Source organism: Elaeis guineensis, chromosome 14 (genome assembly GCF_000442705.2).
Source record: "Elaeis guineensis isolate ETL-2024a chromosome 14, EG11, whole genome shotgun sequence".
NCBI lineage: Eukaryota > Viridiplantae > Streptophyta > Magnoliopsida > Arecales > Arecaceae > Elaeis > Elaeis guineensis.
In genome coordinates this window covers 403,700-475,788 of record NC_026006.2, presented here as the reverse complement: position 1 = coordinate 475,788, position 72,089 = coordinate 403,700, and positions in this window count along the sequence as shown.

The following is a 72,089-nucleotide window of genomic DNA, read 5'->3' as shown; positions in this document are numbered from 1 at the left end:
TGCTCTAGGTGCTTGTTTTAGACCATATAAAGCTTTATTTAATCTAAAGACATGATTGGGAAAAGCATGATTTTCAAATCCTGGGGGTTGTTCTACATATACTTCTTCAGAAATATATCCATTTAAAAATGCACTTTTAACATCCATTTGAAATAGTTTGAATTTCATAAAGCAAGCATAAGCAAGTAGAAGTCTAATGGCTTCTAATCTAGCAACAGGTGCAAAGGTTTCATCAAAATCAATTCCTTCTTCTTGATTATATCCCTTAGCAACCAGTCTTGCTTTATTTCTAATTACATTTTCATGCTCATCTAACTTGTTTCTAAAGACCCATTTTGTGCCAATTATTGAATAATCTTTAGGTCTTTTCACTAAGGTCCAAACATTATTTCTTTCAAATTGACTGAGTTCTTCTTGCATAGCATTAATCCAGTTATGATCATTTTCAGCTTCTTCAAAAGTTTTAGGTTCAAGTTGAGATACAAAAGCACAATGATTAAGTACATCTCTAAGTGAAGAACGTGTTTTTACCCCATGCATAGGATCACCGATAATTAATTTCTTAGGGTGGTTGTGAACATACCTCCATTCCTTGGGTAAGTCATTTGTACCTTGAGGTTGTTCTTGAATTTCTTCACCTTTCTCATTTTGTTCATCTTCTTGATCCTTGTCTTCTGGAGTTGCTGAATCTTTCAGAGTGATCTCCTTCATACCTTCTATTAGTGGATCTGCATCATCAACACCCTCATTCTTCCTTGAAGGAGGATCGTTAGATTCATCAAAGGCAACATGTATGGACTCCTCAACTACTAAGGTTCTTTTGTTGAACACTCTAAATGCTTTACTAGTGGAGGAGTAACCTAGAAGGATTGCTTCATCTGATTTTGCATCAAATTTACCAAGTTTTTCTTTGCCATTATTTAATACAAAACATCGGCAACCAAAAACATGAAAATAGGTAATATTTGGTTTTCTTCCTTTCCAAAGTTCATAGGGGGTTTTCTTTAAAAATTGTCTTATTAAAGCACGATTTAAAATGTAACATGCTGTGTTAATAGCTTCCGCCCAAAAATATTTTGGAAGGTTGCTTTCACAGAGCATGGTACGGGCCATTTCTTCTAAGGTTCTATTTTTCCTTTCAACTACCCCATTCTGTTGGGGTGTCCTAGGAGCAGAGAAGTTGTGGCCAATTCCATTTTCATCACAAAAATTTTCAAAGTCATGATTTTCAAATTCTGTTCCATGATCACTTCTAATATTTTGAATTGAAAACCCTTTTTCATTAGTGACTTTTCGATGAAATTTCGTAAAAATTTGAAAAGTTTTATTTTTGTGAGCTAAAAAGAAAACCCAAGTATAACGAGAGTAATCATCAATTATTACAAATCCATATCGTTTTCCTCCTAGACTAGTGGTTTTAGTTGGTCCAAATAAATTCATATGTAAGAGCTCTACAGGTCTAGAAGTTGAAATAGTATTTTTGGATTTAAATGATACTCTAGTTTGTTTATCTAATTGGCATGCATCACAAATTCTATCCTTTTCAAAATTCAATTTTGGCAAATCGAGAACTAAATCTTTTTTGATTAATTTTGAAAGAGAATGCATGCTAATATGTGCAAGTCTACGATGCCACAGCCAACTAGTCTCATTTATTTTAGCATTTAAGAAAACTAGGCATTGCATGTCTAATTTAGTTAAATCATTCAAGTCTACCATATAAACATTGCCATGCCTATGTCCTATAAATTTAATGCCATCATTAATAGGACTCGTCACAATGCATACAGATGATTCAAAACTTACTTTATACCCTTTATCACAGAATTGACTAATGCTGAGTAAGTTATGCTTTAAACCTTTAACAAGTAAAACATTCTCAATGTATTTGGAGGGAGTGATACCAATGTTACCTATCCCGATGATCTTTCCTTTGCCATTATCTCCAAAGGTGACCATCCCTCCATCCTTAGCATCAAGCGTGATGAATTGTGATTCATCACCAGTCATGTGTCTCGAGCATCCGCTGTCAAGATACCATTTCCTGTTTCCTTCTTGGGATGCTAGACATACCTGCAAGCACAGATCAAGTTTCTGTCTTAGGTACCCAAGCTTTCTTGGGTCCTTTCAGGTTAGTCAGAATGGTTCCTTTTGGAACCCATATTTTTTTTGTGTTTGCATATTTGTTAATAAGACATGTGTATGATTTATGTCCTATTCTTCCACATTTAAAATAAGTAATATTTGTAGGCTTTTTGCTTGAATAATTTGCATAAATATCCTTCAAAAATTTTTGTTTCTTCAGGGGTTTATAACCAAGTCCAGCCTTATCATATATAGCTTTCTGATTATCAAGGATCATATTTAGCTTGTTTGAACTTAAGGTGAACTTATCTACTATAGATTTCAGCTTGTTAATTTCATCCTTAAAGTTTTGATTTTCTTGAATCAATGTGAATTTTTCAATTGAAAGAATTTCAGCTTGTTTCACTAAGGACTGATTTTCCAATTTCAGCTCTTTGTTTTTCTTCTCTAGTTTCTTTAATTCATCAATTGAATCATAGAAAGCTTCATGCAATTCTTCAAAAGTAAATTCACTAGTGGATTCAGAAGTTACCTCATTTTCATGTGCCATCAGGCACAGATTGGCTTGTTCGGTTGAGGTTTCCTCGTCGGAGCTTGAGTCATCACTCGCACTCCAGGTCGCCATCATTGCCTTCTTTTTGAATTTCTTTGGACCTTTCTTCAATTGAGGACATTCGGATCTGAAATATCCTGGCTTCTTGCACTCGTAGCATATAGGGGTTTGATCTTTCTCCTTTTCTATGCTTTGATCCCCTTTTGTAAATTTCTTTCTCATCCCCTGTTTCCTTTTTCTTAGAAACTTCTTGAATTTCCGGGTGATGAGAGCCATCTCCTCATCCTGATCTTCATCTTCAGAGTCATCTGTTTCATAATCAGGTGAAGTTGTGGATTTGAGGGCAATGGTTCTTTTCTTTTTGATTTCATCCTCTTGATGTTGCATCATGCTAAGTTCATGAGTCATCAAGGATCCAAGAAGCTCTTCTAGAGGTAGAGTGTTCAAGTCCTTTGCTTCTTGGATGGCAGTCACCTTGGCTTCCCAAGTTCTTGGCAGTGACCTGAGAATCTTCCTTACAAGTTCACTGTTAGTATAAGATTTGTCAAGACTCTTTAAACCATTGATTATATCAGTAAAACGAGTAAACATAGCAGTTATGGACTCATCATGCTCTATTTTGAACAATTCATATTTATGTACAAGCATGTTTATTTTAGACTCTTTTACTTGATTTGTTCCCTCATGGGTGACTTCTAACCTATTCCATATTTCTTTAGCAGATGCACAAGTAGAAATGCGATTAAATTCACTAGCATCTAGTGCACAATAAAGAACATTCATAGCTTTGGCATTTAATTGTGCCAATTTTTTGTCAACCTCATCCCATTCTTTCTCAGATTTGGTTGACTCCTCACCATCTATAATCTTGGTGGGTGTGTGAGGACCATTCACTATAATACCCCACATATCATAGTCGAGTGCTTGTATGAAAATCTTTATCCGAGCTTTCCAATAGGTGTAATTAGACCCATTGAAAAGTGGAGGTCGGTTTGTTGATTGCCCCTCAGCTAGAGAAGTTCCAACATGGGTTGCCATAGATCTTTGGCTCTTTGATTGTTAGATCAAAGAAGGGCTAGAGCACTGGCTCTGATACCACTTGTTGCCCAGCTATGCAACCCAAGAGGGGGGGTGAATTGGGTTTCTAAAAATTTTAAGCCCAACAAATAACTTATGAAGAACAGAACAATGGCTTTAAATCAATATTAATTACCTAAAGTAGTATTGCAAGGATATAATAGAGAAATAAGATAAAGCGATAAAGCACACCACAAACACAAGGATTTATAGTGGTTCGGTGCTAACCTTGCACCTACATCCACTCCCCAAGATCCCACTTGGGAATTTCAATCCACTATCCTTTGTATTCAACCTGAATACAAAACGTCGGAAACTCCGACACTAGCTATCCCAAGCTAGAATACAAGACGTCGGAAACTCCGACCCTAGCTATCCCAAGCTAGAACACTTGTTTCTCGGGTACAAGCAAACCCAAAACACTCCGATTTCAGGTTCGGATCAACCTTTCCTTATTTTGGAAATCCTCCAAAAACAAGAGCAAAAACTCACAAAGAGTAAGAATATTTAGAGCACAGATTAATACAATAACAGCTCCTTAAATGAGCAAATATAACAATAAAAGCTTTACTCAAATGAAGAACCCCTTTTTCAGATTTTCTCAAGAAGAATGAATGGTTGAACGCTTGAGAAGAGGTTGATTGTTGATTGAAGATCTCTTGAAAGCTTTGAACGATCTCTAGATCAAGGTTGAAACGATAGGCGTGAAGAATTCTCTCCTTGAAAGATCTTCCTTTTCTCTTTCACAATCTCTCTGGTATATTGTGGATCCTCTCTCTTTTTCTCTATGGATTTTCGTTGATCTCAGGCTTTTTCTTGCAAATTTCGGATCCTCTCTTCTGTTCTTCTCTTTTTCTTCTTTTTTTCTTCTCATTTGATTTCACGTTTGATCCGCTATTTAATCTGCAATTTCTTTCATCATTTAAAGTATTTTGTAGCATTAGAAGCAAGAGAAAACAATTTAGGCAGATAAAGAGCCGTTAGAGGATTTTTAGGAAGCATAAATGGTAATTAAAATGGGCAAAAAAATAGCCGTTGCTGACATTTTCCGTCGCAGGGGTCGACTCATGAGTCGACTCATGCTTCAGGGGTCGACTCATGAGTCGACCTCTGTTGCAAAAATCAGAGAATGCTTTTCTGGAATTTCTTGGCTCAAATTAGCAGGGGTCGACTCATGAGTCGACTCATGCCTTGTGGGTCGACTCATGAGTCGACTCACAGGTCGTGCCAAGCCAGAAAACTAGCGTGCCAAGGAGAATTTTTGCGTGCCAATCAGCTCACAGTGCCATGAGTTGACTCATGAGTCGACTCATGCACTTCAAACCTTCATAACTTCAAAAATATAAGTCCAAACACAATGAAATTTTCATCAATAGATTTCAAATTATTTGTTCTACCAAATGGTACTATCAAATCAGGATTTTAGTGAAATTACAATTTTGCCCCTTGAAGAGCATAAGGACTTTTTCATTTTAAAATATTGTATCCCTTCAATCTGTTTTGTAATCATCAAAATCAATCTAGGAGCAACAAGAGCAGTAAAGAACATGAATTTAGTTATAAATTCGATGATGCTCAGTGGGAGAAAATTCTTCAAATGTTGGAGTTTTTTCAAACCCCTGAAGATGTGTCTTCAGTGAGGCAATAATTTAAAAAAAAAAAAGAAGATATAAAATAGTCATGCTTGGGCTAATGAGTCTGAACTGATAAAAGAGTCTAAGGTTAATCTGATCTGACAGAGTTCCTTGCTCTGAACAGGCAAAGAAAGAGAAATCAGTAAAAGATTGCTGAATAAGGTACTTATATGATAACACCTTATGATTTCTCTTTCTATGACACTACTACCTGGGTATTGGATATTAGAAGTCCATGCAAATTGTTGCAATGATTTCAGGTTAGTAGAAAGTTTGAAAACAGCAAAAGATTCCTGAACATTAGAGTTGGAAGTTATGTTCCAATCCTGATTTTAGGTATTATCGAGCCTATTTTCAATTCTAATAATGTCATTTTAGTGATTGTCACTATTGTCTAATGATTTTTGTGATATCATATGAATGATGTCAAAATCATGTGGATAACTGAGAAATGACATTTATGAATAGTCACAGCCTGTTAGTGTATTGTACATAATCAAACAAACTCCCTAAAGTAGATAATATCATGAAAGTCTATCTTTGGCAATTTAAGCTCGATTATATAAATAAGAATAGGATCAACAGGAGATAATTCTTGAGGTCAATGATTGTGAATCATTGTCAACCTGTCAATTCTATCTCCTCAGTAAGATGATTAAGTTACTTTTTGTTAAAAAAGATGAACGAGCTAATGATGTTCTGAATCTAATACATACTAATGTATTGAATCTACGATCATGTTTGCCATAAATTTAGATTATTTAAAATATTCAAATAATTTCATAATAAGATAGAGAAATAAACTAGAAAGAGCATTGAAATTCTTTGATCAGACCAAAGAGCAGAATGCCCTTCTGATAAATTTTGACATATTTAGAAGAGAATAAAGATTCTTTCTTATTAGAATCAACTTTGTTAGACATAGTTCGATCCATAATGGGGTTTAAAAGTCTGTCAATCTCTTTTTAAGGTCATGCTCTTAAGACTACTTGTCATATTCTGAACTGAATTCTGAATTAATTAGTCACAAAGACTCCATATGAGATATGGACTAAGCAAAAGCTGATACTTTCTTACCTTGAGGTTTGGGAGTGTTTATTTTATGTTGAGCATTTATAGATCGATTAGTTTGGATCTCAGTCCTATATATATTATTTTGTAGGATAATTTCAAAGAATCTAGAGGATATAATTTCTATCATACTAAAGAACAAGAGTTGTTCGATATTCTTTTCAAAAAAGAAGTACCTTGGTGAAGGTACTGATGCCTTTAATGCAAAACTTATGAAGTTCGACAGGTAGAAGAACCGACATAATCTAGAGAACCCATAGAATCGAATTTGATTAGATCAAATCTAGAACCCATTGTAGAGGCACCATTAAGGAGATCCGGTAGAGTACCGCATCCGTCGGATAGATACTTCGGTATCTAGGTCCGGGATGTGAACTTGTTGAACTCGATGAGAATAACAAGCATCTGATCACCTACATGGATGTCATGCAGAGGTTCGACTTTGATCAATGGCTTCGAGCCATAGAGTCTAAAATGAAGTCCATAATGGTCAATAGTGTATGGACACTCGTTGATCCACTCGAAGAAGTAATACGCATAGAGTGTAAATAGATCTTCTATAGGATCAGGGTAGCACAGACAAAAAGGTGGAGACCTACAAAGCTCGTCTGGTTGCCTCAAGATATTGTCAACATTATGGTATTGATCATAACGAGATTTTTTTTTCTTATGGCAATACTAAATATTTTGGAGTTGAAATGTGTATTTTGGTAAATGATCAAAATGCATGGCTTCGTTGAGAACGAAAAAAAATTCTGCAAATACAAATGGGTTAATAGTTCTATAAGTGTATTTCTTATTTTGTATGTGAATGAAATTCTCTTAATCGGAAATGACATTCCTTACATTACAGGAAATAAAAGTTTCGTTGTTATTATTATTCTCCATAAAGGACTTTGAGAAAAGCATCTCTTATCCTAGTGATGAAGATCTATAGAGATAAATCTAAGAGGTTGCTTAGGTTTTTTCAGTCCAACATATATAGGGTGTTTATAAGTCAAACTTGTTCTATCATTACACTATGTATGAGACCGGATATAGTATACTCACTAGGGTAGTGAGTGGATACTTGCAAGATTTGGGTTAGAATCACTGGTAGGACATCCTTATATATTTGAGAAATACTGAGGATCAGTGACTCAATTATGAAGAATTTGATTTAAAATTTATGGAGTATGATTTTAGTTTTTAGTTGGACATAATAATAGCAAGAATATATCAGAATACATCCTTATCCTAAATAATGGAGCAATCTGCTAGAAAGGTTCCAAGCAGAAAAATATAGTCAAATTCAAATTGTGAGGCAGAATGCATTGCAGCATTCGATGCTTGCAAGAAAGCTATGTGATTGTATAGGTTCATTGACAAGTTAGGAGTGGCACCCTCCGATGATGGTCCTACTGTATTATACAGCACCGGAGCCATAGCTCATGCGAAGGAGCCGAAGTCCTATTAGCTTACTAGGTATTTTGCATCGCTACCATCTTATTTGAAAAATCTATTAAGGTGACGTCGAACTTTAGAAGATCGATGAAAAAGAGAACTTGACCAACCTATTTACTAAAGTCTCAGTATATAGAAGTTTTGAGATGATAAATCGAAGATGGGCATATGATACTATGCTGATTGGCTTTAGTCCAAGTGGGAGTTGTTGGAAATTGTGTCCTAAAACTAATTATTTGATGATTGTACTAATTATAAATATATATGAATTGATAAATAATAAAAGTTATTTGATATTTTTTTATCATAAGGTTAAATCTTCTAACGAACTCTTATGTTGTGATGAAGTCCTTAGGACTACTTTGATCGATAAAGGAAGATTTATCGCGTAGTCCTTAAATTGATTCGCGACCAAACGATACGCTATTACTGAGATGATAGTGATATCAAGTGTAAGTCGTTGTATGCCATATGCATTAGTTATCCTCATAACCAAATAGTGTGGAGACATTGATATGGCATGTAGGTGAGATATAGAAGTACATCATTACAAAACGTGGCCAACTATGGAGCACTCTGCTGTCAAGAGTAGCTCGCGAAGGGTATGGGTATAAGTATCCCTCCGACCTGAGATAACCACGGTGACTTGCAAGCAACTTATTATACTTTGGTACTGGACTAACTGAATTTTTAATTCAGTGATGGAAGGTTTCTGGATACAGTCAAGTACTTGTCAAGTCAGTGCGTGAGTCAAGATGAGATTGATCCCTTTGAATTAGTAGGAGATATGCATCAGTGTATTTCAATTTAGCAAAACTTAGACCCGGATAATCCATATGATGAATTTGAAAAAGATTGAAATATAATGTGGATGACTTATCTAGGATTGACAGTTAAATCCTAGATTATCCTCGATCATTAAGATCAAAGGGATGAATTATACTGTAACCATACATCAATAGGTTCTTGAATGTTGTTTCGCCATCATTTGACCTATCCGGATGTCGGGTCATCATTGCTAGATGGTTACATCGATTGGTTCAGAAAGATATTCTTGTGCTATCAGTTTAGGTTTGAACCTATGGGGTCACACTCAAAAGAAGTTTCTGACTGATCATGTGGTTGATCAACGATTGAAAATCATTCAAAGGCTTAATCGTCAATTCGATTGATGGTTAACCTTATGCAAAAAGTTATAATAAATTAATCCATCAAATATTAGTAAATTAATAAAAGATTAATTAATAATTAAATTATTAATTAATTCAATTTGATTGAGTAAAGAAGATTAAATAAAATCTAATTGAATTAGATTCAATTAGGTTTGACCCGATTAGGTTATGAGATGACCTAATCGCTAAGGGAGAACTGTCTCTGATTTGATCAGGATTTTGATTTAATCAACTCTTAATTTGATTAAAATTTGATTAAAAATTTATAAATCTAATTAAATTAAGTTTTATATATTTTATTTGGATTAAACTAGATGTGATTTGATTTGGATTCAAATAAGGAAACTTAGAGTCCTTATTGGAATAGGACTCTTCTCCCTGCGCCAATCTAGATTGCAAGCTATATATCTCTACACACAAAATTATTTTGTGTAAGATTTTTTTACACTAAAGAGTCCTTTTCCTTATCTATCTCATGTCCAAATCTAATTTAGTTTTGATAAAAGGTAGATTCTAAAATTGGATTTCAAAATATTTCTTATCAAGAGAATCTGTTCTCATCCAGATCAATCTCTCCACACCAATAAAATTTTTTCTCCTTATATGTGTGATATTTTGAGAAGATTTTTTTATGAGAGATCAGTTGGAGAATTGATTTACTATAAAAAAAATATGGAAAGGGGCATCCCAAATTTTTTTGATGTATTTTGGGATGTGAAATTGTGAAGGGAGACAGAATCCTATAAGAGTCCAGGATCATTAGAACTCTTCACCCCACCTCCTTACATGCCTATAAAAGGGGTTTTTGTGGTTTATTTTATGTGTGTAAGATATCAAAAGAGAGCTCTTCATGTGGTAGAATTTTGGGTATGGTTCATGATGTGAAAAATAGAGAAGAGGGTCCTTTTTCTTGGGGTGTGTGCAAAAATTTGAATTTCAGATTTTTGGTTCTAAGGGTTTGGGAGGAAAAAATAAATTAGAAAAAAATTATTTTCTTTTCCATCTTTCTTCCACCTCTTCATATCCTCAAAATTTCATCTTCAACCTCTGAAAAGATTTCATAAGTTTGAAGAAACGATCCCGATCAGTCAAGAAAAAGGTCTTCGAATAAGCTAGCACTTTTGAGAAGACCGATCAGATCAGGGCTTCGAGTGGATTTTTTATAGAGGCTGGATGCATGTGCGACTGCTAGCAACTAGTGAGGATCCTCTCCACCATGTCTCTCAGTAGTGAAGATCGTCGACCCATGATCAGGTACAGAGTTCTGAATTCAAATTAGAAGTAGATGTGATCTACTGCTCATATGCATGCATGCTGATTTTGTCTTCGAATTATTTTAGATTTTATATGCAATATATTATATCATAGATCCTAAAGTAGATTGATTTGATGATTAGATCATATGCATGTTAGATTAATTTGATTAATCTAGTTATCTTCTACTGTAATTTTTTAAAATAATTTTGAAATACATGCATAAAATTGCCTATGCATCCCAACATTTTTAGCATGAACCAAAGTGGATAAATATTAGAAAGGAGTGTCCCATCTCATGGGACTCCAATTTAAAATCTGTGTATGCTTGAAAATATCCATGCGACAGAGAAATATTTTTAGGGCATGAAAATTTGATTTTATGCACCAACAACCTAGACTCGACCAGCTAAGGGTTAATCCAAGTTAGACCCAAATTTGGTTTGAGTTTAATTGGATTTAATAAGCCTAAATAGGAACCAATTTCTAATCCGATTCGAAACTAAGAGTTAGGGTTTGCAACATATGCTTGCATGTTCATCTTGCAAATATAATCTAATCTAATTAGATCCTTGATCAATTCTCTTTGTATATGATCGATTGAATTTCACATCTAACCAACAGTAGGTCAGGATGTAAGTTGATCTGATTTGATTAAAATCTAATCTAACCAATTTAGGTCCAATCGAGCTAATCTGGTTTTAGTAATTAGAATCCTTTCTAATTAGTGATCGAATTAAATTCTTTAATTCAATCAAACTTATAAGATAAGCTTGATGTCTAGCAACATATCATATCTATCCAAAAGACATAAAATTTTAATAAAAATATAAAAAATATCTTTCAATGGTGAGTTACTGTGTAATTCAATCCTGCAATCATATTGTATCTCAAATATGATTATGGATGTGGAATCATGTCACATCCAATTTTACATTCATATTTCTCTCAATCTTATGATGATGATTTGATTAATGAAATATTAGAAATCTTTTCTAATTCTCATTCTATTTTGATCAAAATCTTCTTGAATCATCATATGATTAGAGCAAGTAAGATATGATCTCTTTTTATCAGGAGTGATCGATTCTTTATTGACCTACTCACAACCTTAATATACAATTTACTATATCCAAAACACCTTATACATGACTAAGTCATGAATGAGTATGAACTAAAATAGGGATTCATGTATATAAGGTTTAATGGTAGTATCAGGTCAAAGGATTACATGCACAACTCTCACTATAAGAAAATATCTTTTGACGAATAAGTAGATTTCATAAGATATTTTTTAAGATAGATCAGTTCAGTGAACTCATTTTCTAATAAGTATCCACATCCTTATATTAGTGTCTCACATAAGTGACTTATGAGATCAACCGCTTTCATCATCGAGCATACATAGGATGTACCAGTCTATCTGAAATATTAATCCTTTACTCAATGCTCCTATGACTAGAAATATTCTGAATCAAAATTTTAAGATTTTAGATCTCATAAATATGATCTCATTATAACTCTAAAATCATTGCTTTGATTTATAAGGTCCATCATAATCATTACAAATGTAAGATACAGTATATGATGAAAAATATATATCTTTTATTTATTCTTAAAGTGTCAGTTACAGGAGTCTGAAAGATTATAAGGAAAAATTCATGAAAATATAGATTTTGATTGGCTTGTACGGTATATTCCTTTCAATTTTTCACTCGCACTAAAGCCAATTGTCCTTATATTTTATCCCCATACAATCAAGGTGGTGATCGAACTGCTGCTGTGGTAGAGCCTTGGTGAACGGATCTACTATGTTATTCTTTGTATCTACTCATTCAATGACTACACCTTATCTCTTAACAATTTTATGAACGAAATGGAAGTGCTTTAGAATGTACTTGGATTTATAATGAGACCTCGATTTCTTTGCTTCACCAACTACTCCAGTATTATCACAATAAAGTGGTACTGGGTTCTCAATCTTAGGAGCGATACCCAATTCAGTGATGAACTTTTTCATCCAGACAGCTTCTTTGACGGCTTCACTTGTAGCTATGTATTATGCCTTAGTGATTGAGTCAGCTATAGTCTACTACTTAAAATTTTTTCAACTTACTGCTCCATCATTTAGAGTAAAGACATATCCAGAAGTGAACTTGCTATCGTCAGGGTCTGATTGAAAACTAGAATCAGTATACCTTTCTAGTTTTAGATCAGACCCTTCATATATCAGAAAAGTATCCTTACTCCTCAAGTACTTAAGAATATTTTTCATTGTTTTTCAATGATCCTCATCTGGATCAATCTAAAATCTACTAACTATGTCTAAGGCATAGGCAACATTAAGTCTGGTACATATCATAGTATACATGATTGACTCTACTGCTGAAGTATAGGGAATAGAACTCATTCTATTTCTCTCTTCTAGTGTGTTAGGAGATATCCTTTTAGAGAGATGTATGTCTTGACTCATGGATAAGTAACCTCTTTTACTCCTATCCATGCTGATCTTTTTTAGCACAAGGTCTATGTACCTAGACTGGGACAAGCATAACATCCTCTTAGATCTATGCCTATAGATCTTTATACCAAGTATATAGGATGCTTTACTCAAATTCTTCATGAAAAACTTACTTGATAGCCATATCTTGATCGATTGTAATATTGGGATATCATTTTCAATAAGAAGTATGTCATCTACATTAAGAAGATAATGACACTCTCACTAGTCTTTTTATACACACAAGATTCACCCACATTTTTGATGAAGCTAAACTCTTTGACTGTAATATCAAAGTGAATGTTCTAACTCTTCGAGATCTACTTTAATCCATAAATAGATTTTTTAAGCTTGCATACCTGATTTGCTCTCTCACTTAAGATAAATTCTTTTGGTTGTGATATGTAAACCTCTTCCTTAAGATAACCATTAAGAAAGATAGTCTTCACATCTATTTGTCAGATTTTATAATCATGGTATGCTACTATTGCAAGCATAATCTGAATAGATTTAAACATAGCAATAGGTGATAATGTTTCATCATAATCAATATCTTATTTTTATCAAAAATCTTTAGCCACTAATCTGACTTTATAGATTTCAATTTGACTATCTGCTCTAATCTTTTTTTTTTATAGACTCATTTGCACCTAATAGGGATCACACCCTCTGGTGCATCAACCAAAGCTCATACTTGATTGGAGTACATTGAGTCTATTTTTAATTTCATAGCCTCTAGCCATTTGTCTGAGTCTCTAATCATGATAGCTTCCATATAGATCAAAGGTTCATCATTCTCAATGATATGGACTTCATTATTCTTAATAATGAATCCATACCTTAAAGGTATAATTTGCAGTCTATCTGACCTTCGAAGAAGAGGTGTGTTTTATGGTTGTACCTTATTAATGGGTACTTTTGGTTAAAAAATATCTTGTGCTTCTACTTGTAGGTCTTAAACTTCATCAAGTTCAATTTTTCTCCCACTATCTCTTTCTAGGATAAACTCTTTTTTCATAAAAGTGGCATGCTTACTGACAAAATTTTTTGTTCAGTAGGATGGTAAAAGAGATATCCCGTACTCTTTTTAGGATAACATACAAATAAGTATTTATCTATCTTAGCACTTAGCTTATGTCTAAAATTTCTTTTTACATAAGTTGGATAGCCCCAAATCTTAAGATACTTAAGATCAGGCTTTTTATTTCTCCATATCTCATATGAAGTACTTGGCATAGATTTTGAAGATACTCTATTCAAGATATATATTGCAGTCTTTAGGGTATATCTTCAGAAAAAAATAGGTAAGTCTATAAAGCACATCATAGACCACACTATATCTAATAAAGTGTAATTCTTTCTTTCAATTACACTATTTAACTACAGTGTATAAGGAGGGGTCCATTTTGAGAGAATCTCTTTTTCTTTAAGATGTTCTAAAAATTTACTAGATAAGTATTCTTCTCCTCGATTAGATCGAAGAATTTTAATATTTTTTTTTCAATTTATTTCTCAACCATGCTTTGATATTTTTTAAATTTATCAAAGGTTTTAGATTTGTATTTCATAAGATACACATATATTCAAATCTAGATAAATCATTAATGAATGTAATAAAATAAGAGCATCCTCCTCTGACTTCAATTGTCATAGGACCACATACATCTATATGTATAAGTCCTAATAACTCATTTATTTTTTCTTCATGTCCACTAAATGGAGTCTTGATCATTTTATCCATAAGATAAGATCCATAAATTTCTATTGATTCATAATCATAAGGATCAAAGAAATCTTCTTTATATAACTTGTTAATTCTTATCTCACTTATATGACCAAGTCAACAATGCTAGAGTAAAGTATTATTTACATGTTTTCTCTTTCATTTTTTACCTTCATCAATATAAAATACTCTATCATTAAAAGATAGAATTAGAAGATCATTTTTTAGAATGCTAGGATAGAGAATTTTATTAGAAAAAAAAATTGAGCAACTATTGCCCTTTCCATTTATTTCATTTTTTTATTGCAATAGCAATGATACAAAAATAATATTCTTAATAATCTTAGGCATATAATAATAGTTTTCTAGCTCTAAGATCTTTCTAGAAGGTAACTTCAAGATATATGCCCCCACAACTTCCATCTGGATGGACTCTCCTCCAGCGCCATAGAGCTCAAAATCACCCTTCTTCAAAATTTTAATTTTCTGCAGCCCCTATAATGACTTGCATATATGAGAACCATAGGTGGTATCCAATACCCAAGAGTTCAAATTAAAAAAACTTAATGATAGAATTGTATGTATCTCATACATATTTTTTGGTGCATTGCTTGCACCAGCCTTTATAGATTCAAGGTAAACCTTGCAATTCCTTTTTTAGTATCCTATCTTATCGTAGTGAAAGTAGGTACCTTGTCCAAAGACTTTCTTCTCCTTCTTTATCTTGCCACCTTTAGGGTTCAATCCTCTCTTTGAATTTTTCATGCTTGATTTCTTCTTAGAGGTCTTATCCATAAGAAGAACTGGAACCTTATCTTTTTTTATGCGGTCCTTAGCTGTTTTGAGCATGTTTAACAGCTCAGGCAAAGAGGTATTCAGTTTGTTCATGTGATAATTCATAACAAACTGAACGAATGATTCAGAAAGAGATTGTAGGATCAAATTCTGACTCAATTCACCATCCATCACAAAACTCAATTGTCCCAATCTAGTGATCAAGCCAATGACCTTAAGGATATGATCTTGTATGGATGATCCTTCTGTTATTTTAATATGAAATAACTACTTAGATATCTCATACCTAGCAGTTCTACTCAGTTCTCCATACAACTCTTTTTAATTGAGGAGTATGGATTGAGTATCTATGCTTTAATGTTGCATCCATAATTTATTACTCATAGAGGCTAATATAATACATTTGATAGTCAAACTGTCATTCTTCCATATCCTGTATGTGGATATCTCTTCCTCAGTGACATCATTCCCAATCTCTTGTGGTTCAGAGACATCAAGAATATAGAAAACCTTTTCTTGAGTGAGTACTATTTTCAAATTCCTCAACCAATTCATGTAATTGAGATCGATCAATTTGTTGGAATCTAAAATTTCTCGTAATGATAATGAAGATGCCATGGTAAAATTTTAATCTATATTAAATAAAATATAAAATATAAGCAACCAACTCATGATGATACACATATTTAAATAAGATCTTTTATTTAATTATATCTGTCACTATTTTATCGAACATCATAGCCCTCTTCTATGATGAATGGGACATACTAAATATTTATCTTAGTGGGGTTGAGATTTTAATTCCTCATAAAGATCTTATGGTAACACAATAAATCCTTATGAGTTCATAGGTAGAAAATTCTTTTCAATTGCATCTTATATAATTCTCAATTTTATCTTGATCTCTAAAGTATTAATAGCTTTGTGATAACATAACAAACTAATTTTAGTTAAGTAAGACCCTTCATCACCATATAGTCAAATTTGAATATAACTGTCCTTGTGGTAACACAACAAAGCAGCAAACTCAAAATTACCGTAAGCATCTTATATGCACTAGGACAATATTACATCAGCCCCTATAGTAAGTCTTGTGGTAACACAATAAACCTACTATGGTTCTTGATATAATTTTGAGCTAACATGAAGGAAGGCCCCTAGTAGTATTTTTAATATTAGGATTTTTTTCAATATCAAGATCGCTTAACCAAATTGACCAGATAAGTAGGTGGGGGTCCCTCCATTGCTTTTCTTAGACATCAATAAATTAGCTAAGTCAGTCAATAGAACCAATTAAAGAATTATCTTTAGCACTTTCCTATGCACCAATTGATCAATTGATTAAGAATTGATTAACTTATAGTTGCTGTCACTACTACTTAATATAATTTTATGAGGACTTTACTTGATCTCATGCATATTCTAATATAATCTTATAGTATTCAAAAATAAAACATCCATTCGTGGTTCTTCTTCTTGATTCATACAAGCACCCCTTCCACCATAGTCCTCTATGGCAGGACAGTCTTTACTATGATTCTCAAAGAGTACTAGGCTGCTGAAATTTAATCCTCTATTAGTACATATCACATATGTATCAAATATGCATCAATTCATATCATCATATGAAAATATAATCATGATTATAGCATAATCTATAGCATGCATACAATCAACATATTAACATATGAATGAACCAAGTTTGGCTCTAATACCACTATAGGATTATGATGGTACAGCGGAAGCACGAATTTCAAAATTTTTATCATAAAATTTTAATCATTAAACCCTAATCCAGAACCTTCTTGATGATTAACAATCATATAAAATATTTGCATAACATAATAGAGGGTATAGAAGAATACCTACAGCGCTATATCCAAGTTTCGGTAGAACTTCCACCAGGCGTCCATGTGTTCGCCCTCCAATGATGATCTATACAGGGCCTAGATCAAGACACTCTCTCCTTAGAGAAGTTTTTTTTCTTTGAATTCTTCCTTCAAGAACTCCTCTGGGCAGCAGAACCTTAGGACTTCATTTCTTTCTCTCCCTAGCCTTCTCTTTTCCCTCTTTCTATTCTTCTTGCCTTTTCTTTTTCTCTTCCTAAGCCCTTGTCTTAAAGTAAACCCTATGTCCTAATCTAGTCTTGATCTTAACAAGGAAAGGAAGAGAAAAATTCAGACACCTAGGAGACTATGTAAGAAAGAAAGGATAAGAGCTTTCAGATGAACAGAATGAAGGAAAAACCGCCTTTTTCTTTATAGGATCTTCCAGATTTCATCAAATCTGGGACGGAATAATTTTTTTTAAAAAAATTATCCTACATTTATTTCAGATCTAAATCTCTAAATCTAATTTTATTATCTAATATTAATTTTAAAATAAATCTAAAAGAATGAAAAAATATGAAATACCTCAAGGATAATCTGATTACCCTGTAGATGATCGCAGCAAGCCTGAGGTTCTGATTTAGCCATGCAATCGCCTAGCCTCTACCAGTATCCACTCAAGTAGGACCTGGATCCTCTTCTCCTCATGAATCTGTGCTCCAAAAATTAAAACTAAATCTGATTAGGAAGATCTTTAAAAGTCTTTCTGAAGTTGGAGTAGCAGCTTGTCGAAGAACTCCTGCAGCCTTCCTGTTCAAGGCGTCACCACACCTTGATCTTGCATCAGATGGATGCCCAACTCCTTGAGTGTGAAGAGGGGAGGAAGGAATTCGGATGAGATATGGATAAGAGGAGGGGGGCAGCAGCATTGATGGGTTTGGCACAATCCCTAGAAACCCTAGGTGCAGACAGGGTTTATATAGACCCTGTTGCGCTGCGCAGTGCCACATCATTCGACCAATCAAAAAATTCTAATAAATCTGAAAAAATTCTGATTGATAGAGTGATGTCATCTAATCATATCAGATAAGAACCCAAGTCTCTCTCTAAGAGTTGGCACCAACATTGGATAAGCACAATCATGTTGGCGCCAAAGAGTCCATGTTGATCAAATCAACTTCCATCCTTATCTACTTGGGGTGCCCTCTTTATCCAATTGGGCTCATGCCATAATTTGATTATGGCACCTAATTTGATGCTGATTTAGTATGTGGACACTCCACAAAAATTCTCCAATGAGCTCTTGCTAAGTGGCCTTCAATTTAAGACCCATATGTCAATTTTTGACTGATGTCCTAAAATGAAATTGGCAGGTGACAGAAATTAGCAAGTGTTTGTCTTAAATTCATCTCATAAATTAAGACAAGTCTTTTCTGAGTTGGACAAGCTTCATTTAGACTGAGAGAAACCTTCTCAAGGTTCTCTAGGTGAGTCAAATCATATTTGACTCAATCGAGATAAAAAAGATTACACGAGAAAAAAATTAGGCTCAATCGTGTGCTAGCACGATTTCCTTGAACCTAATTGGATCTAATCTAAATCAATTGGACTGGTCCAATTGATGACATCCAGATCCTAACCCTTATTAGTGTGACCCAGTTAGGTTCAATTTTGTATGGTAATGAGACATGTCGTGATCTCATCATCGACATCATTGAAACTCCTTTCGATGGATCAGAACTCTTCTGATTCATACAATTAGAATGATCGATCATCAAGATCATTCTAATTGCTCTCAAAATCTACCAGTGACACCTAGCAGTATATGATGGCAACCCATCAGAACTGAAGATAAACCTCTTGGTGCAGCTACCTGTGTGATTGAGTTCCTCTATCATGAGTCCCGACTGAATTAGGGTTAAGGTGAACTCGTCAAACCCAACATCAGTCATATGAATCAATCGATCGATCCAAGTCCAATGTGAAACTTCAATGGAAATCTCTTTTCCATTATTTCACTCTACCATGGCCATGGGCTTAAGGACTCAATCTTTCAATCACTATAGGACTACTCCTCTCATCTACTGAGGTTGATAGATCCCATCTTGGTGTGACCTAGTTCCTACAATGAATATGCTACAGCCAACATACACCTCAGGGTTCCAAATGGCTAGGAGATCGAGTTATGGTGTAGTCAAACTATAACACACTCAAGGTGAACTATCGATACACCTCAGGTCAAAGAACTAGACATAATTGCAGCATCGAGCTAGTCATCGACGAGAAGGTAGACTTCCTTATGACTGCTCGATATGGTCATGCTTAGTACTCTCATTCTCAATGAATACCTGTACTCTCACTTCGATATCTTCACACCATAGACTCAAGACACATCTACCCTAAGGAAGCGATCGTACACTAACCTTCCAAATCGATCACCATCCTTGTGATGATCCTATGGTCAGGAGCTATTTATGAGTTAGTTAACTACACCACCATTGCAAATGATCAGACTTTCAGATGTCGACTTTCGATCATCTATATCAGACATAAAGTCTGAGTCTATATATCCTTGAATCTGGAGTTCTCTATTTCCAAAGACTAGAAACATATCCTTAGTCCTTCTCAAGTACTTAAGGATACATTTCACAGAAATCCAGTGCTCTTCGTCTGGATTCGACTGATATCTGCTTGTGACACAACAGCATGGGCTATATCAGGTCGTGTACATAGCATGGCATACATGAGGCTCCCTATTGCCGAAGCATAAGGGATTTTGCTCATGCGTTCAATCTCCTCAGGTGTGCTAGGGCACATCTTTTTGGAGAGATGAATGCCATGTCTAAAAGGTACTAAACCTCTTTTGGAGTTTTTCATGCTAAACCTTTTTAGCACCTCCTCTATATACATCTTTTGTGAAAGTCCCAGTATCCTATTTGGTCTATCTCTATAGACCTTAATACCCAGTATAAAGGATGCCTCTCCTAGATCTTTCACAGAGAACTCCTTAGACAACCATACTTTGACTGAGGTCAATATGGGAATGTCATTCTCAATTAGGAGGATGTCATCTATGTACAATATGAGGAGGACAACTGCGCTCCCACTGACATTTTTGAACACACATGGTTCCTCCTCATTCTTGATGAAACCAAATATTTTGATCACATCATTGAAATGAGTATTCTAGCTCCGAGATGCTTGCTTAAGTCCATAAATGGATCTTTGCAGCTTGCAGACCTTGTGATCATCATCACTGGATGTGAAACCAAGTGGCTATTCCATATAGATATCTTCCTCAAGATGTCCATTTAAGAACACCATTTTTACGTCCATCTATCATATTTCATAATCGAAATAGGTTGCAACAGCAAGCAATGTGCGGATGAATTTTAGCATGGCTACAGGCGAGAAGGTATCCTGATAGTCAATGCCTTCACGCTCACTATAACTTTTCGCTACAAGCCTAGCCTTGAATGTCTCTACATTTCCATCTACACCTATCTTTCTCTTGAAGATCCATTTACATCCAATAGGTACAATACCTTCAGGTGGATCTACCAAGGTCCAGACTTGGTTTGAGTACATCGAGTCAATTTCTGATCTCATTGCCTCTAACTATTTCTTGAAGTCGATATCTGATATCGCCTCATCATAGGTCTTGGGATCATCACCATGAGCCCCATTTTTTATGAGGAACATTTCCTCTATATCCTCTTGTATAGTACCTAAGTACCTTTCAGGAGGATGGAAAACTCTAGTCGATCTACGAGGTGGAAGAGGTTGTATTAGGATTGGTTCTAATTGATTGGGTTCCTCAAGTTCTTTAGCTCATTGCTCTTGGGAGACATTCTCCTTGAGCTTAATTATTCTTCTGATGCCACCATCTTGAATAAATTATTTTTCAAGAAAAATAGCATTTCGACTCACAATCACATTGTGGTCTTCCGAAATATAGAAATAGTATCCTAATGACTCTTTAAGATATCCTATGAATCAAGCTTTAAAAGATCTGAACTCTAACTTGTCTGCCTGCTGTCTCTTGACATGAGCCGGACAACCCTAAATTCTGAGATGATTCAAACTTGACTTCTTACCATGCCATATCTCATATGGTGTGGTAGGAACAGTTTTAGATGGAACCTTATTCAATACATATATTGCTATCATGAGATAATATCCTCAAAGAAACTCAGGGAGGTCCGTGAAGCTCATCATGGAATGGACCATATCTAATAGGGTCTGATTTCTCCATTCTGAAACCCCATTGAGTTGTGGCATTCCAAGTGGAGTCCATTGAGAGACTATGCCATTATCCTTAAGATAGTCTAGGAACTTCCGACTGAGGTATTCACCTCCTCGATCTGATCAAAGAATCTTAATGGGCTTTTCTGTTTGTTTTTCTACTTCATGTCTGAATTCTTTGAACCTTTCAAAGGCTTCAGACTTGTGTTTTATTAGAAATGCATACCCGTACCTAGACATATTATCGATAAAGGTAATGAAGTAGACATAGTTGCCTCTAGCCGACAGATCAAATAGACCGCACACATCCGTATGTACTAGGGCAAGTAGGTCTGTGGCCCTTTCTCCATGTCCTACAAAAGAGAGTTTGGTCATTTTGCCTTGAAGGTATGATTCACAAACTGGATATGAATCGGAAGTCAACGGACTCAATAGCCCAGATTTCTCCAATTTGTCAACCCTGTCTTCCGCTATATGATCTAGCCTTAAGTGCCACAGATACCTATCATTTAGACTATCTCTAGGCCTTTTAATTCCTATGGCATTCATATTTTGCTCGATATTAAATACAGATACATCAATATGTAGCTGATGGAGGCTATTAATAAGAAAACTATTTGTAACTTTATTATTTTCATAAAATATGTTACAATGGTCCTTATGAAAGCTAATCACATAGCCTTCTTGTGCTAAACATGAAATAGAAATCAAATTCCTGCTTGCTGCAGGCACATAATAACAATCTCTAAGAAATAAATCTAATTCTAATGATAATCGTAGAGGATAGGTTTCCACGGCCACAGCAGCAACTCTTGCTTCATTTTCGATGCGTAGGATCATCTCTTCATCCCTCAGCCTCCTGCTCTCCTCAAGATCCTGCATAGAAGTGCACAAATGAGCACTAGAACCAGAGTCAAGCACCCAACTGGATGCAGAAGAAACTGTAAGATTTGATTCTAAAATAAGCAAACCTCCAGAAAAACCATCCTTCTTGTTCTTCAGGGTGGCCAGGTACTGAGGACAGTTTCACTTCTAATGATCGTCTGATTGACAGTGGAAATATTTTCCCTTTTCAGCAGCCTTCTTCTTCGGTTCTGTCTTCTTCTTCTTCCCATCCACCTTCTGCTTCTTCATAGGCTTCTTTTTCTTTCCAAAAGACTTTTTCTTGGAAGAAGTCCGCTCCACAGTAAGAACTGAGCCTTTTGAACCCTTCATAGAAAGCTCAGCCATAACCAGCATGTTCATTAACTCAACCAAGGTACACTGCATCTTATGCATATGGAAGTTCATGATTAACTGACTATATGCATCAGATAAGGATTGAAGGATCACATCAGTCTGAAAATCCTTGTCTAAGATGACATCGAGCTTCTCAAGCTCCTCAAGATCTTTGATCATTGTCAAACAATGATCTTGGACTGACTGCCCATCATGCATTTTAGCTTTAAAAAGTCTTTGACAGACTTGATACTTGGCTGCACGACTTTGTTCACCAAACAACTCTTATAGATGAGCCAACATTTGGCGGGTAGTCATAATATTCTCATGTTGGCACTACAAGTCATCAGACATTGCACCCAACATGTAGTACCTTGCTTTGTTATCATCATCCGTCCACTTTTTCAGAGATGCTTTTTGTTCAGCAATCGAACGTGCTGGCATGGCAGGTGGGTCCTGGTCTAAGACATGAGTCAGTTTTTCAGAATCCAGAATAATTCTGTAGTTCTTCAACCAGTCTTTGAAATTGAGTCTAGTCAATCTGTGGGTGTCTAGTATTTTGGTCAGGGGGTTGGACGCAGATATGTTTCCTGTAGAGAGTCAATAATTTTTAGTTAGATTTTATAATCAAACTTAATCAATTTGTTTAGGAGTTTCATTTTTAAATAAATTAGGCTTCCACTATTTTCTCAGATCCCTACACTTCCTTGGTAGAGATGTGAAAATCTCCGTGATTAGTGATTTCTAGTGGGTGGTGCGATCTCACCGACTGGCTCATCACCTCACCTAACAGTAATTGGTGATGGGTCAATCGATGAGTGGACAATTCTTGTCCAATGATTCTCTAATCATGGTGTACCCAAAACTTGATCTCTAATTCATGAAGCTCATCGTGCTTGAAATATTGCTCCAATCTTTAGTTAAGTCAAACTCACCATTTGCATGAACTAGATTCCTGATTGGGTCCCTCACCATATCCGAAATATTGAGCCCAACCCATCCTTTAATTCGTAGCATCCAATGCCTAATGGACATGGTTGCATCTTCCCGGTACAACTGAGCTACTGTATCCAATCGAGAACAATCAACCTCGAGAAGGGCCCGCACATCCACAATGGTGGAAGACCTAGACTTAATATTTTTTTAGGAAGATTTGATTTAGGTCTCATTAAACTTGACTTGACATAGTCATAACAATTATGACTAACCTAGTGGCATGGGTTAGCTCGAATTGTTAGCCACCTCAAATCAGAACTGGGTCGACACATATGGCCAGATAAGTGAGATCAGTGGAAGGGATATGCCATTAACTCGATAAGAATGTATTCGAGTCGAGTAGCTCCCAATTAAAAATCAGTTGGTTGCATCTGCCCAACTTATCTTAGACACCAAATTATCGAACCAGAACTAATTGGGTTAGCCTACAATCCAGGCTCTAACCACTGAGCCAAATTAAGTCTTAACTTGATCGAGTCACATCTAAATGTGATTCGATCTTGACCCAGACATAATCCTATTAGGCTGGTCAATTATTAGCTTTCATGATCCTACCTAACCAACTGTTGATTCAGTTTGATCAACCATTAGACCTAATTGAGCTACCTAAGCCCGAACTCAATTTTATGAAAATGACTTAGATCTGAAATTCTCAATTTTAGATCTAATTTAATTTTATAAGCTTAATTCATTAATTAAGTTTTGGGTTCATAAATAAAATATGTAAAATAAATCTTAGGGTTTTAGGATCTAGGATTTTGCAGAAAAGTAAGTTTTAATTTCTGATTAAGGATGAACGTGCAGCACCCCTACATGTCATAAGAACACCCATTGAATGGGAGGAGTGGGCCTTTAAACCCTATTTTGTTCTTATGACCAGACGGCCATGAGGAACACCTTAATCAGAAATATAAATTTAACTACAAAACTAGTTAGATCTAAATTTACATATCACATATACAATTTAAGATCTAACTAATACATGCTTTGCATACATCTCATGTATCAAAAATTGATTTAATTAATATACTTTCAGATTTAATACATCACATGTAATATCTGAAAAATAAAATTTAAATTGAACTATTCAATATAAAATTTATTCTAGACAGTTACTAGAATAATTCTACAACTAGTCTAGGCATGCAACAGATCAATCTTATGTATTATCCAAATTTTTATTTTTTATTTTTTGATCTGAATATAATATTTATATCATCAAAAATAGAGAATAAATTATATCTAAATTATATTTTAATCTCATTAAAATATAAACTTACAAGACTATTCATAGATCAAACTATTCTTAGTCTAGTCATGCATCTCATGCATGTTAGATCTTCTCAGATTTAATTTTAAATATTTTGATTTCAGATCCTATCATATCTGATATAACTTTTGAAATTCTTTAATATCAGATAAATTAAAATTAAAATTATATCTAAATTAGATCTAAAATTGAGCCATCAATTTGGCTCTGATACCAGTTGAAGGAAAAATCGCCTTTTTTCTTGTAGGATCTTCCAGATTTCATCAAATCTGGGGTGGAATAATTTTTTTAAAAAAATTATTCTACATTTATTTTAGATCTAAATCTTTAGATCTAATTTTATTATCTAATATTAATTCTAAAATAAATCTAAAAGTATGAGAAAATATGAAATACCTCAAGGATAATCTGATTACCCTGTAGATGATCGCAGCAAGCCTGAGGTTCTAATTTAGCCACGCAATCGTCTGGCCTCTACCAGTATCCACTCAGGCAGGACCTAGATCATCTTCTCCTCATGAATCTTTTCTCCAAAAATCAAAACTAAATCTGATTAGGAAGATCTTCAAAAGTCTTTCTGAAGTTGGAGCAGTAGCTTGTCGAAGAACTCCTATAGCCTTCCTGTTCAAGGCGTCACCACACCTTGATCTTGCATCAGATGGATGCCCAACTCCTTGGGCATGAAGAGGGGAGAGAGGACTTTAGATGGGACATGGAGAAGAGGAGGGGGGATGGCAGCTTTGATGGGTTTGGTGCAATCCCTAGAAACCCTAAGCGCAGACAGGGTTTATATAAACCCTGCTGCGCTGCGCAGTGCCACATCATTCGATCAATCAAAAAATTTTAATAAATCTAAAAAAATTTTGATTGATGGAATGATGTCATATGATCATATCAAATAAGAACCCAAGCCTCTCTCCAAGAGTTGGCACCAACATTGGATAAGCACAATCATGTTGGCGCCAAGGATCGTCCATGTTGATCAAATCAACTTCCATCCTCATCCACTTGGGGCGCCCTCTTTATTCAATTGGGCTCATGCCATAATTTGATTATGATGCCTAATTTGATATTGATTTGGCATGTGGACACTCCAGAAAAATCCTCCAATGAGCTCTTGCTAAGTGGCCTTCAATTTAAGATCCATATGTCAACTTTTGACTGATGTCCTAAAATAAAATTGGCAGGTGACAGGAATTAGCAGGTGCTTGTCTTAAATCATCTCATGAATTAAGACAAACCTTTTCTGAGCTGGACCAGCTTCATTTAGACTGAGAAAAATCTTCTTAAGATTCTTTGGATGAGTCAAATCACATTTGGCTCAATCGAGATAGAAAAGATTATACGAGAAAAAAATTAGGCTCAATCGTGTGCTAGCACTATTTCTTTGAACCTAATTGGATCTAATCCAAATCAATTGGACTGGCCCAATTGATGACATCCAGATCCTAACCCTTATTAGTATGACCCAGTTAGGTTCAATTTCATATGGTAATGAGATATGTCGTGATCTCATCATCGACATCATCGAAACTCCTTTCGATGGACCAGAACTCTTCTGATTCATACAATTAGAATGATCGATCATCAAGATCATTCTAATTGCTCTCAAAATCTATCAGTAACACTTAGCAGTATATGATGGAAATCCATCAGAATTAAAGATGAACCTCTTGGTACAGCTACCTGTGTGATTGAGTTCCTCTATCATGAGTCCTGACTGAATTAGGGTTAAGGTGAACTCGTCAAACCCAACATCAGTCATATGAATCAATCGATCGATCCGAATCTGATGTGAAACTCTAATGAAAAACTCTTTTTTATTATTTCACTCTGCCATGGCCATGGGCTTAAGGACTCGATCTTTCGATCACCATAGGACTACTCCTCTCATCTACCAAGATTGATAGATCCCATCTTGGTGCGACCTAGTTCCTACAATGAAGATGCTACAGCCAACATACACCTCAGGGTTTCGAATGGCTAGGAGACCGAGTTATGGTATAGTCAAACTATAAGACACTCAAGGTGAACTGTCGATGCACCTCAGGTCAAAGAACTAAACACACAACTGCAGCATCGAGCTAGTCATCGACGAGAAAGTAGACTTCCTTATGACTGCTCGATATGATCATGTTCAGTACTCTCATTCTCAACGAATACCTGTACTCTCATTTTGGTGTCTCCACATCGTAGACTCAAGACACATCTACCCTAAGGAAGTGATCATACACTAACCTTCTGGATCGATCACCATCCTTGTGATGATCCTATGGTTAGGAGCTGTTTATGAGTTAGTTATATAAATTTATGCCTTAAATTTTCAACTCTTGAAAATATGAATTGATATTCTTACTAACTCAAAGGATGTATCACAGACACAATGTGATAGAAGAATAACCCATTTATTGATTTATAGTCAAAATTATAAATTTGTCCTTAGATTTGTATAGGAATGTGTCAGCTAATCTGGCATCTAGGGCACTCATCTAACATAGAATACATTGTTGCGCATCCCTATTTATAGTTAGCGACTGGATGCTTATCCACTCAACTCGTGCCCTTCCACACAATATCTCATGCCCATCTCACATTGGTCCAACCTTCTCATACTAGTCCAAGTCTTCTATGATATGTGAAAATATTAGAATTATTTTTCAAGAGACACTTCACGCAGATGGACTCTTCAAAATAATTCATCGGTATTTTTTTGAAAGGTCATGAAGCTTTCTACAGAGCGCCCATTTTCTCTACCCTTGATTGGCACAGAAAAACCCATTCAAGGGCCATCATTTGAGGTGCCAATCTGGTTTAGGCATGAGAAAAATCTGAGAATAGTTAGCATGAAATAATTTTAAGAGACCATAATAAATTGGACTCTATATGGCGCATGGATTAGGGTGTAGCTAGGGTTTGAACCAAATTCAAATTTGATTCTTATCTTTATCCACTTAACCAATCCATCAGATGGTCGACCAAAACAACTCATGACCCAAGTATTTTTAGTGTGAACCAAAGTGGATAAACATTAGGAAGGGGCATCCCATCCCATGGGATGTCAATCTGAAATCTACGCATGCTTGAAAATCTCCACATGATAGAGAAATATTTCTGGGATGTGGAAGTCTGATTTTATGCACTAACAACCTAGACTCAACCAGCCAAGGGTTAACCCAAGTTAGATCTAAATTTGGTTTGAGTTTAATTGGATTTAATTAGCCCAAATAAGAACCAATTTTGAATCCAATTCGAAATGAAGAGTTAGGGTTTGCAACATATGCTAGGATGTTCATCTTGCAAATATGATCTAATATAATTAGACTCTTGATCAATTTTCTTTATGTGTAATCCATTGGATTCTACATCTAAGTAGCAGTAGGTATGGATGCAAGTTGATCTGATTTGATTAGAATCCAATCTAACTGATTTTGGTCCAATCGAGCTAACCTGATTTCAGCAATTAGAATCCTTTCTAATTAGTAATCAAATTAAACTCTTTAATTTGATCAAATCTATAAGATAAGATTGATGTCTAATAATGTATCATGTCTATTTGAAAGATCTAAAACTTTGATAAAAATATCACAAATATCTTTTAGTGATAAATTATCATGTAATTCAATCCTGTGATCATACTGTATCCCGAATATGATTATGAATATGGAATCATGTCAAATCCAATTTCACATTTCTATCTCTTTCAATCTTATGATGATGATTCAATTAATGAAACATTAAAAATCCTTTCTAATTCTCATTATGCTTTGATCAAATTCTCCTTGAATCATCCATGATTAGAGCAAGTAGGATTCGATCTTTTTTATCAAGAGTGATCGATTCTTTGTTGACCTACTCACAACTTTCATATACAATCTACTATATCCAGAACACCCCGTACATGACTAAGTCATGAATGAGTACGAACCAAAATATGAATTCATATATACAAGGTTCAATGGTAGTCTCAAGTCAAAGGACTATATGCACAACTATCACTATAAGAAAATATCTTTTGATAGATAAGTAGATTTCATAAGATATTTTTTAAGACAGATCAGTTCAGTAAACTCATTGTTTAATGAGTACCCATATTTTTATATTAGTATCTTACACAAGTGACTTATAAGATCAGTCACTCTCACCATCAAGTATATATAGGATGTACCAGTCTATCCAGAATATCGATCCCCTACTCAATACTTTTATGACTAAAAATATTTTAAATCAAAATTTAAGAATTTTAGATCTCATAGATATGATCTCATCATAATCCTAAAATTATTATTCTAATTTGTGGGGTTCATCATAATCATTATAAATATAAGATACAGCATATGATGAAAAATAGATACCTTTTATTTATTCATAAAGTGTCAGTTACAGGAGTCTAGAAGATTGTAAGAAAAAATATATCAAAATATAGATTTCGATTGGCTTGTAGGATATATTTTTTCAACTTGCCTTTTCAAACTTAATTTATGTATTATTGAGCTTGTTAAGAGGTCATTTTAGACCAAACTTTCTATTTATCAAATCATTTTATATTGATCTCAACTTTTTGGCCTCTAAATATGAGTCTTTGATTTAGAAATATAAATTCACTTAAGAGAACTTCTTGGATAAACCATTTGAGCATTTTGAGAAATGCTACGATCACTCTCAAAAGTATCATCAGTAATCATGATTTGTACTCAAAGACTTTTGACATTATTAAAATCAATTCTATGGCTAATAGTTTGAAAAGTATATGAAGTTTTAGAAGTTTCAAACTTAGAGGAATTGACTTTAGCTTTAGAAGAGTTGATCTCAAGATGACTACAGGCCAAGATAGTAAGCTTCATCTTAGCAAAGTTGTTTGGAGTCAATCATAGAATTTGAGAAGTCATTGAATCTGTAATGATGGGCTACTTGGAACTTTTTCAGCTAATAGTATTACCATTGCATATGAACACCCATCTTAATGTAGACCTTCTATCATCAGGATCAAACATAAAGTCTGAATCAGTGTATCCTTGACCCGCAGCTCCGTTCCTCCTTCAAAGATCAAGAACAAATCTTTAATTCTTTTCAAGTACTAGAAGATATTTTTCATAGCTATTCAATGCTCTTCGCTTGGATTCCACTGATATCTGTGAAGAAAATTTAGGTGATCAGCATGCTAAAATTTTCATCTTATTAAAATAGGGCAGAGGAAGCATAAATTAAAATAATTTTAATTTATGGCATGCAAAGGATCTAATCCTAAAATCACTTAAGGATCTAGTTTATACATGTATAAAAAATATTTAGATATGAAAAATAGAAATAAAAAGGAAGGGAAGATCGATTACCTTAATTGCTTTTCCATTTTTCTGTTGAATCGGATCCTATAAATGTATGGAGTTTCTGATGTCGTCGTGCAAGCACCCGGTCTCTGTTGGTATCTATATGAAGATATTCTAATCAGAGCGTCGAGGCCACCGGAGTGCTAGCACCTTGCAGGCCTTGCTCTTTTTGCTTGGATCTGAATCCTGTTCTTCAACACCTTAAAGAACAGGACTGCAACGCGATCTCATCGCATTGATCTGATCAGATCAGATCTAGACCATCAAAAAGAGGAAGAAGATCCTTCTTCTTCTCTTCTTTTCTCTCTAATTTCTCTCCTTCAGATCTAATCTAAAGGGAGAAAGGGTGTGGAGATGTGGAGGGAAGGGAGATGGATAGAGCTATCAAGATGGGTCGGGCCGCCCCGACCTACCCCGACCCACCCCGACTCGCCTCTAAACGGGTCAGGACGGGCTAGCCCGTTTAATTGATAGGTTAAAAAAATCACAACCCCACCTGACCTGCCATGGGCCACAAGTTAAACGGACCAATCCATCAAAATTCAAAAAAAAAACCTATAAATAGTAATATAAACTAAATTTCATATTCAATTTGAGCTCAAATCAACCTATCAAAATATCACATCTCAATTCTTAGAGTTATAAAATGAAATTATCAAATTTAAACTAAATACTTAATACAATCCAAACTTAAAAGATTTTAAGTTCCAATTTTTAAACTAATTTAGAGGCAAATCAAAGTTTCAAAAAATTATCCTCCATATCATTATTGTGGTCCTCATCATTCAATTCTTCATCTTCTTCCTTTTCTTCATCAATTATCTCTTCAATAACATTAGAACCCTCTATTGAAATATATATATATATATATATATATATATATATATATATATATATATATATATATATATATATATATATATATATATAAAGAGACGGATCAATCCGTCCTGACCCGTCCCGACCCACTTCGACCCACCGACCCAAATAGGATAGGTCATTTGATCCACTTTTAAATGGATTGCTAAAATATAAACCCAACCTGTCCTATTTACATGACGGGATGGGCCAACCCGATGGGCTCAACCCAAATTGACAGCTCTAGAGATGGACAAGGCTACAGCGCGATCTCATCATGCTGAACCAATTTGATCTTCACAAGATCATCAAGAAGAGGAAGAAGACACTTCTTCTTCTCTCCTTCTAATCTCTCTCTCTCTATCTTAGATCAGGTATAAGAATCAGATGGGGCATGGAGAAGAAAAGAAGAGGTGGCGTTGAGATGGTTCTTGCGATAAGAAAGAATATCGCTATCACCAAACTAGCACACACCTATTCTCTTCCCATTATTTTATCGCACAAAACTGATTCCCCATGCCCAAAACCTGATAAAATCTCATTCTTTTTTAGATTAGGACATCCTTATTTGAATCAAATTCAAATAGAAAAGAAATCTAGATAAGATAGAGTCCTAGAGAGGAGGGGTGCCAACTATTGGCACCCCTACACCCTTCATGCGCACAAGGCGGAAACCAGCATGATTTCTCACACCCCCACTTGCTATTTCTATGTGAAAGATAAGAGAGAAGCCTAGTAAAAAGGTCCTAAGGTATCTGGTTTGATTAGATTTCACATTGGGTTTGATTCAAATCCGATTAGAGCCCGATTCACATCAAATTCGAAAATACTGTCAATCCTGATCTAATTAGGGTTGAAATCCAAATCAAACTTACATAATTAAACCCAACTAGTATTAAATTAAGTTAAATCAAATTAAATTAAATTAAATTTAAATTAATTAAGACTTAATCCATAATTTAATCAGGTCCAATTATATTGCAACACTTGCAATTAAGTCCCTGATGCTAACAATTAGCAATTTCTACACTTGTAACTCTTTACAAATTGATCCAAGTCATCAATCCAATTGATAACTTGATCATGATCCAAGCTATTGATTAGGACGAGCTTCTTTCGTGTGTGACTCTTCAAGTTTTATTCTGTCTAGTAGTGAGACATACTATGATCTTTCTTACAGTATTATTGAAACTCCTTTTGATGGACTAGAACCATTCCAACTCATCCCAATAAAGATCATTGATCTGAAAGCAATCCTAGTAAGTTTTCATAATTCACCAGTGATGTCTAGCAGCATGTAGTGGCAATACAGTATAATAGAAAGATGAACCCCTAGATGTAGTTACTGTATGATCAAGTTTCTCTATCAAGAGTCCCCACAGGATGCAGGTCATGGAAGCTCGTCAAATCCTAAGCGTCTATCATATGCCAGATATAATTAGCTCGAGTCCAATTATGAATTCCATAAAAACTTCTTTCCATAATCATGATGCTCTGACCACAGACTTATAGACTCAATCTTTTAGATCACATAGGACTATTCCTCAACTATCAAGATTGATAGATCCCCTATAAGTGCACTCCTACTCATACAGTGAACCTATTACAGCCAACATCCACTACAAGGATCTATATGGCTAGAAACTATATTTATGTGTAGTTAAACTACAGTAATCTCACAATAAATAGCCAAGACACTGTAGGTCAAAGAACCACTCACATAACTACGGTATCGAGAAGTCACTGATGAGTGAGTAGGCATCCATGTGACTTCTCATTCTTAATCATGCTCAGTACCATTATTCTCTAACAATCACCTACACTCTTACTCTAGTGTCCTCACACTATAGACTCAAGATCCATCTATCTAAAAGAGAAGCGATTCATGCACTAGTTTACTCAGATCAATCACCATCTCTATGATGATCAACGGCTGGAAATATTTAGGAATTAATCTATAATGATACATGTTTTAAATTCTCAACGCTTGAGAATATGTGTCATTGACCATTAACTCTTTGGATAATTCTAGGACACATTATTTTAGAATGAAATAATTATCCATTATTTTAAATTTTAATAAATCAAGTATAAAATTATGTCCTAAAAAATTATAATGTGTCAGTCAATAATTAGTTTTCAGATCACACATCTAACAATCTCTTACTTGATCTAAAGTCAATTTGTCCAAACCTAAGTCCCATCTTTTCAAAATGGCCTTCAGTCTTTAGCTTGCAAATTGCTTAGTCAGTGGGTCCACCACATTTCTATGGGATCTACTCTCTTCACCTTGATCTTTTTCAAGTTGAGGTAGTCATGTATTATTTAAAGTCCTTTTTTTCATGTGCTGGGTATTCTGGTGAGATCAAGACTCCATTAGCTAAGAGCTATGGTGCCAATATTGTCACTATGGTGAATCTCATGACATCAATTACAATAAAGATACTTGGACCAGAAGACCTTACCTAGCACCTTTGAAAAAGATGACTAACTCAACTTCCTACAATGATTGGTTATTTGGAACTCTTTCTAATCTATCAATTCTCACATTATACATATCCTGATATAGACTCTCTACCATCAGTGCCTTGTTGCCCAGCTATGCAACCCAAGAGAGGGGGGGGGGTGAATTGGATTTTTGAAAATTTAAAGTTAATTTAGAACCACAAGGATTAAGTAATAATAAGCAAGTTATATGTAGTAAGTGATTTAAGCAAAGTATAGAAATGAAATGCAAGAATGCAAGAAAATAAAGAAATTTAAATAGAGAGCAAGTAAGCACATCACAAATAATCAAGGTTTATAGTGGTTCGGTGCCAACCTTGCACGTACATCCACTTCCCAAGCTCTTACTTGAAAATTTAAATCCACTAAAATGTATTCAACAAGAATACAATGTCGGTACCTCTGACTCTAGCTATCTCAAGCTAGAACACTTATTTCTTGGGTACAAGCCAACCCAATACAATCTGATTCAAGGTTCGAATCAACCTATTCAAGTTTTGAAATCCTTCCAAAACTAATAATCAAGACAAAAATAGAGTATAAGAGTTAATGACAAAGAAATACAAGTTTAGCTCCTTTAATGAGGAAATAAAATCTTAAATACATTTTACATAACAAGAAAAAAGCTTTTCTGATTCTCTTCAAGGTTGTTGAAGACTTGAATGAGCTCTTGAGGGGTTGGTGAACTTGAAATGAAAGCTTCTTTTGCTTGAGAGGGCTTTTTGCTTAGGGTTGAAATGAATGCTTGAAAACCTTCACTTTTTCCCTCCTTTAAGTCACTTTATATCTTCAATAGAGGTAGAGAGAAATCTGGACAAGATTAGAGCCATTGGAGTGTATTAAATGAGTATTAAATACTGTCAAAATAAATTGAAAAATTAGTCGTTACGGAGATTTTTCGTCATAGGGGTCGACTCATAGGGTCGACCTCTGTGCAGGGGTAGACTCATAAGGTCGACCTCTGTGGCGCAGAACAAAAAGTAACTGTTCTGTATCTTTGACTTACACAGACAATAGAGGTCGACCCCCCTAGGATCATCCCCTTTGGGTGTGCCAGCCAAAAATAATGTGCCATTCAGCCCCTTTTGACAGGGGTCGACTCATAGGGTTGACCTTTTTCTTTAAACTTGATTTTCTCTCAAAATATATATCCAAAAAATATGAAATTACCTCCAATAGATCACAAATCTTCTGTTCTTGCTCTTGAGACTTTTGAATTAGAACTTAGTAAAATTATGATTTTGCCTCTAAAATATAATAAATTTTTTTCCAAGCCAAAATCATTAGTAAGCCCCTCAAATATTTTGTAATCATCAAAATAAATTTATGGAGTAACAATCTCTTCCTTTTTGATGATGACAAAATACCTGAGCAAAAGCAAAATATAACATAAACATTATAGCCAATTATTTGAATGAAATGCATCATGAGTAGTTTGAAGATTAGTTGGAAAATTGCTTATAAGATTATTTTCTTTGACACATTTGCTTATTGCTCAATTTTATTTCTCTACTCCCCCTTTTTGACAATATCAATTAAGATCTTAAGAGATTTTTAAAGAAAAAATGAAAAAGACTCCCCCTCACTATAGCAATCATAAAAGATATTTCAATTTACTCATATAGAAGATATTGCCATTCATAATATTTTATAGCACATATATGATGTATTTTTTATATCACATAATTAAGATATTTCAATTGATGTCATTCATAAAAATTGATCCAAATAATACCACATTCATAGAAGTTAAAAGCACATATATATATATCTAAAATATGACTGAAGAGTTATCAGATACATAAGTGTCACAAAACATAAGAGTCAAGTCAAAATACAACTTTCCATGAGTCAATCAGTCAATAAATACAAAGGCCATAAGTTAGATCCTAAACATAAAAAAGACTAACTATGTTAGATCTAATAAATATCATGGCTAGTGGTATCAGAATCAGAAGAGTCAGAGATATGATTAGGAGTCACAGGATCAAGGCCACGGGCACGTCCTTGACCACGTCTGCCTCGGCTATGGGTAGAAGTACCGGCACGAGCAGAAGGGCGAGAAGGTCCTGGAGCCTGGGAAGATGTGGACTCTGCTAGGAGAACAAGTCTGATGGTGTCTAATTATTTCAAAGCTCTCAACATGAACTACATCAAAGTACCAATCTGAGTAGAGACAGCTCCACTGGAGTCCCTGATCTCTCTCCTCAAAAAATCAAAGCCACTCTCCAAAACACCTTGAAGCCTAGCCACCTCTGCAGATAGGTTGGAGACCTCCATGATGTCCTCATGCAGTTGGGGATGGGCTAAGGCTAATACCTACCTCTACAAATCTAAAACTCTGTCCATCAGTCTCAGAATATATCCCTCAAGCTGCTCAAGTCATGCAGATTGAGCAGAAAGCATCTGAAAGACAGTAGAGATATGAGGGATCAAGGTCTGGTCTGAAACAGCCTGAGATATCATCCTCTGAGTAAAATCTAAGGTGGCAAACTGCTGAGATAAGATAGAGGCAACCCGCTGGGACATCAACTCAATTTGATCATCTGTAAGTCTGATCTCTGAAGGATCTACTCTGCTCCCTGACTGTAGTACAGAAGCATCCCTCCACACTGACTCTGAGGGATCGGCCTCATGATCAGACCTGAACTGAATATCAGAAGATGCTCTGTGATCATGAAGAGGTGAAGACGATCCCTCCTCCTCTGCTCTCTCCTCAACACCCTTCGACCAACCGCCATCAGTCTTTGAAAAATTCATGCGATGCAGTGTGTGATGGTTAATGGTGTCAGAATATGATAATCTGGTGACTGTCTCCCCCTCAAAACAAACTCCGAACCCCCTAAAGATCAGGGTGAGTGCCATACCATAAGGCAGGTGAGCCTTAGACCTATTTAGGGTCTCTCTCATGGCCTCAAACATCAGAGCAGGAAGGTTCCAGGGGGTCCCGATGATCACATAGAACATGATGCATATATTCCTAGCAGATAAGAGGTCATGCCTGCCACTCCTAGGGACAAAAAGTTTGGTCACCATGTGATGCAAATATCTCATCTCTACTAAAAATATTTTTGCTTCTAATTTATTTAAATTTTTAGTAAATGCTCTCCCTAAAATAATACTTAGTCCCTCTTCTTTGATTGGGAGCTCCATATGAGTATAACCTTCACAAGGCAAGTGCAAGATTTGTCCCAAATGCAATGGATCAAGAATAATGTTAACATCTTTTACTGAAGACTTTACTATTCCATTGTAATAACTTAAATTCAAATAGAACTCTCTGACCAAATCAACATAAGTATTTTCTTTCAATAGATAGTAAAACTCCTATCCTTGACTTTTAATTTTTGATCCAATTGAGAACCCTTCTTTTTTAAAAAATTTAAAATCTATGTTCTTCTCGGATTCTATTTTTCGATTGGAGAGTGGTACCTTGCTTGGACTAAGTGAAGACTGTGAAGAAGCTAGAGCAGGACCTGAAACTGAGGTTGGAGCAGGAGAGGGCTCGGCTGCCATTCTTTTTCTACGCACATCCTCCTCTAACCCACGAACAGACTTTCTTCTCTGCGGTAGCTTCAATTTGAGAGCCATTTCAGACAAGAGAGACTTGCAAACAGTTTAGGAGACCTAATGAGAGGTAAAGTGGAAAGAATTTTAGAGGAAGAAATAAAGATTTTGGAGAGATAGACCATCGATTTGGAGAAGAGGGTTTGAAGCTAGGGTAAGCTTGATCCACCCAAATGAAGAAGAAAAAGAAAGAGAATTTAGTTTCTAAAAGGGTGATTTGAAGGAAAAACCCTGGTGGGAAGAGAGATTTTAAGAGATTTTTATGGTTGAGAGAGTGGAGAGGAAAATAATTTTTATTTGGTGGGATAAGGAAGATGAAAGGCAGAGGGTCGGCTCCTTTACAAACGAAAAATTTTCAATAAAACAGAGCATCCGATGGGTTTTAATAAAAATTACAAGTTTACACTAGAGTCGACCCTATGGGTCGACTCATGGCTAGGAAAATTAAAATTGATGGAAAAAATTTCGAAAAAAAAAATTTAAAACTTGAGAGAAGGGTGTCTATTTAAGAAATTAATCATATGAAGGATAGTTTTGAGCTTTTAAGAAAGGAGAGAAGAGAATTAAGCTCAAAAATTTGGTTAAATAAATTTTTGATAAAAAAAACTTGAAATCAAAAATATACTTAATTTGATGGATCAAGAATTTTTAGTTATCTCCTAATTTCACAAAATCTATCTTCACTTAAGGCCTTGATAAAGATGTCAGCCAATTATTTTTCAGTACATACATAATCAAGAATTATATCATTGTTTTGGACATGTTCTCTTATGAAATGATGTCTTATTTCAATATGCTTTGATCTAGAGTGCTGAATTAGATTTTTAGTTAGATTAATAGCACTAGTGTTATCATATCTTATGAGAGCTTCATTGAGTTTGATACCAAAGTCCTCAAGTTGTTGCTTAATCCACAAGATTTGAGCACAGCAACTTCTGGCTGCAATGTATTCAGCCTTGACCATAGACAGTGCCACTGAATTTTGCTTCTTATTAAACCAAGAGATTAAGTTAACTCCTAGAAATTGACAAGTTTCACTAGTACTTTTTCTATCAAATCTACATCCAGCAAAATCAGCATCTGAATATCCTATTAAGTCAATTGATGAGTTCTTAGAATACATAATCCTAGAGTTTGTATACCTTTTAAATATTTAAGAATTCTTTTAACTGTATTTAAATGTGATTCTTTTGGATTTGATTGAAAGCATGCACATAGACAAATACTAAATATAATATCTGATCTACTAGCAGTTAAATACAATAAAGAACCAATTATGTCTCTATAAAGTTTTGAGTCTACATTTTTATCTCCATCCTTGTCAATAAAGAATCAATCATGTCTCTATAAAGTTTTGAGTCTACATTTTTATCTCCATCCTTATCAAGCTTACATGATGGGCTCATGAAATACAATAAAGAACCAATCATGTCTCTATAAAGTTTTGAGTCTACATTTTTATCTCCATCCTTGTCAAGCTTACATGATGGGCTCATGGTGGTACCAGTTGCTTTGGAGCCCTCCATTCCAAATCTTTTAAGTAGTTCTCTTGTGTACTTGCTTTGGATGATAGAGATCCCTTCTTTTGTTTGTTTGATTTAGAGTCCGAAGAAGAATGTAAGTTCTCCCATCATGCTCATCTCAAACTCCCTCTGCATGAGCTTAGCAAAATCTTGACAAAGAGTTTCATTAGTAGACCCAAATATGATGTCATCAACGTATATTTGTATAACTAAGATATCATCATGATTTCTTTTAATGAAAAGAATTGTATCTATATTTTCTTTTGAAAAATTATTATTAAGTAAGAATTTACTTAACCTTTCATACCAAGCCCTAGGTGCTTATTTTAAACCATATAATGCTTTATTTAATTTGAAAACATGATTAGGAAAAGCATGATTTTCAAAATCGAGGGTCATTCTACATATACTTCTTCAGCAAAGTAACCATTTAGAAAAACACTTTTGACATCTATTTGGAATAACTTAAAATTCATAAAGCATGGTGTTGGGTATAAAATACCCCCCAGTCGAAGTTTGTGACAGGAGTGACCCTTCGGAGATTCTACCGACTTCCGATCTTCAACGACATCTCTCCGAACCTCTCTGGCGGTCGAGCCTCCGCAACACTCCCAAGTTTTGCCGACGGATAAGCCCCCACCAGTGTCGACCGGATTCTTCACGACGGACAGACTCCACCCAAGTTTCCACGATGATCGACCACCTTCTAGACTTCGTCTGGACTCCTACGGGAGCTGGACTTCATCCCCAACTTCAATTGCAGGTAGACTTCGTCCGGACTCCTACGGGAGCCGGACTTCATCTCCGACTTCGGCTGCAGGAAGACTTCGTCCGGACTCCTACGGGAGCCAGACTTCATCCCCGACTCCGACTGCAGGAAGACTTCATCCGGACTCCTACGGGAGCCAGACTTCGTCTCCAACTACGGCTGCAGGAAGACTTCATTCGGACTCCTACAGGAGCCGGACTTCGCCCCCGACTTCAATTGCAGGTAGACTTCGCTCGGACTCCTATGGGAGCTGGACTTCACCCCCGACTTCAATTGCAGGTAGACTTCGCCCGGACTCCTATGGGAGCCGGACTTCGCCCCCGACTTCAATTGCAGGTAGACTTCGTCCGGACTCCTACGGGAGTCGGACTTCGTCCCCGACTTCAATTGCAGGTAGACTTCATCCAGACTCCTACGGGAGCCGGACTTCATCCCCGACTCCAGCTGTAGGAAGACTTCGTCCAGACTCCGACGGGAGCCAGACTTCGTCCCCGACTCTGACTGCAGGAAGACTTCGCCCGGACTCCTACGGGAGCCAGACTTCGCCCCTGACTTCAATTACAAGTAGACTTCGTCCGGACTCCTACGGGAGCCAGACTTCATCCCCGACTTCAATTGCAGGTAGACTTCGTCCGGACTCCTACGGGAGCCGAACTTCATCCCCGATTCCAGCTGCAGGAAGACTTCGTCCAGACTCCTACGGGAGTCGGACTTCGTCCCCGACTCCGGCTGCAGGTAGACTTCGTCCGGACTCCTACGGGAGCCAGACTTCGCCCCCGACTTCAATTGCAGGTAGACTTCGCCCGGACTCCTACGGGAGCCAGACTTCGCCCCCAACTTCAATTGCAGGTAGACTTCACTCGGACTCCTACGGGAGCCGGACTTCGCCCCCGACTTCAATTGCAGGTAGACTTTGTCCAGACTCCTATGGGAGCCAGACTTCATCCCCGACTTCAATGGCAGGTAGACTTCGTCCAGACTCCTATGAGAGCCAGACTTCGTACCCGACTCTGACTGCAGGAAGACTTCGTCCGGACTCCTATGGGAGCCGGACTTCATCCCTGACTCCGACTGCAGGAAGACTTCGTCCGGACTCCTACGGGAGCCGGACTTCGTCCCCAACTCCGACCGTCGGAAGTCTTCGTCCGGACTCCTACGGGAGCCAGACTTCATCCCCGACTTCAATTGCAGGTAGACTTCGCCTGGACTCCTACAGGAGCCGAACTTCGCCCCTGACTTCAATTGCAGGTAGACTTCGCCCGGACTCCTACAGGAGCCGGACTTCGCCCCCGACTTCAACTGCAGGTAGACTTCGTCCGGACTCCTACGAGAGCCGAACTTCATCCCTGACTTCAATTGCAGGTAGACTTCATCCAGACTCCTACGGGAGCCAGACTTCATCCCCGACTCCGGCTGCAGGAAGACTTCGTCCGGACTCCTACGGGAGTCAGACTTTGTCTCCAACTCTGGCTGTAGGAAGACTTCGCCCAGACTCCTAAGGGAACCGGGCTTCGCCTCTGACTTCAATTGCAGGTAGACTTCGTCCGGACTCCTACGGGAGCTGGACTTCATCCCCGACTTCGACTGTAGGAAGACTTCATCCAGACTCCTACGGGAGCCAGACTCCGAGCTTCTAATGCAAGTGACCCACTCCGAGTTTTCGCTGCAAATGATCTACTTCAAATTTCTACCACGAGCGGTCCGTGTCGGATTCCCACCGTAAGCCTTCACCCGAGCTTCCATTATGGATGAATTCCTTTCGGATTTATGTTGCAGACAGGCCTTGGCCGAGACTCCTCGACAAATGATCCCCATCCGGGCTTCTGCGGAGACCGGACTCCAATCGAACTTCTATAAGCGGGCAAATACCGTGCTCACGGAATCCAGTAGCTGGACCCCTCCGATGGATGAACCTCTCCAGCACCATCCGACGTCCACCGCCGGTCGGCCCTCTGCCAAAGTCTGTGCGAAATCGGGCTACGCCTGCGGGAAGCCTCTGACCGAGCTCCTACGACAAGTGGTCCTCGCCTGCCGCCTTAATGCCCAAGGCACCCAACAGGATTTGCAGCATCCGAGCTTCTCTCAGATGGGTAGCTAGCCACCACTCTCCACCAGACACCCCAACCGAACTTCGATCGACAGGCCTGGACCCCCTGGTAGGCCGCAGTAACGGCCACGACACTGCTCCACTTCCTGCAACGGATTTTGCGTGGCTCCATCACTCCCTGGCAGGCCTCAGTAATGGCCATGACTCTGCTCCACTTCCTGCGATGGATTTCGTGTGGCTCCATCACTCCCTGGCAGACCATAATAATGGCCACAATTCTGCTCCACTTCCTACGACGGATACCGCACGGTTCCCCCACCCTCTGGCAAGTCGCGACAACGGACGCCGCCCCACTCCCTGCAACAGACTCCACGTGGCATGTCCCGATGATGGCCACGATTCCACTCCACTACTCTTCACAACAAACTCCTCCTGACCCCGAGCAGCCCACTGCTAGATGGTTACAAACATCGCTATCAGTCTGTTGCCCCCTCTGCCTATAAAAGGGGGACCTCAGATACGTTATTCTCTAAGCTCTAATTTCTATCCCAAAAACTCTGCTAAAATTTTCGTTTGAGCACTCCATTCTTGTTGAGGCAGAGAACTGACTTGAGCGTCGGAGGATTTTGCCGGAGCAACCCCAACTCTGGTTTAGACTTCTTTTGCAGGTCCCGGTGGCGATCGCGACTCCCTCGACTCCAGCTTCTCCGACGTAGGTGAATTTTTGCACCAATAGGATTTGTACTAGAGGAAGGGGCATCTGTCTTCGCAGTACCCTTGTTCTTAAAGGAGTGCTCAACGGGACCACCTCCGGTCATCTTTTCCGACGTCCACTCCTCCTTCCCCCGCTAGGTCTTCACCCGATGCCTCCCTGCAAAGCATCCATGCGGCGATCCACGGCCTCCGTGGCCAGATCTCAGGCTTCGACCTCACCTCTAGTTTCCCAACCTCCTCCCCCTCCTCCAGCAATGGTGGTTGGCGCGGAGCAATTCGACCTACTGGTGCAGCAGGTCAGAGGCATCACTGAAGCTGTGCAGGCCATACAACAGCAGCAGCAGCCACAGGCATCAGTGCGACTAGAGAGAGCATCACCAGAACTCCAAAATCCAACGGTAGGACAGGCCACTTGGGCCAGCCACCCCGTCTTTCCTGAAAAGATGAATCCGAGGGTGGAGAGCCCTCAGTCAGATCACGATTCCACCCCTGAAATATCTCTACCTCCATTCTGCCAGAAGACCCTTGAGACCCGTAGCCGAGAGGATTTTCTGGACTGGAGGCTCCAGGAGATGAACCGGCAGATCAAAGAACTCCGCCATGCTCCCCCCACTTGTGGTGAGGACATTTGCACTTACCCTCCCTTTTCTCAAATGATCATGCAGGAACCGATCCCGCCGAACTTCAAACTCCCTCAATTTGAAAGCTACGACGGGACTTCGGACCCAGTTGACCACCTGGAGGCCTTTCAGACAATGATGCTGCTTCATGGCACGCCCTACGCCATCCTATGCCGAGCCTTCCCATCCACCTTGAAGGGAGCGGTGAGAAATTGGTACTCGACGCTGAAGCCGGGTACCATCTTTTCCTTTGATCAGATGAGCCACCAGTTTGTGGCTCATTTTGTTAGCAGCCGGCATCCCCGAAAGGGTTCGGAGTCCCTCATCAACATCAAGCAGAGGAAGGAGGAGTCCATTCGGGCCTACATCAACCATTTCAATGTCGCCGCGTTGGAGATCTGGAACTTGGACCAATCGGTAGTGATGGCCGCCCTGAAAGATGGCCTTCAGAAGAACGACCTTTAATTCTCCCTGGAAAAGAAGTACCCCAGGAATTTTGCTGACCTGTTGGCTCGGGCAGAAGGGTACGCCCGAGCGGAAGAAGCCTTCAAAATGAAGGATGAGGAGACCGCGAGAGAGCAGCAGGCGGGAGACTCGAGTAAGCCCGCAGTTGAAAAAGGGCCGAGAGAAGCTCGGCCACGTTCTCGAACTCCTCCCGGGCACAAGCGCATCCAGACTCCTCCCCGAGCATGCAGGCAGGGAAGCCCGGAGCGTCGGGCTCGGCGGGGCTCTCCCCCAGGAAGATTTCGTAGCTATGCCCCCCTCAACGCATCGAAAACCCAGGTGCTGATGGAGGTCAGAGAGCAGCTCCCAAGGCTAGAGAGGATGCGCACGCATCCCGAGAAATGCAATCCTAACAAGTTCTGCCTCTACCATCGTGACCACAGCCACGACACAGAGGAATGCATCCAGCTTCGAGACGAGATCGAGGAGCTCATCCGATGAGGTCGACTCGATAGGTTCATTTGGCACCGGTCTGAGGGTAGAGAAGATCGACCAAGGGCCCTGCCGCAGCCTGAGCCACCAAGGAGGGAAGAGCAGCCCGGAGATCGGCCTCCAATTGGGATCATCAACTCCATCTCTGGAGGACCTTGACGGGAAGCAGACCTTCCACAGCCCTAGGGTTTGAAAACTTGTAAATGTATTGCGAACGATCCTGCTTTAAATCAAGATTTTTTTCAGACTTGCACATTTTTTCCTTTTTGGCATAGACTTGTAACGACAGGGGACGACCCCATCGGACAACAAAAATAAATCCCAATGTGGGCAAGGTCGAAGGCCCGATTATTTGTAGATCGGATGGGGAGAGAGGCCGTACAGCGCCCATATGCACCCCCACAGCCATGTTAGGGACAGGAGGAGAACCTCGCCCTAACATGAGCAAGGTCGAAGGCTCGGTTACATTTAGACCAGATAGGGGGAGAGGCCCTACAATGCCCATATGTGCCCCCACAGCCATGTTAGAAACAGGAGGAGAACCTCGTCCTAACATGAGCAAAGTCGAAGGCCCGGTTACATTTAGATCGGATGGGGGGAGAGGCCCTGCAATGCCCATATATGCCCCCACAGCCATGTTAGGAACAGGAGGAGAACCTCGTCCTAACATGAGCAAAGTCAAAGGCCCGGTTACATTTAGACTGGATGGGGGGAAAGGCCCTGCAACGCCCATATGTGCCCCCACAGCCATGTTAGGAATAGGAGGAGAACCTCGTCCTAACATGAGCAAAGTCGAAGGCCCGGTTACACTTAAATCGGATGGGGGGAAAGGCCCTACAATGCCCATATGTGCCCCCACAGCCACATTAGAGATAAGAGGAGGACCTCGTCCTAACCAGAGCTGAAACCTATTACGTCAGAAATAGGGGAAGAACCTCGTCCCAACACCAATTAAGGTCTGGTCATTCAAGATCGGATGGAAAAAAGGGAATCTTCCCAGCAACCCCTTCGCGCTCCCGCGACCCCATCAAGAGCAGGGGGACTAAGAGCAGGGGGAAAACCCTCACTCGAAAAAAAAAAAAGAAAAAAAAAAGAAAGGGAGAGGGGTTAAAAAGGAAAGCGACGAACTACATCAGCGACGACTGAAAAATAATTTACATTAAAAATATAGGGAACCTCGTCTCGGCGAGGGTGGGGGTTCTCATCAAAATCTCCAGTCTCCAAAAGAGCTCTCAACATGGGCCAAGGATAAGACGGCTTCCTCAGGGCGACAAGAAGCTTAGACCACCGAGCTCGAACTCTGAAAGGAGGCATCAAACTCGAGCGGTTCCGGACAAATCAGCGGCCACAAACAGAGAGACGGGTCAATGTGACAGCGATCGGGTACCTTCGAATGGCATCGATATCGAGCGAGGCAAAAGCCGAAGGAAGATCGGCGAACGATAATTCAACACGTGAGTAAAAGAGGTAGCGAAAAATCTCCTTCGCATGTTATTTACTAAATATGCATTACAGAGCCCTTAAGACTGAAGAAGAAAAGAAAAAGAGGAGGGGAATACAACAATAACAATAGCGAATGATAGAAGCTCGGCAGGCGATGATTTGGCACAAAGTACAGACAAGGTAACAAAATCTCCTTCTCATTTTCGATTAACAAGATGTACATTACAAGATCCTGAGGGCCAAAAAAAAAAACATTACTTCAAGACTTGGAAGGAACACATTGGGGACCACTTCAAGCTTTCAACTTCTTCCGGTTCCGTCCTTCTCGACAGCATTTTCCAGTGCGTGTGATAAATCCCTCGGCTCTCGCCCCCCGCCTCGTTCTGCTCCATCGTCGAAACCCCAGCCCTAGGGGGAAAAGGGGGGATAGAATTCAAGGGGCAGCGGCGGCGACGGCAGCAGCGACGACGACCTGCATCGGGAAGAACCGAAAGTACCCCAGAGGCCGCGATGGCGTCGGAGGCATGCACCACCACTGTGTGCTCCATGACAACCACCATCCTAGGTACTTCGGCAAGGTCGGCATGTGCTACTTCCACCATCCCCGCAACAAGTTCTACTGCCCCACTGTCAGCGTCGACCGCTTCTGATCCCTCGGCCCCGACGACGTCAAGAATCCTGCCACAGCTTGTGATGACAACTCTGCCCCCTTTGACCGGTGTCACCCCATTCAACTACTCCAAAATTCTCGGGCGGAATGCGCTCACCGGTTGTTTCTGTTATTAAATCCCTGTTGTTGAAAGAATTCTCTCTCGAGCCCCCTTTGAGGCGGTGGGAACCCTCAGTGACAGTTCGACAGTCGGAGAATTCGCATGCCGCTGTTTTCCCCCTCCTACTCCTCTTGATCCATGGCATCCTCTCAAGGTTGGCCTCCGGAGAAAAAGCCCCGATGGGAGAACCCCTCGAAGGGGCTCGAAAGACTGAAGGCGGCGGGGAGCCGGTGGAGATGGCGAAGACTGGTGCGAAGAGTGCTTAGAGTCAAAAAGGGCACCGATGGAGTGACTAAACTCTCAAGCAGAATGAGACTCCTGAAGGCAGAAAGGTGGGTTTAAATAGACCCTAGGATCCGGTGCTATAATGATCGCGGATCTCTCCAAACCGACCCATGCTCGCCACGTGTCCCATTCGCCATCGCAGATGGCTAAAAGCGGCTGACAGCTGACAGAGCCATTACTGCACTGTACCTGGGCCAACACACCAGTCGAAATTTCGAAAGGTCCCTTCGGATCGCCCCGATTTGAAAAGACTCCAGCACGCGCGCATTAAATGCCAGAATATCTGAGGGCGATCGTGCACAGGATTCAAGGGGATAACTTCGGTTGTGAAAATTTTTCTGTACTTCCTTCACTCGAAACTCGAACTCGAAAGTAGGGGGACTGGTGTTGGGTATAAAATACCCCCCAGCCGAAGTTCATGATAGAAGTGACCCTCCGGGGATTCTACCGACTTCCGACCTTCGACGACATCTCTCCGAACCTCTCTGGTGGCCGAGCCTCCGCAACACTCCCAAGTTTTGCCGACGGATAAGCCCCCACCAGCGTCGATTGGATTCTTCACGACGGACGGACTCCACCCAAGTTTTCATGATGATCGACCACCTTCTAGACTTCGTTCGGACTCCTACGGGAGCTGGACTTCGTTCCCGACTTCAATTGCAAATTGACTTCGTCCGGACTCCTATGGGAGCCGGACTTCATCCCCGACTCCGGCTGAAGGAAGACTTCATCCGGACTCCTATGGGAGTCAGACTTCGTCCCCGACTCCGGTTGCAGGAAGACTTCATCCGGACTCCTACGGGAGCCGGACTTCGTCCCCAACTCCGGCTGCAGGAAGACTTCGTCCGGACTCCTACGGGAGCCGGACCTCACCCCCGACTTCAATTGCAGGTAGACTTCGCCTGGACTCCTACGGGAGCCAGACTTCGCCCCCGACTTCAATTGCAGGTAGACTTCGTCCGGACTTCTATGGGAGCCGGACTTCATCCCCGACTTCAATTGCAGGTAGACTTCGTCCAGACTCCTACTGGAGCCGGACTTCATCCCCGACTTCGACTGCAGGAAGGCTTCATCTGGACTCCTCTTCGCCCCCGACTCCGGCTGTAGGAAGACTTCGCTCGGACTCCTACGGGAGCCAGACTTCACCCCCGACTTCAATTGCAGGTAGACTTCGTCCGGACTCCTACGGGAGCCGGACTTCGTCCCTGACTTCAATTGCAGGTAGACTTCGTCCAGACTCCTACGGGAGCCGGACTTCGTCCCTGACTCTGGCTGCAGGAAGACTTCGTCCAGACTCCTACAGGAGCCGGACTTCATCCCCGACTCTGGCTGCAGGTAGACTTCATCCAGACTCCTACGGGAGCCAGACTTCGCCCCCGACTTCAATTGCAGGTAGACTTCGCCCGGACTCCTACGGGAGCCAGACTTCGCCCCCGATTTTAGTTGCAGGTAGACTTCGCCCAGACTCTTATGGGAGCCAGACTTCGCCCCTGACTTCAATTGCAGGTAGACTTCATCCGGACTCCTACGGGAGCCAGACTTCGTCCCTGACTTCAATTGCAGGTAGACTTCGTTCAGACTCCTACGGGAGCCGGACTTCATCCTCGACTCCAGCTGCAGGAAGACTTCGTCCGGACTCCTACGGGAGCCGGACTTCATCCCCAACTCCGGCTGTAGGAAGACTTCGTCCGGACTCCTACGGGAGTCGGACTTCGCCCCCAACTTCAATTGCAGGTAGACTTCGCCCGGACTCCTACGGGAGTCGGACTTCGCCCGCGACTGCAATTGCAGGTAGACTTCGCCCGGACTCCTACGGGAGCCGGACTTCGCTCCCGACTTCAATTGCAAGTAGACTTCGTCCGGACTCCTACAGGAGCCGGACTTCATCCCCGACTTCAATTGCAGGTAGACTTCGTCCAGACTCCTACGGGAGCTGGACTTCATCCCCGACTCCGGCTGCAGGAAGACTTCATCCGGACTCCTACGGGAGCCGGACTTCATCCCCAACTCTGGCTGCAGGAAGACTTCGCCCAGACTCCTACGGGAACCGGGCTTTGCCCCCGACTTCAATTGCAGGTAGACTTCGTCCGGACTCCTACGGGAGCCGGACTTCATCCCCGACTTCGACTGCAGGAAGACTTCGTCCGGACTCCTACGGGAGCCAGACTCTGAGCTCCTACTGCAAGTGACCCACTCCGAGTTTTCGCTGCAAACGATCTACTTCAAATTTCTACCACGAGCGGTCCGTGTCGGATTCCCATTGTAAGCCTTCACCCGAGCTTCCATTATGGATGAATTCCTTTCGGATTTCTATTGCAGACAGGCCTTGGCTGAGACTCCTCGATAAATGATCCCCATCCGGGCTTCTACGGAGACCGGACTCCGACCGAACTTCTATAAGTGAGCAAATGCCATGCTCACGGAATCCAGTAGCTGGACCCCTCCAGCGGACGAACCTCTCCAGCACCATCCGACGTCCACCGCCGGTCGGCCCTCTGCCAAAGTCTGCGTGAAACCGAGCTACGCCTGCGGGAAGCCTCTGACCGAGCTCCTACGGCAAGTGGTCCTCGCCTGCCACCTTAACGCCCAAGGCACCCAACAGGATTTGCAGCATCTGAGCTCCTCTCAGATGGGTAGCTAGCCACCTCTCTCCACCAAACACCCCAACTGAACTTCGACCGACAAGCCTGGACCTCCTGGCAGGCCGCAGTAACGGCCACGACTCTGCTCCACTTCCTGTAATGGATTCCGCACGGCTCCATCACTCCCTGGCAGGCCACAGTAACGGCCACAACTCTGCTCCACTTCCTGTGATGGATTCTGCGTGGCTCCATCACTCCCTGGCAGACCACAATAATGGTCACGATTCTGCTCCACTTCCTGCGACGGATACCGCGCTGTTCTCCCACCCTCTGGCAAGTCGCGACAACGGACGCCGCTCCACTCCCCACAACAGACTCCACATGGCATGTCCCGATGATGGCCATGATTCCACTCCACTACTCTTCATAACAAACTCCTCCTGACCCCGAGCAGCCCACTGCCAGACGGTTACAAACATCGCTATCAGTCTGTTGCCCCCTCCGCCTATAAAAGGGGGACCCCAGATACGTTATTCTCTAAGCTCTAATTTCTATCCCAAAAACTCTGTTAAAATTTTTGTTCGAGCACTCCATTCTTGTTGAGACAAAGAACTGACTTGAGCGTCGGAGGGTCTTGCCGGAGCAACCCCAACTCCGATTTAGACTTCTTTTGCAGGTCCCGACGGCGATCGCGACTCCCTCGACTCCAGCTTCTCCAACACAGGTGGATTTTTGCACCAACACATGCATATGCAAGTAAAAGCCTAATTGCTTCTAATCTAGCAACAGGTGCAAAGGTCTCATCAAAATCAATTTTTTCTTCTTGATTATAATCCTTTGCAATCAATCTTGCTTTATTCCTAATTACATTTCTATGTTCATCTAATTTATTCCTATATACCCATTTTGTGTCAATTACTGGATAATTTTTAGGTCTTGATACTAAAGTCCATATATTATTTCTTTCGAATTGATTAAGTTCTTCTTGCATTGCATTTATCCAATTATAATCTTTTTCAGCTTCATCTATGGTTTTAGGTTCAAAATGAGAAACAAATGCAAAATGATTGTATGCATCTCTAAATGAAGAACGAGTTCTTACTCCATGTATAGAATCACCAATGATTAATTCTTTGGGGTGATTGAGATCATACCTCCATTCTTTGGGTAGATCATTTGTACCTTGAGGTTGTTCTTGTTGTTCTTCACCTTCATCCTCTTATTTGTTTTCATGTTCTTCTTCATTTTGAATTGTTGAGTCTTTTAGGATGAGCTCCTTCATCCCTTCTATAAGAAAATCTGCATCATCAATACCTTCACTCTTTCTTGAAGGAAGATCATTAGTCTCATCAAAACAACATGTATTGACTCCTTTACTACTAAAGTTCTTTTGTTGAAAACTCTAAAAGCTTTGCTAGAAGAGGAGTAACTAAGAAAAATAGCTTCATCAGATTTTGCATCAAAATTTTCTAATCTCTCTTTACCATTGTTCAAAACAAAACATCAGCAACCAAAAATATGAAAAAAATACAATGTTTGATTTTCTTCTTTTCCAAAGCTCATAGGATATTTTCTTTAGAATTGATCTAATTAAAGCACGGTTTAAAATGTAACATGCCGTGTTAATTGCTTCCATCCAAAAGTATCTTGAGAGGTTGCTTTCACATAGCATGGTACGGACCATTTCTTCAAGGGTTCTATTTTTTCTTTCTACTATCTTATTTTGTTGGGATGTCCTAGGTGTTGAAAAATTATGATCAATGCCTTTTTTATCATAAAACTTTTCAAAATCTTGATTTTCAAATTTGATTCCATGATCACTTCGAATATTTTAAATTGAAAAATCTTTTTCATTAGTAACTTTTTGATAAAACTTTGAGAACACATGAAAAATTTCATCCTTATGTGTCAAAAAAAAATTCATGTAAAACAAGAGAAATCATCAATAATTATAAAGTCATATTATTTTTTACCTAAGCTAGAAGTTCTAGTGGGTCCAAATAAATCCATGTGCAATAATTCTAATGGCCTAGAAGTTGAAATAATATTTTTAGATTGGAATGAGATTTTTGTTTGTTTACCTAGTTGGCATGTTTACCTAGTTGGCATGCATCATAAATTTTATTCTTTTTACAATTTAATTTAGGTAAATCGGTAACTAATTCTTTTTTAATAAGTTTTGAAAGTGAATGCATACTAATATGTGCAAGCCTACGGTGCCAAAGCCAACTAGTTTCATTAATTTTGGCATTCAAGGCTATTAGGCATTGCATGTTTATCTTGGAAAGATCATTCAAATCTACCATATAAACATTACCATGTCTATGCCCAACAAATTTAATGCCTTCATCATTGGGACTAGTTACTATGCATAATAAAGATTCAAAAATAATTTTATATTTTTTGTCACAGAATTGACTAATGCTTAATAGATTATGTTTCAAACCATCGACTAATAAAATATTTTTAATATATTTGGAGGGAGTGATACCAATATTACCTATACCGATGATCTTTTCTTTATTATTGTCTTCAAAGGTGACCATCCCTCCATCTTTTGTATTAAGTGTGATGAATTGAGATTCATCATCGATCGTGTGTCTTGAGTACCTGCTATTAAGATACCATTTTCGATTTGTTCTTTGGGATGCAAGACACACCTACATATAAAAATCAAGTTTTGACTTTAGGTACCCAAGTTTTCTTGGGTCTTTTTTGGTTAGTCACAATGATTCTTTTTGGAACCCATATTTTCTTCACATTTGAATTTTTAGATTTGTTAGAGAAACATGTATAGAATTTGTATCCTACTTTACCATATTTAAAGTAAGTAATATTTAAAAACTTGTTGGTTGATGAGTTCACAAAGATATTTTTCAAAAATTTTTATTTCTTTAAAGGGTTGTAGCCAAGACCGACTTTATCATAAATGGCCTTTTGATTATCAAGTATCATTTGAAGTTTATTTGAACTTTGAGTGAGCTTTTCTACTATAGATTTTAACTTAGCAATTTTATTTTTCAAGTTTAGATTTTCTTGTGTCAAGATCAATTTTTCATTTGAAATAATTTCATTTTCTTTTAGTAAAGATTGATTCTTTGATTTTAATTCTTTATTCTTTACCCCTAACTTCTTTAGATCATCAACTAGATCATAAAATGCTTCTTGAAGTTTTTCAAAAGTAAAGTCATTAGGAGTTTCAGCATTTATCTCATTTTTATATGTCATAAGGCATAAGTTGGTTTGTTCATGTGAATCTTCTTCTTCGGAGCTTGACTCATCACTATCACTCCATGTAGCCACCATAGCCTTTTTCTTGTACTTCTTGGGGCCCTTCTTAAGTTATGGACATTTAGACCTAAAGTGCTCTGGCTTCTTACATTAATAACAAATAAGGGGCTGCTCCTTATCCTTCTCCTTGCTATGCTCTTCTTTTGTAGGTGGTCTCTTCCTCATCCCTTATTTTTTTTTCTTCAAAAATTTTTTAAACTTTCTAGTGATGAGGGCTATTTCTTCATCTTGCTCTTCATTTTCTGTTTCATCGGATTTCTCATCGAGTTGAGCAATGGATTTGAGGGTGATTATCCTCTTCTTCTTGACATCTTCTTCTTAATGTTATTTCATGCTTAGCTCGTGTGTCATTAACGATCCTAGAAGCTCCTCTAAGGATAAAATATTTAGATCTTTAGCTTCTTGGATTGCGGTCACTTTGGTCTCTCAAGTCCTTGGTAAAGACCTAAGAATCTTTCTCACAAGATCGCTGTTAGAATAAGACTTACCAAGACTTTTTAGATCATTAATAATATCCATAAAATGAGTATATTTTAGTTATTGATTCATCATGCTCCATTTTAAAAAGTTCATATTTGTGTACAAGCATGTTAAGTTTTGATTCCTTAACTTGATTAGTGCCTGCATGTGTTACTTCTAACCTATCCCATATTTTTTTAGCCAACATGCATGTTGAAATATGATTAAACTTATTAGCATTTAAAGCACAATATAAAATATTCATGGCTTTAGCATTGAGTTGAGCCATTTTCTTGTCAACTTCATCCCATTCTCTTTCGAATTTGGTTGATTCTACACCATCAATTATCTTAGTGAGTATGTGTGGTCCATTAACTATGATACTCCACATATCATAGTCAAGTGCTTGGATAAAAATTTTTATCCGAGCTTTTCAATAGGTATAATTTGATCCATTGAAAAGTGAAGGTCGGTTTATGGACTGCCCCTTGGCTAGTAAAGCACCAACTTGAGTTGCCATAGATCTTTAGCTCTTTGATGGTTAAATCAAAGTAGAACTAGAGCATCGAGCTTTGATACTACTTATTTCTCAGCTATGCAACCCAAGAGGGGGGGGGGGGTGAATTGGATTTTTAAAATTTTAAAGTTAATTTAGAGCCACAAGGATTAAGTAATAATAAGCAAGTTATATGTAGTAAGTGATTTAAGCAAAGTGTAGAAATGAGATGCAAGAATGCAAGAAAATAAAAAAATTTAAATAGAGAGCAAGTAAGCACACCACAAATAATCAAGGTTTATAGTGGTTCGGTACCAACCTTGCACCTACATCCACTCCCCAAGCTCCTACTTGAGAATTTAAATCCACTAAAACGTATTCAACAAGAATACAACATCGGTACCTTCGATTTTAGCTATCTCAAGCTAGAATACTTATTTCTCAGAAACAAGCCAACCCAATACAATTTGATTTAAGATTCAGATCAATCTATCCAAGTTTTGGAACCCTTCCAAAATTAAAAATCAAGACAAAAATAGAGTATAAGAGTTAATGATAAAAAAATATAAGTTTAGCTCCTTTAATAAGCAAATAAAATCTTAAATATACTTTACACAATAAAGAAGAAGCTTTTCTGATTCTCCTCAAGGTTGTTGAAGACTTGAATGAGCTCTTAAGAGGTTGGTGAACTTGAAATGAAAGCTTCTTTTGCTTGAAGAGAATTTTTTGCTTAGGGCTGAAATGAATGCTTGAAAATCTTTATTTTTTCCCTCCTTTAAGTCCCTTTATATCTTCAATAGAGATGGAGAGAAATCTAGATAGGATTAGAGCCGTTGAAGTGCATTAAATGAGCATTAAACACTGTCAAAATGAGCTAAAAAACTAATCGTTACGGAGATTTTTCATCACAGAGGTCGACTCATAGGGTCGACCTCTGTGCAGGGGTCGACTCATAGGGTCGACCTTTGTGGTGCAGAATAGAAAGTGACTGTTCTGTATCTTTGGTTTGCACAGACAACAGAGGTCGACTCCTAGGGTCGTCTCCTTTGGGTGTGCCAGCCAAAAATAACATGCCATTCAGCTCCTTTTGACAGGGGTCGACTCGTAGGGTTGATCCTTTTCTTTAAACTTGATTTTTTTTCAAAATGTACATCCAAAAAATATGAAATTACCTCCAATAGATTACAAATTTTCTATTCTTGCTCTTGAGGCTTTCAAATCAGAACTTGATAAAATTATGATTTTACTCTTAAAATACAATAAATCTTTTTTCAAGTCAAAATCATTAGTAACCCCCTCAAATATTTTGTAATCATCAAAATCAATTCATGGAGCAACAAGTGCCAAACTCAAGTTTCGAACGTGTATAACCATAAACCCTACAACTCAAAATTCTCCTTCAAAAATCAAGAACAAATCTTTAGTACTTCTCCAGTACTCAAAGATATTCTTCACAGCTATCTAGTGTTATACACCTGGATTTGACTAATCTCTACTCGTGATACTCACATCAAGATCAAATCAAGTATATTGTATGGCATTCATGAGACTTTATAAAGGATCAAGCTCATGAGCTAAATCTCTTCAGATGTGTATAGACACATCATCTTGAAGAGATACATACCTTAACTAAGGGATAGAAATTTCTTATGGAGTTTCCATACTGAACACCTTCAGCACCTCCTTTATGCATTTTACTTGTGAAAAGCGTAGCATCTTATCAGATCTATCTCCATAGACCTTTAATCCAAGATGTTTTCCTTTGGTCTTTCTAGAGAATTTTTAGACAACCATCTCTTGATCAAAGTCAGTATGGAAACAACTTTCTCAATTAGGAGAATCTTATCCTCTCACTAACCCTTCTGAAAGCTCAAGGTTCCTCCTTATTTTTGATGAAATCAAACTATTTGATTGCATCAATCCAATTTTGATATGCTTGTATTAATCCAAAAATGGATCCATACAGCTTGCAAATCTTGTGATCTCTATCATTAGAAGTTAAATCCATCAGGCTGCTCTATGTAGATATCTTTTCAAGATATCTATTAAGGAATAGTTTTCACATCCGTCTGCATCTAATTTCATTTTATAGATCCATTAACACCTAATGGGTACAATACCCTCTAGTGGATCCATTAAGATCAGACTTGGCTGGAATGCATCAAGTCAACCTTTAACTTTATTGCTTTCATCCATTTCTCGAAATCGATATCATACATCATCTCATAATAGGTCTTATGATCAACTAATTGATCCCTATCTCCCACAAGGAATACTTTCTCTACATCCTTTGAAAGCATACCCAAGTATCTTTCATGAGGATGGGAGACCTTTACTAGATCTATGAGGTGGTAGAGGTCCTATACTAACTGGCTCAAAATGAATAGATACAACCATATCTCCAATTTATTGCTTTTTAGAGACTTTCTCTTCGAGCTCAATTTCCTCCCACTATCACCATCTTAGGTAAACTATTTTTCTAGAATATGGTATGATGGATCTCAATCACATTATGATCCATTGGGAGGTACAATTAAATATCCTATTCAATAGATTAAAATATATTTCTAAAAGCATACAAGTGAGATGTAGGAGTACATCATCACTGAATAAGTGACTCACCTACTGAGTATTTTGCTGTCAAGAGCTGCTCACAAAGCATATGCATATAAGTGTCCCTTAAACCTGAGATCACTATAGTGACTTGCAAACAACTCACTGTGCTTTGATGTCAGACTATCTGGATTTTTAATACAGTGATGAAAGGCTACTGGGTACAAACAAATATTTGTGAAGTCTACGTATGGATCAAGATGAGATTGACCTCTTCAGATTAATGGAGCTAATGTATCACTGTATTTCAATTTAGTAAAGTCTTGGTCAAAAAAATCCATGAGATGGATTTGAAAGATTAAAATACAATATGGATGAGGCGATCTCAATTGACAATTAACTTGAGACCATCCTAAAGCATTCAGGGTCAGGAGATAAATTATGTGGTAACCATGTACATGGGTTCTAAATTATTCTTTGATGATAATTCAACCTATCTAAATATTGAAAACCATTATTAGATGGTATCTCAATTAGTACAGGAATTGATTCCTGTATTATCGGCTTAGTGTTTGAACCTATGAGTCACGCACACAAGTTAGACTTCGTAGGAAAGTATTGGCCTAGTTTGTCTGTTCAATTTGAAAGTATTGAATTTGATTGAACATATAAGCTAATTTGATAAAAAAATTAAGTTATGGATCAAACAGGATTGAAGAGTTGACTTATGTCTAGTTAGCACTACACATGAGGTTTAGGTTCAATCTCGGAGATGAATAGTTTCTGATCTATGATCCATAAAGCCTATGAGAGATTAGATTTAAGTACTAATTAATTTTAAATTAGATCTAAATTAATTAGGCTTAATTGAGTTTAAAATTTTAAGTTAAACTGGATACAAAAGTTCTAAAGAGTTTGAGATTGACGGTCTTTCAAAAATATTTCGAACCAGCTTTGATTTGGATTCGAATTGGATTCTTTTTGGATAAGATATTAGGAGTCCTATTTGCATTGGGATTCTCTCCTCCCTTAGACTGACCAGCACCTGGTATGGTGCTGGTTGTGGGTGTCTCATATGGGTGTGGGAATGGATGTATTGTAGGCACCTTATATGGTTCCAATTCTATCTCATATGGGAGTTCTTCTTTCATGAGTATTGGATTGATTCAAAGCACGTTTGAATTAGGAGTCCTATACTTATTCAGTCATGAGAATCATCTATAAATAGAAAAGTCTCTACCTATGGATGCATAGTAATCAAATAGCAAACAAATCAGATTGAGAGAAGAGAGAAAGAGAGAGAGAGAGGCATGAGAAGGGGCATCCCCTTTCCTTCTCCTTGGCGTCACCTCCTTGCCACCTCTCTTCCCTTGGCATGGGTCCTCCTTTGGGTGTTCCCCTTGCTAGTGTGAGGCATCACACCAGCACCTCTCCTCCCTCATTTGGTTGGGTTGCGAAGGTGATTTGATCGAAGTTCATCCTGCTTTCCTGCATTGTCTGGCGTACATGCAAAGTAGAGGGTCTGCACTTTCAGGCCTCTGCAAAAATTTATTTCAGATTTATAGAGATTTGATCTTTAGTTCTGCTACTATTCAGGTAAAAATTTGATTTTTATTCATATAAATTTGTAGAAAATTTTTAGATGCAATCCTGATTATTCGAAGAGAAACAGTTTTTCTTACCTTCAATTGGTATCAGAGTAGGTTTTGTTACATGCATGTGTAACTAAATTTTTTTGAATTATTTATATATTGTATATTATTAAAATTTTATGTTAGATAGTAAATCTAATTTAAATCTATTTAAATAAAATTTTTGATCTAATTTTGATTGGATTAGATGATCCTAATCAATGGTTGATTAAGATTGTTATAAGATTGTTATAATAGAATTTTGCTATTACTAAATTTTTGTTGGAATAACAATGAGATTTAAAATTTATTTTATATTTATTTTAATAAAATTTTAATAATATTATTTTTTTAAGAAGTGAAACTTATTTCAGATCTGAATTAGATCCGTTTTGATAGATATTTAGATCTGAATATTAATAAAATTTAGTACTACACTAAAACAGATTTAACTAGAAATTTAATCCTTACGCATTCATGTTTGCATCTAATTAATTTTTTATATGATATTAAATTTGAAATTGATATTTTATAACTAGTATAAGATGTGTTTTAGATCTGATATGATATATATGATGCATCAAAACTAATTAGATTAGATATTATTTTATCAATAATTGCATGTTAATGTGATTATATATGAAATTAGATTTTAGATCTTAGTAGTCTAGTACTCAAATTGATGAGATCATCGAACTGTTCGATCATAAAAAATTGAAGAGATTAATTTTTCTTTTGTCTATTCGATGGGTTCTCTTATGATGTGTAGGGGTGTCATTGTGATCTGATTTTATGAAGAAGAAAAGCGAACCGATTCTTATAAATTACTTTGATCATAAATATATTTAAATTAGATCAAAAGTAATTTATGATTCATTACAATTGGATAAAATTTAAATATAAAATTATTTTAAATCTGAATAGCATATTACATAAGATGTAACTGATATTGATCTAAAAGTTGTCATGATGCATGAGATGTATGTATGAAGTTTAGATCATACCTATGCATGTTTAATTGTTAAACATATTATAAAAATTTATTTTTATGAATTAAAATATATGGTATGCTTCACCTGAAATTCTGATGGAATAGTTCTACAGACTGAAACATACGTTTCATATACTTAATTTTGAATTAAGTTTGAATGATCTAGATTTGAGAATTGAAGATCATTAAGACACCACATAAAATGATGGGCAAAGGGTTAGCTTGAATTAGGTCATTCTAATGGGTTAGACCTAGGATTAGAAATACATATGGACCAAGTAGAGAAATTAGTTAAATTTAATCAAGTGATGAATTAGATTAGATAAGAATTTCTCTAAATCAACCTCAATAGTTGAATTTTGACAAGTTCATATTTTTGACTTTAATAAATAGACCATGATCATGGCTCCATGGTTGAGCCCGAATCTTCTAGTGGATCAAATCAAAACTAATTAACCAGTTGGTGTCTAAGGTAAGTCTGGCAGATTCGATCAAATGATTTTTAATTGAAAGCTACTCACCTAGATATGTTTACGATGAGTTAAGGGTATATTCCTCCCACTGATCTCACTTATCTGGCCGATATGATAGATTATATTTTGATTAGATCACTAGTCGATTTATACAGACCCATGCCATCAAAGTTAATCAGTGTGATGATTTAGATATCTTTAGACTAGCTTATGTCTAATCCCCTACATGACTTGGTGAAGTCAGTGGAAAGATTTACAGCTTGCAGGTCAATTTTTTTTTTTATTCTCAGATTAATAAAATCAAATCTTTTAAATTATTAGGTCCATAAAATGATACAGTTATAGAATAACTTAGTCATAGTCTCCCATTAATGTATGTGATAATGAGTCCAATATTCCAAATAGGCATTGGAGGTACCACACGTCTGATGTCTATTACGTATTAAAGTTATCATCCAGCATATGATCATCTTGTTGTACCTTCAGATCAATACTTAGATTGGTCAAGCCACACTCAGGCCTGCACATCCATTTGTTGGATGTACTTGGTGTTGTCATATTAATGGTTGGACCTTACCAGAATTTTCAATGGAGGCACCACATGCCTGCTGAAGGGAAGCCTAGGGCAAAACCTAATTGCTAGAAGTTATTTAGAGAAACAATTAGTTATGAACCTATTCATGGATGCACTAGGATTGGCCGAGCCACACTCGGGCCCGAATGTAGTCTCTGTGGATTCTAATACCCGCTAAGAAATTAATGTAATTCTTTGAGTTGGAGATAGAGGCTACCAATTCATTAAAATAATGGAAGGACCTTTAGATTAAAGTTTATGTCTTTGAGATTAGAAAGTAATTCATGTACCAATAGGCTTATATTTTTTCTTTCAGATATGGCCAAAATATTATCCCTCCATTCGCTGTTGGATAGCGACAAGCTCACCGGATCCAACTTTGATAGCTGGTATCGAAAGTTGAAGATTATCCTGGAGCATGAGAGGATTCAATATGTTCTTACAGATGAGGCACCTGAAGAACCTATTGTCAACATCTCTCGTGCCGTGAGAGATACTTACATGAAGTGGCTTAATAATCGAATGCTGTGCATTATGTGATGAGAGCAGCTATGAATGATGAACTTAGCCGTAAGTTCGAGGATGAGTAGCCAGAGGAGATCATTCAAATGTTGAATGAGTTCTTCAGCACCTTTGAAGATATGGATAGACACAAAATCTCCTGTGCAGTGTTCATTGCCCATATGCGAGAGGAGACTTTAGTCATCGATCATGTATTGTACATGATTGAGCAAATTGAACATCTTAGCAAACTTGACTTTCTGTTGTATGAACAGTTAGACAAAGATGCTATCCTCAATTCGCTACCAAAATCCTACCTATCCTTCCTCAGTCATTATAAAATGATGAAGCTTGCAGTGAACTATCATAGTTTGTTAGGATTAATGCAGACTTTTAAGAAGGACCACCTATTGGGAATAGTATCCCAAAGCCAATCGTCAGCCTGTTGATGGTTGTGCTTTTTTGTATTAGTATATGAATTATTAATTAATAAAAGTTATTTTGATATTTTTCATTACAAATTGTATCATCTTCTAATGAACTCTTGTGTTGTGGTGAAGTCCTTAGGACTATTTAGACTCGACAAAGGAGGATTTGTCATTTAGTCCTTAAACCTGTTCGTGACCAAATGATACGTTGTTACTAAGGACAACAACATTTATCAAGCATAGGTCGTTGTGTGCTATATGGGTTGGTTGTCCTCTTAACCAAGGAGTGTGGAGACACTGGTATTGCATACAGGTGAGATATAAGGGTACATTTGCACTGAACGTGACCGACTCCGGAGCTTTTTCTGTTGTCAAGATTTGCTCCGATGGGATATGGGTATAACTGTCCCTCCGATCTGAGACTGCCATAGTGACTTGCAAGCAACTCACTACACTAAGGCACTGGACTACCTAAATTTCTAATTCAGTGACGGAAGGCTGCTGGGTGTAGTTAAGTACTTGACTTGTTGGTGCGTGTGTCAAGATGGGATTGACCACTCCAGTCCAGGAGCTGTGTACAGTTGTATTTCAATTTAGCAAAATCTTGACCAGGGTAGTCCTAGTGAGGAGTCACAGGACTATTTGAGTTGAGCATGATTCGGATGATCTGATCAGGGTTGACAGTTTAACCCTGAGTCGTCCTATACACAGGGGTCAAAAGGGATGAATTATACAGTAACCATATTCGCGTAGATTCTGAATATTATGATTGTGACTATTCGACCTATCCGAATGTCAGGTACCATTGCTAGATGGTCACTTTGATTAATACAGAAATTGGTTCCTGTGCTACCGGCTTAGGTTCGAACCTACGAGGTCACACACATTAGAGGTTTCTATCTGATCTGATGGCTGGTGAAGAGTCCCACTGGACTGAGACTCTTCGACCAAGAGTCCTAATACTCAGAGACTCTGTGATTGAGAATCAGGATTCTCTGATCATGAGTTTCACATATTTTGGGTATCGGGGTCAAGAGTCCCACTGGTTTGGGACTCTTCGATCAGGATTTTATATCAATGGATTTTGATGCCCAATTGCCCATCAAATTTGGACTCAGTATTTATGAGAGGTTTAATTAATGATTTGATCATTAATTAACTCAATTTGATTGAGTAATTATTTTTGGATCAAGTCCAATTGAATTGGATTCAGTTGGGTTTGACCCGATTAGGTTAAGAGTTGACCTAATCGTCGAGGTGGTTTGGTCCCTGATCTGATCAGAAGTTGGACTTAGTCAATTTTTGATTTGATTAAAATTTTATTGAACCTAATTAAGCCTAATTGTGTTAGGTTTAACTTAGTCTAATTGTGCCTAACCTATTTTGATAAGGTTGGTTCAATTAGGTTTGAAACCACCTTGACTTATCTCCCTGCGCCACCTTAACTCACCTGTGCCTATTTGAATTCACGAGAAATAAGTTCTCATAAATTTTCTCCCACACAGAAACCTTCCCACACCCCTCCTGTGTGCACAATCTGAGTGGATAAAGATGGTTGGTTGGCCATTCAAATTCAAATGAAGTTTGAATTTGAATGGATAACTAATCCCATGTGCCACCTTATCCACTTGTGCGCCACTTCCTCCACACGAGAAAAAGTTTCTCGTATAAACTCTCCATGCACAAAGAAGCCCACACCCCTCCCTTCTCACACCTTGAGTGGATAAGGATAAGTTGGTTGGCATTTGAATTCAAATTCGATTTGAATTCAAGTGAGCAACCACCTAGCTTTATCCTCTCACACGGTGAAGACATGATCTTGCACTATTTTAAAAGGAAAGAGAAGGTGGGGCATGCGCACAATTTTATTAGAGAGAGAAGGCTGCATGAGAAGGCCTTGTGCATGAGATTGGAAGTTCAAAAAATTTCGAGAGAAAAGAAAAGAAAAGAAAGAAAGTGGGCACAGGATTTTCTGTGAGTTCCCTAGGGTTTCTGCCTAGGGTTCGGGAAGTGAGAAGGTGAGCTACGAGTGTCGTGAGCCCACCAAACATCAGGGAGAGCTTCATCAACCTCTCTACTATCTCTACTAATGATCCAGAGCATCCAAAGAATTGACAGACGCCGATTGAAGGAGTTCGATTAGCATCAGCCATCAAAAGGATTCTGCGATGAACTAGCATTCGTGAGGAGCCGATCAGACCGAAAGCTTTGTGTGAACGATCCGCAAAGGCCAGACATACTGTGTGGCTGCATTGCGATGATCAGACCTTTTCGATGGTGATTAGATTGTGGCAATCGACTACTTGCACGAAGATAATATGTTCTGAACACATAACAGTAAAATATTTATTGTAGAAGTTTAAATTTTAAATTTAAATACATGCTATATATATCATATTTAGATCTTTATGTAGGATTAATACATGTTAATTAATTAGATTAATTAATAATTTCCACTATAAAATTATAATTTTAAAAAGGTTTTAAAATTATCGTTTTACCCCTACACTGAAATCACTACAAATGGTATCAAAGCAGGTTTTAAAATATGATATACATTTGTATGCATAGATTAAGTAGTAATCTAAAAGTTTAAATTTGAAATTTAAATTTAAAATTTAAAATTTAAAATTTAAAATTTAAAATTTGAAATTTAAAATTCAAAATTTAAAATTCAAAAATTTAAAATTTAAAATTTGAAATTTGAAATTTATTTAAAATTTTAAATTTAAAATTCAAAATTTAAAATTTAAAATTTGAAATTCAAAAATTTGAAATTTGAAATTTATTTAAAATTTAAAATTTAAAATTTAAAATTTAAAATTTAAATTTTGAAATTGGTATATTTAGATATACTTGATCCAAGTAGCAAGTAGTCTAATTGGATTGGTTGCCATGGTCATCCGATCATAGGAGAAAAGTAGGGTTTAAAGGCCCTCTCCTCTCATTCGATGGGATTCTTCTATGGTGGTAGAGGTGCCGATGCGATTATATCCCATGCAGACGAAGCAGCGAAAGGACTTAATTGTAAAGGTTCAATTGTAAAATTTATCATGAATATTTTAGATTAGATCTAAAGGAATATTCATGATTTATTTTGATTGAGTTATTTTCTATTATGTAATTAGCAATAAGATTGATGTTTATGAAATGTGTTGATCCGTTTGTGAAATAAATCAACACATTTGGTGAACAAAAAATAAAACCTTTCAAATTTGAAAATTATTTTCGAAATGCTAAATCCTGACCCATTAGTCTAAATACTTAATTAAAAGAATTAATTATTGTCTAGTTGGTCTAGAATTGTGAATTAAGACCGAAGATAATTGCATAAACTTGTGGGTCAATGGGTTAGATGGATTAGGTCCATAATTGGGTTAGACCTATGGTTAGCTTAAAGAAATGGACTAAATTAGAGTAATTGATCAAATCTAATCCAAAGTTGAATTAGATTAGGTCAAGAACACTCTAGATTCAACTTCAATAGTTGTAGTTGAATGGGTCCATGTCTTTAACTAGACCAAGATGGACTTAATTCATGGCTACGCAATGGAACCCTATTTACTAAGTTGATCAAATTAAAACTAATGAACCAGTTGGTGTCTAAGGTAAGTTTGGCAGTCTGACCAGTGATTTTTAAGTGGGAGCTACTCGCATTGATTTGATCTCTGACGAGTTAATGGCATATCCTCACCACTGATCTCACTTACCTGGCCAACCTGGTGAATTAGGTTTTGATTAGATCACTTGGTGATTAGGGCTCACCCATGTCATTAGGTAAATCAGTGTGACTGATTTAGGTGCTCCTAATGCTGGCTTTAATTAAATCCTTTTTAATCTGACTTGGTGAAGTCAGTGGGAGGATTAAAATTGGTTGGTTAATTTCTTCTCTTCTATCCTTTAATAAAATCTTCAAAAATTATTAGGTTCCTAAAAATGATTAAGTTACAGTGATAACTAAGTCGTAGCCTCCCATTAAGTGAGTGATAATGAGTCCATTAGTTTAATAATTACTGGAGGCCCAAAGGCCTGGTGCTTATTGACTAATGGAATTATCGTTCATAATATGATCATTTGGTTGAGTCTTTCTGATGGTGGTCAGGTTGGCCGGCCAAAGTCGGGCCTGATCATTTATTGGTCTGATTCACCAAATCAAGTCATGTTAATGGTTGGACCTAACCAGATCTTTTCAGTGGAGGCCAAAGCCTACTAATTAGGTTCTGGGGCAAAATTAATTACTAGAAGTTGTTTAGAGAAACAACTGGTTACGAACCTACCCATAGATGCATATGGATTGACCAACCAAAGTTGGGCTTGTGTGTAGTCTGTGTGGATTCTAGTACCCACTAAGGAATTAAAGTAATTTCTCGAATTGGAGGTTGAGGCTACCAGTTCGTAAAAATACTGAGAGAAACTTTAGACTAAAGTCCAAGTCTTTAGTATTAATAATTTATATACTAATAAAGATTTGGTTTTCCTTTATGCAGCTATGGCCACTACCCTGTCGCTCCGGTCATTATTAGATAATGACAAGCTCATGTTGGGAATAGTGTCCCAAAGCCAATCGTCAATCTGTTGATGGTTGTGCTCCTTTTTGTATTAGTATATAAATTATAAATAAATAAAAGTTATTTTGATATTTTTTATCACAAATTATTTCATCTTCTAATGAACTTCTGTGTTGTGGTGAAGTCCTTAGGACTATTTAGACTCGACAAAGGAGGATTTGTCATTTAGTCCTTAAACCTGTTCGTGACCAAATGATACGTTGTTACCAAGGACAACAATGTTTATCGAGCATAGATCGTTGTGTGCCATATAGGTTGGTTGTCCTTTTAACCAAGGAGTGTGGAGACACTGGTATGGCATACAGGTGAGATATAAGGGTACATCTGCACTGAACATGACTAACTCTGGAGCTATCTCTGCTGTCAAGATTTGCTCTGATGGGATATGGGTATAAATATCCCTCACTCAAATTTTGCAACAAATGGTATCAGAGCGGGTTCTAAGATATGATATATGAATTTATATATGTAGATTTAGTTGTAATCTAAAAGTTTAAATTTGAAATTTAAAATTCAAAATTTAAAATTTGAATTTTGAAAGTTGTTTGAAATTCAAAATTCAAAAATTTGAAACTCAAAATTTGAAATTTAAATTTTAAAATTTGAAATTCAAAATTCAAAATTTAAAAATTTGAAATTCAAAATTTAAAATTTAAAATTTGGTTGAAATTTTAAATTCAAAATTCAAAATTTAAAATTCAAAAATTTGAAATTTAAAAATTTAAAATTTGAAATTTGAAATTTGTTTGAAATTTAAAATTCAAAATTTAAAATTTAAAATTTAAAATTTAAAATTTAAAATTTAAATTTTGAAATTGGTATATTTAGATATACTTGATCCAAGTAGCAAGTAATCTAATTGGGTTGGTTGCCATGGTCGTCTGGTCATAGGAGAAAAGTAGGGTTTAAAGGCCCTCTCCTCCCATTCGATGGGGTCTCCTATGGCAGTAGGAGTGCCGCTGTAATTATATCCCATACAGATGAAGCAGCAAAAGAACTTAATTATAAAGATTCAATGATAAAATTTATCATGAATGTGTTAGATTAGATCTAAAGAAATATTCATGATTTATTTTGATTGAGTTATTTTCTATTATGTAATTAGCAATAGGATTGCTATTTATGAAATGTGCTGATCTATTTGTGAAATGAGTCAACATATTTGGTGAACAAAAAATAAAACCTTTTAAATTTAAAAATTATTTTCGAAATACCAAACCCTGATCCATCAGCCCAAATACTTAATTAAAAGAATTAAGTGTTGTCAAGTTGGTCTAGAATTGTGAATTAAGACCTAAGATAATTGCATAAACTTGTGGGTCAATGGGTTAGATGGATTAGGTCTATAATTGGGTTAGACCTAAGGAAAGCTTAAAGAAATGGACTAAATTAGAGTAATTGGTCAAATCTAATCAAAAGTTGAATTAGATTAGGTCAAGGACACTCTAGACTCAACTCCAATAGTTGTAGTTGAATGGGTCCATGTCTTTAACTAGACCAAGATGGACTTAATTCATGGCTATGTGGTGGAATCCTATTTACTAAGTTGATCAAATTAAAACTAATGAACCGGTTGGTGTCTAAGGTAAGTTCGGCAGTTTGACCAGTGGTTCTTAAGTGGGAGCTACTCATATTGATTTGATCTCTAACGAGTTAATGGCATATCCCCACCACTGAACTCACTTACCTGGCCAACCTGGTGAGTTAGGTTTTGATTAGATCACTTGGTGATTAGGACTCACCCATGTCATTAGGTAAATCAGTGTGACTGATTTAGGTGCTCCTAATGTTGGCTTTAATTAAATCCTTTTTAATCTGACTTGGTGAAGTCAGTGGGAGGATTAAAATTGGCTGGTTAATTTCTTCTCTTCTATCCCTTAAGAAATTCTCAAAAATTATTAGGTCCCTAAAATAATTAAGTTATAGTGATAACTAAGTCATTGCCTCCCATTAAGTGAGTGATAATGAGTCCATTAGTTTAATAATCATTGGAGGCCCAAAGGCCTGGTGCTTATTGACTAATGGAATTATCATTCATAGTATGATAATTTGGTTGAGTCTTTCTGATGGTGGTCAGGTTGGCCAGCCAAAGTTGGGCCTGATCATTTATTGATCTGATTCACCAAATCAAGTCATGTTAATGGTTGGACCTAACCAGATCTTTTCAGTGGAGGCCAAAGCCTACTGATTAGGTTCTGGGGCAAAATTAATTACTAGAAGTTGTTTAGAGAAACAACTGGTTATGAACCTACCCATAGATGCACATGGGTTGACCAACCAAAGTTGGGCTCGTGTGTAGTCTGTGTGGATTCTAGTACCCACTAAAGAATTAAAGTAATTCCTCGAATTGGAGGTTGAGGCTATCAGTTCCTTAAAATATTGGGAGAAACTTTAGACTAAAGTCCAAGTCTTTAGTATTAATAATTTATATACTAATAGAGGTCTGATTTTTCTTTATGCAGCTATAGCCACTACCCTGTCACTCTGGTCATTATTAGATAATGACAAGCTCATGGGATCGAATTTCGATAGCTGGTATCAAAAATTAAAAATCATCCTTGAGCATGAGCCGATCTTTTATATAGTAACGGATCCTGCACCCAAGGAGCTAGCCTCCAACGTGAGAGGGACGGTCCGAGACACTTACCAGAAGTGGCTCAACGACCGCACCACCATTCGGTGCATAATGCTGCGGCAATGAATGATGAGTTTAGCCATAGGTTCGAGAACGCCTAGCCGCAGGAGATGCTTCAAATGTTGAACGACTCCTTTGGCATGCCTGACGACGTTGAAAGGCACAAAACTAGTTGTGCCATTTTCAATGCTCGGATGAGGGATGGGGCCTCAGTCACCGATCATGTACTGTACATGATTGAAATGATTGAGTGCCTAAGTAAATTGGGCTTTCCCCTGCACGAGCAGCTCGGTAAGGATGCGATCCTTAATTTATTGCCCAAGTCCTTCCTCCCCTTTCTTACTCATTTTCGAATGACAAAGCCTGCAGTGAATTACCATGGCTTGTTGGGGTTGCTGCAGAACTTTGAGAAGGACCACCAACTCCATAAGGAATCGGTGAATGTTGTGGGAGGATCTTCTTCTGGTCGTCGACCCTTTAAGAAAGGGAAGAAGAACAAGAAGAAGAAGAATAAGAAGGTGCAGCCACATGCTGGGACGTCTGCACAGGGTCAGACCAAGAAGCGCAAGCCCGACCAGAGCCAGGCGGAGTGCTTCTTTTGCAAGAAGCAGGGGCACTGGAAGAGGAACTATCCTCTATACATTGCCTCCCTGGACCCGAACAGATCGAAGAAGAAGCAAGGTAATTATATGATAATACCTTGCAACTTTTTCATTTGTGATACTACTGCCTGGGTATTGCATACCGAAAGCCCTTATCATATTTGCAATTCAATGCAGGGTCTACAGGTCAATAGGAGATTTGATGATGGTGAGAGGTTCCTGAACGTTGGAGATGGAAGCAAAGTTTCAGTTCTTAAGAATCATGAACCTTGTAATCAATTCTCGTAATGTAATTCTGAGTGAATGTCACTATTGTCCAAGCTTTTTATTAAATATTATTTTTGTAGGCCTTTTGGCCATGTACGGTTATGAATTTTTAATAAAAAGAAACGTTTGTAATATCATTTTGAATGGTGTTACAATGTTTGTTGGACAAATAAATAATAGAATTTACTTACTATCACAACCTGTTAATGTGGTTCTGTTGCCCAGCTATGCAACCCAAGAGGGGGGGTGAATTGGGTTTTAAAAATTTTAGGCTTAACTAATTACTTGTAAAAATTATATATCAAAAGCTTGATGAATGAGGAGAGAGACTTTAGTTTGAGATTAATTACTTAAAACAAGAATGCAAGGATATAATGGAGAATTAAAGAGAAAAAATAAAGCATGCCACAAACACAATGATTTATAGTGGTTCGGTGCCAACCTTGCACCTACATCCACTCCCCAAGCTCCTACTTGGGAATTCCAATCCACTATACTTTGTATTCAACCCGAATACAACCGTCGGAAACTCTAACACTAGCTATCCCAAGCTAGTCCACTTGTTTCCCGGGTACAAGCCGACCCAATACACTCCGATTTCAGGTTCGGATCAACCTTTCCTTGTTTTGGAAACCCTCCAAAACAAAAATAATTACTCACAAGATAAAATCAGTTTAGAGCATAAATAAGTACAAGAATAGCTCCTTAAGTGAGCGAATATAATAATAAATACGCTTTACTCAAATGAAGAAGCCCCTCTTGGATTTTCTCAAAGTGAATGAGAGATGAAGTAAATGCTTGAGGAGTTGGTGAGCTTTGATTGAAGGCTTCTTGAAGGCTTTAAATGAGCTCTTGAATGAGATTGAGAAGTTGGCTTGAGAAACCCTCTCTTGAATGCACTTGAATGCCCTCTTGAATGCTCTTGATTTTCTCTTTTCAAATCACTTGAATGCCTCTTGGATATTTGGATCTCTCTTCTTTGTTTTCCACCTTTTGAAACCTTTTATAGCCTTAAGAGACAAAGGAAAACAAACTAGGCAGAAAAAGAGCCGTTAGAGCACAAAAAGCAGCATTAAAAAGCAACCAAATCTGGCCAAAAACTAGCTGTTACAGGCAAATCCCGTCATATGAGTCGACTCATGAGTCGACTCATGCCTCAGGGGTCGACTCATGAGTCGACCTCTGTTGCAAAGTCCAGAGATTTGGTTTCTGGATTTTCTTGGCCCAAAACAGCAGAAGTCGACTCATGAGTCGACTCATGCCTTGTGGGTCGACTCATGAGTCGACTCACAGGTCGTGCCAAGCCAGAAAACCAGCGTACCATGGCTAATCTTTGCGTGCCAATCAGCTCATAGTTTCATGAGTTGACTCATGAGTCGACTCATGAACTTCAAACCTTCATAACTCCAAAAATATAGGTCCAAAAACCATGAAACTTTCATCAATAGATTACATATCATTTGTTCTACACGATGATGCTATCAAATCAGAGTTTTGATGAAATTACGATTTTGCCCCTGTAGAGCATAAGGTCTTTTTCAAATAAAAAATATTTGTATCCCTTCAAACTATTTTGTAGTCATCAAAATCAATCTAGGAGCAACAATCTCCCCCTTTTTGATGATGACAAAACATTTGAACAAAAGTATTTTTCTGAATCATGAATTTCAACAGATTGTATTTTAGGTGCATATGCTTGAAAAGAGTATGATTCTTTTGGCATGTGATACAAATGGTTATATGCATAAATAGTTTGTCCATTTGCTTAAAGATTGGAAGATATGCTCATTGGATAATTATTTTGGTGTTAGAGCAGAAAATTTGATTTTATTATCAGAGCAAAAAAAAATTTTCTCAATTCTCAAAACTAGTCATGTGTGCCAAAGCATATTTAATAGTTGATTTGGAAAGAGTATTAGATCATTTAAGTTTAAGATGTATCAGAGCAAGAGAAATGAAAATCCTGCAATGTATCAGTGTAGGGAAAATAATTTTACAAAGTATCAGAGAAAAATTTTGCAAAGTATCAGAGTAATAAAAACAGTTTTTCAATGTATCAGAGTAAAATTGAGTAATGTATCGGAGTAGTAAAAAAAAAATTGTCAAAGTATTAGAGCAATGTATTCAATATATCAGAGTGGGTTTAGAATTTGAAAGCCTATCAAAGCATATTCAATGGTTTACAGCAAATCAGAGTATGAGTAATTTTAAAAGGTACTTATTTGCAGTATATTTAGCATTTGTACTTAAAATTATCAATGTATTAATTTCTCATAATTTGTAGTGTTTGCTTTTGATGGATTTCTTTGTGTTTAATTTCTCCCCCTTTTTGACATCATCAAACAAGGTTAAGTCCTTTTTCTGAAGCATTCTTTAATTTCTCCTCTTGTAGGGTTTGCTCCTCCTTAATGAAGCAACTATTAACAGCAATCATAAAATGATAATACCATAAAGAGAAGACAATATTTCACAAAAGAGAATATATAACCAAAGTAAGATAATCATCATTCCAAAGGTAAAGCCATAATTGTTTCAGTACATAGATTGTAACATAAAAAGTATCATACAAAGTCAACTAGCTCATGTCAATACATGGCCCCAAAAATACAGATCCTAGAGAGGACTAAACACTAAGACCTAGGATCTAGAAATGATCAATGATCAGAATCATCAGAAATGTGATAAGGAGCAGATGGATCTGGATCTGAGATGCGTCCTCGACCCCGTCTGCCTCTGGCACGAGAGGAAGAACTGGCACGAGCAGGCGAACGGGAGGAACTGGGTGGCTGAGAACGCTGAGAAGCTAAGGACTGAACTGAAAGGGTAAGTCTGATGGAGTCAAGTACAGTCAGTGCCCTGGAAACAGCCTGGAGAAGTTCAGTGAACTGAGTAGTAGCTTGCTCACTTGATCCTCTGATCTCCTTCCTCAGTAACTCATAACCGCCCTCAAGAGCTCCTCTGAGTCTGCCGGCCTCTGCAGTGAGATCAGTGACCTCAATCGTAGACTCCTGAGGCTGAGGGTGTGCCAAATCGAAGACCTGCCCCTGTAACTCGAGAACTCTGCTAGTCAGTCTCAGTACAGTGTCCTCAAGCTGCTGAATCCTCATGGACTGATCTGCCATCATCTGATATACTGTGGAGATGTGGGGAGTCAAAGTCTGATCAGTAGAAGTAGCCCCTGGTACAAATGAAGTACTGCTCATCTGACTCGACATCAAAGAGACCATACGCTGTGCAATCCGCTCAATCTGATAATCGGACAGTGTGAACTCTGGCGGAGGTGCTCTGCTCTCTGGCTGATGCACAGGTGTGGGTATCCTGGTAAACTCAGAAGGGCCAGCCTCTGGATCCGGAAAGAACTGAATATCTGGTGAAGCTGCCCTGAAGTCATGAACAGGAGATGATGGACCTTCTTCTTCTTCAGCTCTGACTCCTGCTGTATCCTCAGCTCTTTCTTCTGCTCTCTCTTCTGCTCTTTCTTCTGTTCTTTCCTCAGCTCCCCTGATCCAACCACCACCACTTTTTGTGAACCCCATTCGATGCAAGGTGTGAAGGTTGAAGGTATCAACATGAGACAGTTTGGTGGGAGCCTCCCCCTCACAACTAACTCCAAACCTCCTGAAAACTCTAGTCAGGGCCATACTATAAGGCAAATGTGCCTTAGATCTGTTCAGAGTCTCTCTCATGGCCTCTATCATAAGTGCTGGGAGGTTTAGGGGGGTTTCTGTGATAATGTGAAACATAATGCATATGTCCCTGCCTGACAGAAGATCGTGCCTACCACTCCTAGGGAAGAAAAGTTTTGTGACCAT